We start from the raw sequence: 60,948 nt of genomic DNA, 5'->3' as shown, positions 1-60,948 counted from the left end.
ATAGGGGGCGGTTCAAACCATCACCAATTAAAAGGAACTCTCTGCTGAGTTCAATGATACCTTACACAAGACTCTACCTTAGATGGGTCAGCATGTATGGAAGGGGCGTGAGCTTGAACATAGGGGGCGGGCCAAACAATTACCAATGAAGAAGGAAGTCTCTACTGAGTTCAACGATACCTCACACAAGACTCCGTCATACGGTTCATCAGCTGTGAAAGGGGCGTGGCTAAAGCATAGGGGCGGGCCAAACCATCACCAATGAATAAGAAAGTCTCTTCTGAGTTCGAAAAGTTTTTCTTTTAATAACTTTTCATCGTTAAGGTGTTGGGATGGTACAGACCAAGTTTGAAGTCCATCGGATGAAATCTCTAGGAGGAGTTCGTTAAAGTTATAGAACCTCGACTTTTAGGCCTACTTCCTGTTGCCACTAGGGGGCGCTATGACTTTAAGTAAATATCGGCCTTTATTTGTCCTCAGGGTTGGACTCTTATCAATCCTGAAAAGTTTCGAGGTAATCGGACAATGTACACTCGAGAGTTACACCCACTTCCTGTTTCGGCGCGGCAAACGCAAAATGGCGCGCCCGCCCACTGCCCGCGCACTATGACGAAAAGTTTTTCTTTTAACAACTTTTCATCTTTAACATCTTAAGATGGTACAGACCAAGTTTGAAGTTGATCGGATCAAATCTCTAGGAGGAGTTTGTTAAAGTACGACGTGGAAATGGACAAAATCGCACTAATTTCGAACTTTCAATTCAAAATGGCGGACTTCCTGTTTGGTTTAGGGTATGGCTCTAATGACGTTTTTTGTACATCTTGACATGTTACATACAGTGCCTTGCGAAAATATTCGGCCCCCTTGAACTTTTTGACCTTTTGCCACATTTCAGGCCTCAAACATAAAGATATAAAACTGTAATTTTTTGTGAAGAATCAACAACAAGTGGGACCCAATTATGAAGTGGAACGAAATTCATTGGCTATTTCAAACTTTTTAACAAATAAAAACTGAAAAAGTGGGCGTGCAAAATTATTCAGCCCCTTTACTTTCAGTGCAGCAAACTCTCCAGAAGTTCAGTGAGGATCTCTGAATGATCCAATGTTGACCTAAATGACTAATGATGATAAATAGAATCCAGCTGTGTGTAATCAAGTCTCCGTATAAATGCACCTGCTCTGTGATAGTCTCAGAGGTCCGTGTAAAGCAGAGAGCATCATGAAGAACAAGGAACACACCAGGCAGGTCCGAGATACTGTTGTGGAGAGTTTAAAGCCGGATTTGGATACAAAAAGATTTCCCAAGCTTTAAACATCCCAAGGAGCATTGTGCAAGCGATAATATTGAAATGGAAGGAGTATCAGACCACTACAAATCTACGAAGACCCGGCCGTCCCTCTAAACTTTCAGCTCATACAATGAGAAGACTGATCAGAGAGGCAGCCAAGAGGCCCATGATCACTCTGGATGAACTGCAGAGATCTACAGCTGAGGTGTGAGACTCTGTCCATAGGACAACAATCAGTCGTATACTGCACAAATCTGGCCTTTATGGAAGAGTGGCAAGAAGAAAGCCATTTCTTAAAGATATCCATAAAAAGTGTCGTTTAAAGTTTGCCAAAAGCCACCTGGGAGACACACCAAACATGTGGAAGAAGGTGCTGTGGTCAGATGAAACCAAAATCGAACTTTTTGGCAACAATGCAAAACGTTATGTGCAGCGTAAAAGCAACACAGCTCATCACCCTGAACACACCATCCCCACTGTCAAACATGGTGGTGGCAGCATCATGGTTTTTACCTGCTTTTCTTCAGCAGGGACAGGGAAGATGGTTAAAATTGATGGGAAAGATGGATGGAGCCAAATACAGGACCATTCTGGAAGAAAACCTGATGGAGTCTGCAAAAGACCTGAGACTGGGACCGAGGATTTGTCTTCCAACAAGACAATGATCCAAAACATAAAGCAAAATCTACAATGGAATGGTTCACAAATAAACATATCCAGGTGTTAGAATGGCCAAGTCAAAGTCCAGACCTGAATCCAATCGAGAATCTGTGGAAAGAACTGAAAACTGCTGTTCACAAACGCTCTCCATCCAACCTCACTGAGCTCGAGCTGTTTTGCAAGGAAGAATGGGCAAAAATGTCAGTCTCCGATGTGCAAAACTGATAGAGATATACACCAAGCGACTTACAGCTGTAATCGCAGCAAAAGGTGGCGCTACAAAGTATTAACTTAAGGGGGCTGAATAATTTTGCAGCCCAATATTTCCAGTTTTTTATTTGTTTAAAAGGTTTGAAATATCCAATAAATTTCGTTCCACTTCATGATTGTGTCCCACTTGTTGTTGATTCTTCACAAAAATTACAGTTTTATATCTTTATGTTTGAGGCCTGAAATGTGGCAAAAGGTCGAAACGTTCAAAGGGGCGAATACTTTCGCAAGGCACTGTATGTGTACCAAGTTTCGTGAGTCTACATTAAACGCTGCAGGGGCTCAATTTTCTTAACTTTCAAGGGGGGCTAGCGAGCCATTTTTGTGCGCCTATTCCGAAACCCTTAAAATACGTAACTTTTCACCAGACTTGATGCGACCGCCAAATTTGGTGAGTTTTTGAATATAAGGCCCTCAAAAAGCCAATTCATTTGACGGGAAAAGAATAGAAAGAAAGAATAATAATTCCTTCAGTTTCAATAGGGCCGCCCCGCTGTCGGCGCCGGGCCCTAAATATCCTTGTCTCATTCATATAGCCCCCAGTTGTGCTGGACACTGCTCTCTGGGCACCGGGTCATCTGGCTCCATCAGTACATTTAGGGCACCCAGTTTTCCCTGCGATGTTGTGCAGAACCCCACAGGCTAAAACAATGTTGCAGACTTTTTCTGCCATGTATAGTAGGGTCCCCCCATGTGATACAGGACAGAGCCATCTGCCCTTAATCAATCCGATGGAGTGCTCCACCGTGGCACATGCACGCATTAGTGCACTGGTTGTACTGGCACATAGAGGTCTTCTAAAAGAGCCAGATCTGCCATTGCTGAGAAGATATCAACTGATGACTTCTCCTTCTCCTGTTAAACTGATTATATGCTGCAGTCCACACTGACTCGAAAACTTGTGCATACAAGTTCAGCCCAGACAAGAGATTTTATCGCAGCCTACACTCATGTTCAAATTTTTAAATGCAGAGCTTTACGTAGGAATCTGTTTTAGGTCATACGGAAGTTTCATAAATGAGGGCCTGTGGGTTTCCTGTCTCTGTGGGCCTTGCAGCACAGTAGTACAGAGCAGAGTCTGTCACTGCAGCAGAGGAGATCTGAAAATCCATTTTGGTTTTATCCTCACTCACTGAAACAGATAGTCCAGAGTTTGTTTCATTTTGCATTCCAGCGTGAAAGATGAGGAACTCTCATGGTTTTCCTGGATATTGTCGATACCAGACAAATTGATTATCAAATTTAGCTTGTTTGGAGTATCTGTAGGACAGAGTAAAAAAGCTGCCTTCTAAACTGTGTTATTTTATATATATATATATATATATATATATATCATGTAGTAAAAGACTCATTAAACAATTCACATTCAGATGATATTGGAATAAAACGTTTTCATGCTGCATAAACTAACATACCTGTTAGAATGGAAAGAAACAGCAGAGAAAACACAATGCAACAGTGACAGCATGTTGAATAAAGGTAATGTTGATGGTTTGTGTATCGATCTCTGTTGAATATAGAAGTTCCTCTCTCTTCTATAGCTCAGTAACAGCTCAGCTCCTCCCTGAGTCTCTCCGTCTCATCGTGGCTCTGTATTTTCACTTCTCTCTGTTACACTTCTAAGGTAAAGTGATTCTAGACTACATGATGAAAAATATGTAGTTTAACAGTGTGTGTCTCCCTCTAGTGGACGTTTTGGAGTATTGGGTTGTCTTTGCTCCAAAGATTTTTGTACAGAGATTTGGTGTTTCCTGTCACTGTGGGCCTCAGAGCACAGTAGTACACAGCAGAGTCAGACAGCTGAAGCTTCTGGATCTTCAGAGGAACTGATGTCTTGTTGATTGTAGCATAAAATCTGTCTTTCTGGAAATCTGGAGCATTATCTTTTGAGTTTGAGTAATGCTTCACCATGTACTTTGGGAAATCATTTTCTTCTTGTTTTTAGCAGAATAAAGTAGGATATGTGTCACTGGTCTCGTATGTTCAGTCAAGAGTAACTGTCTCTCCTTCAGTAGTAATGACATCTCCTGCTGGCTGGGTCACACTGTCTTCTCCTTTACACTCTGGTGAAGATGAGAACATGCAGAAGAATAGATGAAACAATAAAGTTGATTGGTTAAAGGAGAAAAATCAGTAGTTTAAATAGTTACCTAGCCAGAGAGTCAGAATCAGGATGTTAGTCAGCCAGTGTTTCATGTCTGCAGTGAGAGGGGAGAGAAGAGGAAGAGCATTGATACTCTGATGGATCTGGGCCTTCACATCATTGGTCCTTCCTCTTTATCTTCTGTTAAAGATCTCTCAACAATTTTAAATTGTCTTGAGGTTTAACAGTGTGTGACTCCCCTCTAGTGGACGTTGTGGAGTATTATGTTGTCTTTGCTCCAAAGGTTTTGTACAGAGTTTTGGTGTTTCCTGTCACTGTGGGCCTCAGAGCACAGTAGTACACAGCAGAGTCAGATACTTCAGCAGAGGAGATCTGCAGATCAACTTGATTTCTCTCCTCATTCAGTCTAGCAGTCAGTCGAGGGTGAGGAGGTTTTGCTTCCACTACTGAAGGAGATGTTGTATCAGTGATCAGGAGAAGGAACTGAGGAGCTGATCCAGGATCCTGTCGATACCACTGGAGATTTTGAGCTTTAACTGAATAGGTACAGGACAGAGTAACATTAGGGCCCTCTGATGAAAACACTTCAGCACTGCTGGCAGTAATATCATCTTCCATCGTGTTACCTAGTGAGGAAAACAACATGTTAGATTTACACTTCTGTTCCAAAGTCACAGATCCAACATTTCAAAAACATCACTCTTACAATTTTTAAGTACAGCAAATTATGCTGTTAACGATTTATTATTCAGTTATTAGTGATAAAGTGATGACATCAGGTGTATTTTTGAAATGTTTAAATTTGAACTCCATCTAAAGTCTGAACTGGATCTGTAAAACTTTGAAAATGTCTTTGTATTTCAGGATTCATAATCAAAACATACATACCTATGAGAGTGAAGCAGAACAGAATTACAGTGAGTTTTTCCATGTCTGCAGAGGTGAAATGCTGTTTTTGAATGTTCAGGATGAATAAGTTTTGTGAGTTGTTTGGTCTGATGTTCACAGCTGGAATAATACAGTTCTCTGTGATGAAGCCACCTCTGCAGTCAGTAGGAGGAGAATCAACTGTGTTTCATGAGTAAAAAGAATCCAGACTGGCTCATAAAATAAACTGAAGTTTAACAGTGTGTGACTCCCTCTGGTGGATGTTGTGGAGTATTGTGTTGTCTTTGCTCCAAAGGTTTTTGTACAGAGTTTTGGTGTTTCCTGTCACTGTGAGCTGCAGAGCACAGTAGTACACAGCAGAGTCAGACAGCTGAAGCTTCTGGATCTTCAGAGGAACTGATGTCTTGTTGATTGTAGCATCAAATCTGTCTTTCTGGAACTCTGGAGCATTATCTTTTGAGTTTGAGTAATGCTTCACCATGTACTTTGGGAAATCATTTTCTTCTTGTTTTTAGCAGAATAAAGTAGGATATGTGTCACTGGTCTCGTATGTTCAGTCAAGAGTAACTGTCTCTCTTTCAGTAGTAATGACATCTCCTGTTGACTGGATCACTCTTTCTTCTCCTTTACACTCTGGGGAAGAAGAGAACATGCAGAGGAAGAGATGAATTAATGAATATGACTGATTAAAGTTGAACAATCAATAGTTTAAAGGATTACCTAGCCAGAGAGTCAGAATCAGGATGTTTTTCAGCCAGTGTTTCATGTCTGCAGTGAGAGGGGAGGAGAGAGAGGAAGAGAATTGATACTCTGATGGATCTGGGCCTTCACATCATTGGTCATTCCTCTTTATCATCTGTTGAGGACAGAGGTGGGACCAAGTCACTGTTTTGCAAGTCACAAGTGTCAAGTCTTTGCACTGAAGTCCCAAGTCAAGACAAGGATGTGCCGAGTGAAGTCCTAAGTCAAGTTCCAATTCCTTAACTTTGTGTTTTGAGTCCTAAACAAATCATGAAGCAATCTTCACCAAATGTAGACAACAGAGTTATAATGAATTACATTTATCCAAATCATGAATGCCTTTTCAAACATGTATTCATTTTTTATACCAGGTTTTTATCAAGTGCTACTGAACTTATTAACTATGACTCTGCACTCTCATACTTTCATAATGTTTTATGCCGAAATGAAATAAAAAGATAAATGTAAAAGAAGAACAAAAACAATGATATTGTGGCAGTCACAAATAGGTCCTAGAGTTCTAGGGTTACTGCCATATTTTCCGGACTATAAGTCACTCTTTTTTTCATAGTTTGGCTGGTCCTGCAACTTATAGTCAGGTGACTTATATATCAAAATGTATATAATTTAACATATTTTTAAATGTTAATTCATGCTGACTGATGTGAACCGAAGAGTAAACATTACCGTCTACAGCCGCAAGAGGGCGCTCTAGGTTTTTGACAACTATATGCTGCTCCCGAAGCGACACCGAGGATGAAGAATTCAATGGATTCATGTGAAATGAGATCGGGAGCTCGGTGAACTTGCTTCCCGGTAACTTGCTTGTTGGACTTGCTGGCTTGTTATGTTAATTTAGCCTATTCAGTCTCCCAGGTATGTTCTTTATGCTATTGTGTAGCTGAATAACTGTCAATGTCATACGTTAACATACCGGACACCTATTCAGTTGTTGTTCTGTGTGCTAGTGTGTAGTTGAATAACTTGCCTTTCCAGATTAAATGTGTGTTCTTGGTCTTGGATTTTGTGAAAAAAAATGTCTAAATGAATGCGATTTATAGTCCAGTGCAACTTATCTTTTTTTCCTCTTCATGGTGCATTTTTTGACTGATGTGACTTATACTCCAGAGTGACTTATAGTCAGGAAAATATGGCAGTAAAGTTAGTCACTTACTTTATGGATCGATAATCTGTAAATGCATGTGTGAAAGAGAAAATAAATGTTTGAATAAACATACCTTTATCTCAGATTCAAAACACACCAACTGGATCACATAGAGTCGGAAATCTTTTTCTTTTTTTAAATGAAGGGAGTAACTTTACGATACGTTTGCTGCTATAACGTCAGCAGATTGCAGCACGTAGCCATTTCATTTATAAGTCGATTGGTCATCTCATTTTGGGTGAACATCAACTCATGAATTATGGAGGTAACCCACAGAGCCCCCAACAATAGACGTTAATGGCCAACGTAGCACCTCTGTTAATGAAATGATTCAGCCTCGACTTACTGTTCTTCGTGCCGCTTCAACTATTAAATGAAGTTTGTATCCATTTGTAATTTTTGACCCGCATGTTTTGCATATTGCAATCCATTATTTTTTGGCCACCACATAGTCTTTATATGTAAACAGAAATATCATAATTTCCAACTGCCACTCAGCCACATAACTTCACTTCTTCATGATTCTCTGTGATCTGTCAGGTTGGGATATGGTGGATCTGGGCAATGATGCATTCATGAAGTATCGCCTTGCTGGGAATTAATATCATTAGTTGATTCAAGAAATAAACGGAAATGAGTTTATTTGTCAAACTAAAATTATATATTTTTTTCCTCTTTCAGTTTGGGAAAAGGTATCAAGTCTTTAAAGTCAAAAGGCTCAAGTCCAAGTGAAGTCATGAGTCATTGGTGTTGAACTCCAAGTGGAGTTGCAAGTCTTTTCTTCTCGAGTATATGTCTAAAGTTATCAAATTTTTGACTCAATTCTGCACCTCTGGTTAAGGGACAGTAAACATTTACATCACATTTAGCATATTTAAATTCTTGTCATGAGTCTCAAAGATTGTATTGGAGAAGACAACAGGATGCTGTTAAGTAACACTTACCAACAATTAAAAATACAAACTGTAGAGAAAAATAACATTCTTGTCAAGTTCTTCTGTCTAAACAAGAGTTAAGATTCACAACAACAATGAACTGGACTACATCTTTTTCATGAAGTTGTAAGCAGGAATAATCAGTGTAAACAATGAAATATTGGGGACAAGATGGCGCAAGTGGATATGACATGTACATTTGGTGTGGGAGATCCGGGTTTGATTCCCACTGTGCTACATCAACCAATGTGTCCCTGAGCAAGACACTTAACCCCTAGTAGCTCCAGAAGCGGCGGCACCCTGACATATAAAGCAATTGTAAGTCGCTTTGGATAAAAGTGTCAGCTAAATTACATGTAATCTAATTGCATTTTTTCAGAGATTTATGTTCTCAGTGTCCACTTGATGGCACTGTTGTTCAATAAAAGGAGGAGCTGAAGTGTGTATATGTTCAGTGAGGAGCTGTCAGGTTTTGTACAGAGACTGTGGGTTTGCTGTCACTGTGGGCCTCACAGCACAGTAGTACACAGCAGAGTCTGTCACTGCAGCAGAGGAGATCTGAAGAACCATATAGGTTTTATCCTCACTCACTGAAACAGACAGTCCAGACTTTGTTTCATCTTGTGTTACAGAATGAAAGATGAGAAAATCTGGTGGTTTTCCTGGATATTGTCGATACCAGAAGAAGTAATCAGTATATTCAGCTTGTTTGGAGAATCTGTAGGACAGAGTAACAGAGCTGCCTTCTAAACTGTTCTTTCTGTCTCGACTGGAGTGAGTTCATCACAGCTGATACCTAAAGGAAGATATAACTGTTATTTCATGTAGAAACAGAGTCAATTAAGGATTCACATTCAGATGTTATTGGAAAAGTTTTCATGCTGCATAATCTAACCTACCTGTGAGGATGGAGAGAAGCATCAGATAAAACACACAATGCTGCAGTGACAGCATGTTGAATAAAGGTAATGTTGATGGTTTGTGTATTGATCTCTGTTGAATATAGAATTTCCTCTCTCTTCTATAGTTCAGTAACAGCTCAGCTCCTCCCTGAGTCTCTCTGTAAAGTGATTCTACATCATGAAAAATTGTTGAAGTTTAACAGTGTGTGACTCCCTCTGGTGGATGTTGTGGTGTATTGTGTTGTGCTTTGCTCCAAAGATTTTTGTACAGAGTTTTGGTGTTTCCTGTCACTGTGGGCCTCACAGCACAGTAGTACACAGCAGAGTCAGACAGCTGAAGCTTCTGGATCTTCAGTGGAAAGGACTTATCCTTGATTGTTGCATCAACTCTCTCTTGCGCTTTAGAATTATCAGTTTTTACGCACGTTGCGCAGCATCTTTGGGTAATCATTTTCTTCTTGTTTGTACCAGAACAATTTGGGAAATGTGTCACTGGTCTCAAATGTACAGTCAAGAGTAACTGTCTCTCCTTCAGTAGTAATGACATCTCCTGATGGCTGGATCACTCTGTCTTCTCCTTTACACTCTGGGGAAGAAGAGAACATGCAGAGGAGGAGATGAATCAATAAATATGATTGATTAAAGGAGAACAATCAGTATGATTAAATAGTTACCTAGCCAGAGAGTCAGAATCAGGATGTTTGTCAGCCAGTGTTTCATGTCAGCAGTGAGAAGGGAGGAGAGAGAGAAAGAAGAGCATTGATACTCTGATGGATCTGGGCCTTCACATCATTGGTCTTCCTCTTTATCTTCTGTTGAGGATATCTCAACAATTTGTCATCGTTCTTGAGGTTTAACAGTGTGTGATTCCCTCTAGTGGATGTTGTGGAGTATTGTATTTGTTGTCTTTGCTCCAAAGGTTTTTGTACAGAGTTTTGGTGTTTCCTGTCACTGTGGGCTGCAGAGCACAGTAGTACACAGCAGAGTCAGTTACTTCAGCAGAGGAGATCTGCAGATCAATTTCATTTCTCTCATCATTCAGTTTAGCTTTCAGTCGAGGTTGAGGGGTTTTGCATCCTTTACTGAAGGTGGTTTTTGTATCAGTGATCAGGAGAAGGAACTTAGTAGCTGATCCAGGATCCTGTCGATACCACTGGAGATTATCAGCTTTAACTGAATAGGTACAGGACAGAGTAACACTACGGCCCTCTGATGAAAACATTTCAGCACTGCTGGCAGTAATATCATCTTCCATCGTGTTACCTAGTGAGGAAAACAACATGTTATCTAACATCTAACAGATCTACCATTTGAAAAACATCACACTTATTAGTGATAAAGTGATGACATCTAGATTTGTATTTTGGAATGTGTAACTTTGAATTCCATCTAAAATCTGAAGTGGATCTGTAAAACTTTGAAAATGTCTTTGTATTTCAGGATGTATAATCATAAACATACGTACCTATGAGAGTGAAGCAGAAGAGAATTACAGTGAGTGTTTCCATGTCTGCAGAGGTGAAATGCTGTTTTTGAAGGTTCAGGATGAAGAAGTTTTGTGAGTTGTTTGGTCTGATGTTCACAGCTGGAATCAAACAGTTCTCTGTGATGAAGCCACCTCTGCAGTCAGTAGGAGGAGACTCAGATGTTGAATTAGTTTCATTTATTCAAGTCTTCATCACAACTGTGTTTCATTAGTGAAAATAATCCAGACTGTCTCATGAAATACACTGAAGTTTAACAGTGTATGACTCCCTCTGGTGGATGTTGTGGAGTATTGTGTTGTCTTTGCTCCAGAGGTTTTGTACAGAGTTTTGGTGTTTCCTGTCACTGTGGGCCTCAGAGCACAGTAGTACACAGCAGAGTTAGAAAGTTTAGCTGAGGAGATCTGCAGATGAATTTTGGTTTTATTCTCAGTCGCTGAAACAAACAGTCCAGATTTTGTTGCATTTTGCGGATCCAAAGTGAAAGATGATGAACTCTGGTGGTTTTCCTGGATATTGTCTATACCAGAAGAAATAATCACTACTAGTTGCTTGTTTGGAGTATTTGTAGGACAGAGCAACAGAGCTGTATCTAAACTGTTCACGTCTTTCTCTACTGGAGTGAGTTCTTCACAGCTGATACCTGAAGGAAGAGATAACTCTGTTATTTCATTGTAAAACACATAATGAATGATTCACATTCAGATGATATTGGGATTAAACTTGTGCATAAACTTGTTCAAGCTGCATAATCTAACATACCTGTTAGAATGGAGAGAAACAGCAGAAAAAATACATAATGCTGCAGGGACAGCATGTTGAATAAAGGTAATGTTGATGGTTTGTGTATTGATCTCTGTTGAATATAGAAGTTCCTCTCTCTTCTATAGTTCAGTAACAGCTTAGCTCCTCCCTGAGTCTCTCAGTCTCATTGTAGCTCTGTATTTTCACTTCTCCTAGTTACACTTCTATGGTAAAGTGATTCTAGACTACATCATCAAAAATATTGAAGTTTAACAGTGTGTGTGTCCCTCTGGTGGATGTTGTGGAGTATTGTGTTGTCTTTGCTCCAAAGGTTTTGTACAGAGTTTGGGTGTTTCCTGTCACTGTGGGCCTCACAGCACAGTAGTACACAGCAGAGTCAGACAATTCAGCAGAGGAGATATTCATATGGATTATTTTGTCCTCCACTTCAATTATCAGTCCAGGGATTGGACTTTTCATTGTTGTTCCTGTTCCTAAATGAGAGATGATGAACTCTGGGGGTTTTCTTGGATATTGTCGATACCAGTAAAACTCATCACTACCAGTTGCTTGTTTGGAGTATCTGTAGGACAGAGTAACAGAGCTGCCTTCTAAACTGTTCTCTTCTTTCTCGACTGGAGTGAGTTCTTCACAGCTGACACCTAAAGGAAGAGATAACTATTATTTCATGTTGTAAAAGACTCAATAAATGAGTCACATTCAGATGTTACTGGAAACTTTTTCATGCTGCATAGTCTAACTTACCTGTTAGAATGGAAAGAAACATCAGAGAAAACACACAATGCTGCAGTGACAGCATGTTGTATAAAGGTAATGTTGATGGTTTGTGTAATGAACTCTCTTGAATATAGAAGTTCCTCTCTCTTCCATAGTTCACTAACAGCTCAGCTCCTCCCTGAATGTCTCTGTCTCCTCATAGCTCTGTATTTTCGCTTCTCACAGTTCCACTTTTTAAGATGTGATTCTAGACTAAATCATGAAAATTATTTAAGTTTAACAGTGTGTGACTCCCTCTGGTGGACAGTGTGGCTGCGCTAGGTGCAAGATAGGGCCCTCAGGTGGTGGATTAAAAGGAGGAACCTGATCACAGTGCTTAGATAACCTTAATCGTTTTTCTGGCTAAGATTAAGACAGTTTACACGGTAACATCAGATACATATACTTTACAGTGTTACTCCTCTTAGCTAGCTGTTGAGCTTACCTTGATTTATGTAGCTAAGCTAACTTTGTTAGCAGTATCTGCGCAGGGGCCTGTTGCACAAAAAGTAGAATGAAGAAATCCAGGATAACTGAAAAGCGCAGCTTGACTTAGTGTGATCCGTCACGTGCGCTTAATCGGTTGCACGTTTTCCCGAGCCAGGATGAGAAGGTGAAGCTATGTCAAGCCAGGTGTAGATAGCTGGGATAAGTGCACCGATAACGGCTTTCTTAAATAGTCCATGGTATCGATCACAGATTTACTGATGCAGAAATGGAGAAGGCATGGCGGCATCTGTTTCACCCGCTGAGCACCAGCTAATGGAAAGTTATGTGTTTTTATGTGCTAAATGTGCTGGTTTTACTGTAAAGTGTCTTTGAGTAGCCTGTAAAGCACTATATAAATAAAATGTATTATTATTTACTATGCCTCAAAAGTGAGCAGAGGGGTATGAAGAGGATTAAGTAAGTAAGTCAGTTTCTATTTATTTGTTGTCATAGTGTCTTGTGTTTGAACCATCATACAGTTGGTTTGTCATTGATGTGGATTTGCTGCTCATGTGAATCCTCCCACAGTGTTACATTAGCAGCTGTAACCACAGGGACTCTGATAAAACTGGAATAATCTGAATCCATCTGATATGAAGCTGTGGTTTGAATACCACTTCCCTCCTCTTTGAAGAGTAGTCAGATATCTGTGTTCAGGTTTTTGTACAGCCTCTTCTACACTTTGTATCACTGTGTTTCTAGAGCACAGTAGTAGAGACCTGTGTCTGCAAGGGTTAGTCTCTTTATGGTCAGTTCAGTTGAGTTCACTGATGTTATGGATTCATATCTTTGCTTATCTGGGATATGTTCAACACTACTAGCTTCTTTTGCTCCTTTCCAAAGTATGAACTGAGGTGCCTGAAGGTCTGAATGATGTTTGTACCAGTAAAGTAAGACATTGTTGTCATTAGTCTCATATTCACATCTTTGTGTGACAGATTCTCCTTCTCTTTTACTGACTTCATCTTCTACAGGAAAGATTTTGTCTCCAGTCATTATTCCTGAAAAAAGTAGAGAAAAAATGAAGTCATTAGACTAAAAGCTCACTCCTAAAGGAAGAGAAAACTCTGTTATTTCATGTTGTTAAAGACTTAATACATGATTAACATTCCGACGTTATTGGAATAAAACTGTTTCATGCTGTATAATCTAACATACCTGTTAGAATGGAAAGAAACATAAGAGAAAAACAATGCTGCAGTGACAGCATGTTGAATAAAGGTAATGTTGATGGTTTGTGTATTGATCTCTGTTGAATATAGAAGTTCCTCTCTCTTCTATAGTTCAGTAACAGCTCAGCTCCACCCTGAGACTCTCCATCTCCTCGTAGATCTGTATTTTCACTTTTCAGTTACTCTTCTAAGGTAAAGTGATTCTAGACTAAATCATGAAAAATATTGGAGTTTAACAGTGTGTGACTCCATCTGGTGGACATTGCGGCTGCACTGGGTGTAAAATAGGGTCCTCAGTTGGTCGATTAGAAGGAGGAACCTGATCACAGTGACAGGGCTCATTCACAGCCCTGGGTCATACCCTCTACTGATAACTTTACACCTAACACATTTTGTGCTTTTCTCCTTTCCTAGTGTGACTTCTCTTGCACATTGTCATCATTAAAAGTTTCAGCTGACATGGTTCCTGTTTTACAGCTGATGCGTATTAACTTTGTTCTCAAACGTATAAAAGGTGGTAACTGTTGTGAACCCGCTACGTCCCCTTGAATATTTCTCAACAAAAACATTGAAAGTCAACTGAGAAGTAATATTTCAACCATTGACTGTAAAATTAATGGACAGAGCATCCGGTTCGGTGAAGTGATGCAAATCGGAAGTGACTTAAGGCTCTGACACACCAACCCGACGGCCGGCCGTCGGCAGAAAAGGATGTCGGACTGATAAAGTCGGCTCCCTGAGGTCAAAAAGTGCCTAGGAACACACTGAAGCAATGCCGACCACAGCGTACGTTCTGCGTATTGGCGAACACGTAACACATCTCCATAACAGCAGGTGATGCTAAGCTGTATTGTCGCACAAAAAGAAAACCAGAAATGACAACAACGCGTCACGTGGGTCTGGCTTCTCCTGAATTTCGAAGCCGATTATAATGGCGGCTCATTTGGAATACGATCGGCGTATTTTACGAAAATAGTTCACCGAAATGTTTTTGTACAAAAACATTTTAAGCGAGAAATAGGCCATACATTTGCTGAATCTGTTTGTTTTTAATGGGCAAAAGGTCAATTTGAAAGATTTTCGTCTGATTTTGAGAGGAGCTCATCACACTCATCCCGCTGTTCGTCTCGGTTAGCACTCCACCAATCAGATTGGTCATTATGTCCAACTGCCCACTGGCCGATTCAACAAGTCAAATTGGCCCAAATTAAAGCCGACGGCTCCCTCCGACTGACAACGTCATGGAACACACATAACAGACTCGGAGTCACTGGCCTCGCCAGACTGTCCGATGGCCGATAATCGGGTTGGTGTGTCAGGGCCTTAACAGAGATTTTAGCCATCACTCCTCCGTGACCAGCCATAATCTGGGATCATTTTCTAGTTAAGTACCCTATGTAGTTATCATTATGGATTTCCAGTTATTTTGGGAGACTATTCACACTGATACAAGTAAATAAGAACATCATTAATTTAGTAAGAAAGTAATAATATCAAACAATGATAGGCTTATTGTGTATAAATATATTTGTTTCTCTTCATTTGAAAGTCTGGCCCCAGAGTGTCTGGCTGGAAACATTCTGGCCCTTGGAAAAATGTAATTGATGACCACTGCCTTATCCCATGAAATACAATTAGCCCCAAATCCCACCTTTCTAAAACATGGAATGTTAAAGTCCCATTCCACCCAATCAAACAGCTTCTCTGCATCTAGGGACAACAGTTCAGGCGTGTCAGTCTAAGACTTGTAATTTATGTCAAAAGTGCCAACGACGAGTGTGGAGAAGGAATGTCTATCTTCCATGAATCCAGTTTTGATCGGCTAACACAAGGAGAAAGAGGGCCTTCTCAAGGCGCGGCTATAACATTTTGCGACGAATTTTAATTTTAAACTGTGGCGAAAAACTGAAATACTAAATATTACACATAATACATGTAAACCAAAATAATTTCTATTAGAGTACAAGAAATTAAGAACATAAAAATAAAATCTATTACAGTGAAGTATAAACATCTCTTACTGTAGAGTATAAGAAATAGCCACTATTGCTACTCAGTATCTTCTGTGTTGACGATGGGGCCACATGGCCTAACCCTGCACACTGATTGCTAATTGAAGATTTGTGTGAAGGAGTGTCAAACAGGTGCTTCAGTCATTTCCTACTGATGAAGATAGTTTCTAATAGTTAGGAACAGATGGTTTCTGTTTGGTTACCATAGCTAATCAAGAAAAACTATAAATTCAAATATGGTGGAGTTGTTGGGGAAGCTTGTGTTTTCATGAAATTCTTAAGTTTTGAAAAACACAAGGTGAATTTTTCTTTGGTTTTGATGTCTGAAAATAATAACTACCACTGTTTTAAGAGTTGTATTTGTGTTTCAGTGACGTATTTGGGATGCAGAACATGTTGAACAATGGAAAGAGCTCATTGTGGCCTAATGGCCCACAGGGTATGAAGAGGATTTAGTAGGTAAGTCAGTTTCCATTTATTTGTTGTCATGGTGTCTTGGGTTTGAACCATCATACAGTTGGTTTGTCAATGATGCGGATTGCTGCTCATGTGAATCCTCCCACAGTGTTACATTAGCAGCTGTAACCACGGGGACTCTGATAAAACTGGCATAATCAGAATCCATCTGATATGAAGCTGTGGTTTGAATATCACTTCCCTCCTCTTTGAAGAGTAGTCAGATATCTGTGTTCAGGTTTTTGTACAGCCTCTTCTACACTTTGTATCACTGTGTTTCTAGAGCACAGTAGTAGAGACCCTGTGTCTGCCAGGGTTAGTGTCTTTATGGTCAGTTCAGTTGATTTCACTGTTGTTTGAGATTCATGTCGCCATCTGGGATAAATTCACTCTTAAAATCTCTTGCTCCTTTCCAGAGTATAAACTGAGGTGCGTGAATATCTGAATGATGTCTGTACCAGTGAAGGTAGATATTGTTGTCATTAGTCTCATAGTCACATCTGAGGGTAACAGATTCCCCTTCCGCTTTTACTAACTTTATCTGCTACAGGAGAGATTTTGTCTCCAGCTAATACTCCTGGAAAAAAGAGAGAAAATTAAGTCATTAGACTAACATTGTTCATGATGCTGAGAGGAGAAGACAGTGGGAAATGTCAACTGCACAATGGCACTCTGGTCAGAAACAGATCAACTCTTAGTTTTGAACTACAGTTTATCTTCATCTTTAGAAAATAATAAAAACATGTTGTTATTTATATCTTACCAATAAAAAGAGCAGCAATAATAATCCATAGCCGATGTTAAACATTCAGTCTGAGAATTGTTCTCTTCACAGCAGCACTTATTATTGACTGAATGGTTGAACACAGTGCAGAAGTAGTCCACCGCCTACTTGATAATGTCGCCCCTCTAGTGGATTTAAAATGTTGATTACAGCAGGTTGGAAAAATAAAGGCTTCCAGCAGCTTGTCAGTGTGTCAGCTTGTGTTTTTGTACAGAGACTGTGGGTTTGCTGTCACTGTGGGCCTCACAGCACAGTAGTACAGAGCAGAGTCTGTCACTGCAGCAGAGGAGATCTGAAGAACCATTTTGGTTTTATCCTCACTTACGAAACAGACAGTCCAGAGGTTGTATTTTGCATTATTTCTCCTGATTCCAGATGAGAGATGAGGAACTCTGGTGGCTTTCCCGAATATTGTCGATACCAGAAGAAATAATCAGCAGAACCTTTGGAGTATCTACAGGACAGAGTAACAGAGCTGCCTTCTAAACTGTTCTCTTCTTTCTGGACTGGAGTGAGTTCTTCACAGCTGACACCTAAAGGAAGAGATAACTCTGTTATTTCTTGTTGTACAATGCTCAAATGATTCACATGCAGATGTTATTGAAATATAAATTTGTCATGCTGCATAATCTAACTTACCTGTTAGAATGGAGAGAAACAGCAGATAAAACACACAATGCTGCAGTGACAGCATGTTGAATAAAGGTAATGTTGATGGTTTGTGTATTGATCTCTGTTGCATATAGAAGTTCCTCTCTCTTCTATAGTTCAGTAACAGCGCAGCTCCTCCCTGAGTCTCTCCATCTCCCTCGTAGCTCTGGATTTCTCTTTTCTCTGCTAAACATCTAAGGTAGACCTGTTAGAGTTGTGATTCACTCGGATCTTTAACCCGAGTCTTTAAATTGACTCACCGAATCACGAGTCTCTAGCATCATTAACCCGGTTCAGTTGAGTCCTACTACAATTCAATCTAACATGATAACAGCAGCACACACAAACCTCTTGCAACATTAGCTTCTACTATTCCTAGCCATCTTAGCTGCAAAAGCTTTATAACTTACAATTTCGTAGTTAACAGCAACTCCACAAGTCAACTCAAGCGCCTGAGTGAGCAGAGAGACAGTCCCGACCGCAGACTCAGAGCCGGAAGCTCGCAGACCGTGGGATTCACTCGAGAACTCACGAGCCCTCGATGACTCGTGAGTAGTTGGTGATTCATGAGTTGTTGGTGATTCATGAGTTGTTGATGACTCGTGAGTTCTCGCGGGAGTCAGTAAATCCCGCGAATCAACTGAATCAGCCGGCTACGTTGTCATGAGTGGATCTGATTCAGATGAGCGAGCAGCGAGCGAGTGCAGCTTCTCCTCGAGCTCAGGGTAATGCAAATCAACAACAAAAGTCATTCTTTCACTTCTTAAATAACATACAATGTTCTGCACGTAGCCTAGCTAGGCCTACTGTAGGTTTGGTGTATAAATGTAGTATGCTAAATGCAATTAGGTTGAGCAGACAGTCCGAAACATTACAAGCTCGACTCAGCTCGGCTCGCAGACAACTCATGAGTTGTCGACAACTCACGAGCCCTCGATGACTCATCTCGGCTCGCAGACAACTCATGAGTTGTCGACAACCCATTCTTTCACTTCTGAAATAACATACAATGTTCTGCACGTAGCCTAGCTAGGCCTACTGTAGGTTTGGTTTATAAATGTAGTAGATTAAAATTCAATTAGGCGAGCAGACAGTCCGAAACATTATAAGCTCCCTCGCGCCGACAACTCATGTTTTTTTTTTTTACTTCACAAAACTTTATTATTCAAATACAGATGCACATACACATTTAAAACATTAAATGCATACAGTGCATACATGCAAAAGGGGCGTAGGAATTTACATTGTAAATCATTGTAAATGTTCAGAGTCCAGATGGCTTTCTTATTTGTCATTCCTATTAAAGTTAAAAAATATAATTCCATGTCATTTTTAAATGAATATTCGGTTTTCTTTCAGACCATTTATATTTATGGACATTTTTTCAAATAAAATTAAAAGATTCTAAATGAAAACATGACATTTTATCCAAATCAAAAGCTCGCCTTTGGATGTAGCATACAATACTGACTCAAGTGATTCAAGTGACTCCGCACAACCCGGATCAGTTTAGTGAGTGACTCAGAATAACCTGAATCCTAAAAGGAATCGAGTTTGCCAGGCCTAATCTAAGGTAAAGTGTTTCTAGACTAGATGATGAAAAAGATTGAAGTTTAACAGTGTGTAACTCCCTCTGGTGGACGTTGTGGAGTATTGTGTTATCTTTGTTCTAAAGGTTTTGTGTACAGAGACTGTGGGTTTCCTGTCACTGTGGGCCTCACAGCACAGTAGTACACAGCAGAGTCAGACACTGCAGCAGAGGAGATCTGGAGAATCATTTTGGTTTTATCCTCACTCACTGAAACAGACAGTCCAGTTTGTTTTATTTTCCGTTCCAAAGTGAATGATAATGAACTCTGGTGGTTTTCCTGGATATTGTCGATACCAGAAGAAATAATCATTGTTATCAGCTTGTTTGGAGTATCTGTAGGACAGAGTAACAGAGCTGCTTTCTAAACTGTTCTTTTCTCTTCAGCTGGAGTGAGTTCTTTCACAGCTGACTCCTAAAAGGAAGAGATAACTCTGTTATTTCATGTTGTAAGTGTTAAAGGAGACTAAATACATTATTCACATTCAAATGTTATTAGAATAAAACTTTTCATGATGCATAATATAACATACCTGTTAGAATGTAAAGAAAGATCAGAGAAAACACACAATGCTGCAGTGACAGTATGTTGAATAAAGGTAATGTTGATAGTTTGTGTATTGATCTCTGTTGAATATAGACGTTCCTCTCTCTTCTATAGTTCAGTAACAGCTCAGTTCCTCCCCTGAGTCTCTCTGTCTCCTCGTAGCTCTGTATTTTCACTTCTCTCAGTTACACTACTAAGGTAAAGGGATTCTAGACTACATCATATTGAAGTTTGGGGGCCTGTTGGGGGTTTAAAATATTGTAAGATTATCCTTGTTTGGTTTGTACCCAACGTTTCTGTACAGAGTTTTGGGGTTTCCTGTCACTGTGGGCCTCAGAGCACAGTAGTACACAGCAGAGTCAGACAGCTGAAGCTTCTGGATCTTCAGAGGAACTGACTTACCTTTGATTGTAGCATCAATTCTCTCTTGCTCTTTAGAATTATCAGTTTTTACAGAGAAACGTTGCAACATCATCTTTGGGTAATCATTTTCTTCTTGTTTGTACCAAAACAAAGTGGGACTTGGATCAGTTGTCTCAAATGTACAGCCAAGAGTAACTGTCTCTCCTTCAGTAGTAATGAAATCTTCTGTTGACTGGGTCACACTGTCTTCTCCTTTACACTCTGGGGAAGAAGAGAGAACATGCAGATGAAGAGATTAATTAAAAAATATGATTGATTAAAGGAGAACAATCAGTAGTTTAAATAGTTACCTAGCCAGAGAGTCAGAATCAGGATGTTAGTCAGCCGTTTCATGTCTGCAGTGAGAGGGGGGAGAGAGAGGAAGAGTATTGATACTCTGATGGATCTGGGCCTTCACATCATTGGTCCTTTCTCGTTGTCATCTGTTGAGGAACTCTTAACAATTTGTGATTGTCCTGAAGTTTAACAGTGTGTGACTCCCCTCTAGTGTATGTTGGTGAGTATTGTGTTGTCTTTGCTCCAAAGGTTTTTGTACAGAGTTTTGGTGTTTCCTGTCACTGTGGGCTTCACAGCACAGTAGTACACAGCAGAGTCAGAAACCTTAGCTGAGGAGATCTGCAGATCTATTTTGGTTTTATCGTCACTGCGCACTCACTGAGCGACAGTCCAGAGTTTGCAGCATTTTGTGTTCCCACAAGAAAGATGAGAAACTCTGGTGGTTTTCCTGGATATTGTCGATACCAGTAGAAATAATCAGTACCAGGCGCTTTGTTTGGAGTATCTGTAGGACAGAGTAACAGAGCTGCCTTTTAAACTGTTCTTTCTGTCTCTACTGGAGTGAGTTCTTCACAGCTGATACCTAGAGGAAGAGATAACTGTTATTTCATGAAAAAATGATTCACATTCAGATACTCAGAAACTTGTTCATGCTGTATAATCTAACATACCTGTTAGAATGGAGAGAATCATCAGAGAAAACACACAATGCTGCACTGACAGCATGTTGAATAAAGGTAATGTTGATGGTTTGTGTATTGATCTCTGAATATAGAAGTTCCTCTCTCTTCTATAGTTCAGTAACAGCTCAGTTCCTCCCTGAGTCTCCGTAAAGTGATTCTAGACTACATGATGAAAAATATCAAAGTTTATCAGTGTGTGACTCCCTCTGGTGGATGTTGTGGAGTATTGTGTTTAGATTAGATTTAGCTTTCTTGTCATTGTGCAGAGTACAAGGAAAAGACAACGAAATCCAGTTTGCGTCTAACCAGAAGTGCAAAAAGCAGAAAAGTGCAATGTGATATACAAAGTATAGACAACTGTCGCACAGACAGGACAAGAAATATATTGCAGTGTTTAAAGAGCAGAATAAATATGGCTATGTAATATGAACAGTGTATGTACACATATGTGCAATGTAGTAGCAGTGACACTATAACAGTAATATGAATAATATAGCTATATGCAATGTATGAGCAGAATATATAATAAGAAAAACAGAATAAATATGGATATTCTGAATGCACCATATAGACAGATATGTACAGTATGTACAGCTATGTGCAGTGTGGTAACATTATAGGAGTAGTAAGAATAAGTATATATGTGCAGGATGAATAGTATGAAGAGCAGTAGAATATGGCTATGTATAGATGTAATTACAGTATGTACATTTGTAAATAAATAAATAGAACAGTATGGGTGGGGTAGGTAGTGCAAATTGTCCGGGGGTGCTTAGTAGGTTCAATTGTCACCGGGATAACCCGCAGTGTGTACTTGACTCCTCTGGTGGATGTTGTGGACTATTGTGTTGTCTTTGCCGCAAAGTTTTTGTACAGAGTTTTGGTGTTTCCTGTCACTGTGGGCCTCAGAGCACAGTAGTACACAGCAGAGTCAGACAGCTGAAGCTTCTGGATCTTCAGAGGAACTGATCTTAACTTGGAATTGTGTAGATGAAAAAATCTCCTTGAACTCGCTCTGGTGTGTTCCCTTCATCCCCTTGAATGCGATCAGAATGAATTTGGGGCTGTTGTTTCCATCCTTCCTGTACCAGAAGAGATAATCATTAGTTGTACTGCTGTCATATTGACAGCCAAGTGTTACTGCCTCTCCTTCAGTAGCAGTCACATCTCCTTCTGGTTGCAGCACGTTGTCTTTTTGTGCTCCGCATTCTGTAAAACAGCAACAAACAGAATCAGTGTGCTGTTAAAGAATCATATCAATGTTGGATTGATATCAAAGAAACAGAGTTGTGTTCATACCAAGGCTCATAGCAGCCAGCAACACTGAGATGAACAGAGGCTTCATATCTGCAGTGTGGAGTAACTCTGAGCTACAGCAAGGATAAAGAAGGCTGTGATCTCTCTGTTTAGTCTTCATCAACACTAAGGTGGTGGATTAGAAGGAAGAACCTGATCACAGCCCTGGGTTATTCCCCCTACTGGCAACTTTACAACTAACACATGTTGTGCCTCTCTCCTTTTCTTACTTTGCAATTCCTTAAAGGGGTGATAGAATGATTATATAGGGTATTTCACACTGTTCCTTATGGTCTCCTAAGGGGGTATGTAACATTAGTTGGGCTGTAAATGGCCCGGTTGATATTTTATTGGCCCTTATGCATCCCTGTGTTTTGGCCCCATTTGTAACAAGAGCTTTTCTTCCAAATATGGTATGGTCATGAATATTTAGATGAGCTGCGCGCTGCTTGGTTGAGCCTTAGCCCCGCATTACCAACACATAGAGACGCCGCTGATTGGTTGAGCGACTTCGCCATACACACGCATTAGAGGTCGTTTGCTGATTGGTTGAGCGGAATCCCCAATACACAGACATTAGAAACGTGACAGAATCTAATATTCCAGACACTGCAATGTTTCCTTACCAAATTCAACTTCTGAGACTTTTTTTGCGCAGAAATCAACTATATAAAGCTCAAATATGGGCCATTTTACGAAAATGGATGGTTAATTGCAAATTTGGTAAAAGTGTGTCGGAGTTCAGCTGCCTGTGTTGCTGCCTCACGCCTGGCCCGCCTTCCTCCACAGACCCGGCTTGCTGTGAGCGCATTGAGCTCCGAACGCTGCTGCAGCCCACAGCACCTCATACCCGGCAAAGTCACCGTTTGGGCTGGTGGATCTACAGAACGCCGCTGCCCTGACATAGCTCCAGGGCCTGCATCTCCTCTCTTCCTGCTAGCTAAATGGCCCGTGTGTGAGAGCGCGGTCAGCGAGCTTGTTACACCAGCAATTTCTTACCAAATGTTACACACATGTCACGCCACTTAGCTATACAACATATAACTATATGTTTTATAAAGCTGCGACTGTCCCTGCAATCCTATGTGTACAGATTGCGGCTAGTTAGCTTCATTTTTGGTCGTAATTTGAGTATATTTACAGTTTGAATTTCGTCACGCCACTTATACAACATCTAACTAAATGTTTTATAAAGCTAACAACGGTGTCCGATTTCAAGTTAATGAATATTTGTGAATTCCAGAGGAATTCTAAGAGGAGGCTAGCTAGCTCTCATTGAGAGAGCTCCATCCAGCCGCAGGCCCTATCAATGAGACTCATGGACAAGCGGCTTTATTTTCCCAATGGTTTGTTTAAATAACTCAACACATTATAATTACACACATTATAAGATTAACTAGAATCTGTGTTAAGAGAATGCTGGCGTAACAGCTCGCTGACCGGTCACGTCTCACATACACCGGGCTTATTTAGCTAGCTAGCAGGAAGAGGGGAGTTGCAGGCCCTGAGCTCTGTCAGAGCAGCGGCGTGCGGTAGTAGTCCACCAGCCCAAACGGTGACTTTGCGCGGGTATGAGGTGCTGTGGGCTGCAGCAGACGTGCCGAGCTCAATCGGGCTCACGGCAAGCCGGGGTCTGTGGAGGAAGGCAGGCCGGCGCGAGGCAGCAACACAGGCAGCACCAGCTCTTGAAGTCCGCACACAGTCGGACAAAATTTGCAATTAGACATCAATTTTCGTAAAACGGCCCATATTTGACCTCTAAGTAGTTGATTTTCGTATAAAAAATTCTCAGAAGTGAATTTAATGGTAAAATAGCATATGAACAATGTATACATTTTCTGAGATCTGCGACGACCTAGATTCAGAAGACTAACTGATCTCAGGTCAGTTGTGAGCCTATGTAAATGTTGGGGTGTGACCGTTCTCTTAATACACCCACCTGGCTGTGACAAAAAGTTTCGGTTTTGGGAGGTTGACGTCAACTTCCAGCTTTGTTGGGATTCGCCCATTTTCAGCGGCAGTTTCAAAATATGAAATTTTCATAGTAAAGGGGTGTCAATGGGATTTTGAGCTTATATGTATGTCCTATTTACCCACTGAACTGTCGTTATTCAACTATGACAGGGTAAAATCGGTTTTGCATTCTATCACCCCTTTAACTTTGTGTTTCGAGAGGCGTCCTCTAGCTCACCCAGTAAGAGCGTTCACCCCCACCCCTTTCATGTCTATCCATTCTCACTTGAAATAAAGGGGAAAAGCCCCCAAAAAATAATCTTAAAAAAAAGGTTGTGTTTCGAGGCCTAAACTAGTAGTAAATTAGAATAAATAATTAACTCTGACTCTGCACTCTAATGCTTTTATAATGTTTTATGTCTAAATGACATAAAAAGATAAATGTAAAAGAAGAACAAAAACAATGATATTGTGTCAGTCTGTCACAAATAGGTCCTAGAGTTCTAGGGTTAGTAGTAAAGTTAGTCACTTACTTTATGGATCAATAATCTGTAAATGCATGTGTGAAAGAGAAAATAAATGTTTGAATAAACATACCTTTATCTCAGGTTCAAAACACACCAACTGAATCACATAGAGTCAGAAATCTTTTTCTTTTTTTAAATGAAGGGAGTAACTTTACGTTGCCCAGCGGTTTTGCTGCTATAATGTCAGCAGATTGCAGCACGTAGCCATTTACTTTATAAGTCAATTGGTCATCTCATTTTAGGTGAACATCAACTTATGAATTAAGGAGGGAACCCAAGGAAGCCACAACAATAGACGTTAATGGCCATCATAGCACCTCTGTTAATGAAATGATTGAGCCATGACGTACTTTGTGACGCTACTATTAAATGAAGTTTGAAGCTATTGCATATCCATTTTTAATGTTTGACCAGCATGTTTTTCATATTGCAATCCATTTTTTGTTGGCCACCACATAGTTTTTATATGTAAACAGAATTATCTTCATTTCCAACTGCCACTCAGTCACATAACTTCACTTCTTCATGCTTCTCTGTGGTCTGTCAGGTTGGGATATAGTGGATCTGGGTAATGATGCATTCATGAAATATCTTTAAAGTCAAAAGGCTCAAGTCCAAGTGAAGTCATGAGTCATTGGTGTTGAAGTCCAAGTGGAGTTGCAAGTCTTTTCTTCTCGAGTAGTGTCTAAAGTCATTACATTTGTGACTGAAGTCTGCACCTCTGGTTAAAGGACTCTAAACATTTACATCAACATTTAGCATATTTAAATGATTGTCATGAGTCTCAAAGATTGTATTGGAGAAGACAACAGGAATTCTGTTAAGTAACACTTATCGACAATGAAAAATAAAAACTGTAGAGAAAAATAACTTTCTTGTGAAGTTCTTCTGTCTAAACAACAGTTAAGATTCACAACAACAATGAACTGGATTACATCTTTTTCATGAAGTTGTAAGCACAAATAATCAGTGTAAACAATGAATTATGGCAATTATGGCAATTATTCAGTGATTTATGTTCTCAGTGTCCACTTGATTGCACTATTGTTAAATAAAAGGAGGAGCTGAAGTGTGTATGTGTTCAGTGAGGAGCTGTCAGGTTTTTGTACAGAGACTGTGGGTTTGCTGTCACTGTGGGCTTCACAGCACAGTAGTACAGAGCAGAGTCTGACACTGCAGCAGAGGAGAGCCGAAGAACCATTTTGGTTTTATCCTCACTTACAGAAACAGACAGTCCAGACTTTGTTTCATCTTGCGTTACAGAGTGAAAGATGAGAAAATCTGGTGGTTTTCCTGGATAATGTCGATACCAGAAGAAATAATCATCATATTTAGCTTGTTTGGAGTATCTGTAGGACAGAGTAACAGAGCTGCCTTCTAAACTTTTCTTTTCTGTCTCAACTGGAGTGAGTTCATCACAGCTGACACCTAAAGGCAGAGATAATTCTGTTATTACATGTAAAAACAGACTCAATTAATGATTCACATTCAGATGTTATTGGAATAAAACTTTTTCAAGCTGCATAATCTAACCTACCTGTGAGGATGGAGAGAAGCATCAGATAAAACACACAATGCTGCAGTGACAGCATGTTGAATAAAGGTAATGTTGATGGTTTGTGTATTGATCTCTGTTGAATATAGAATTTCCTCTCTCTTCTATAGTTCAGTAACAGCTCAGCTCCTCCCTGACTCTCTCCATAAAGTGATTCTGCATCATGAAAATTTTTGAAGTTTAACAGTGTGTGACTCCCTCTGGTGGATGTTGTGGAGTATTGTGTTGTCTTTGCTCCTAAGATTTTTGTACAGAGTTTTGGTGTTTCCTGTCAATGTGGGCCTCACAGCACAGTAGTACACAGCAGAGTCAGACAGCTGAAGCTTCTGGATCTTCAGAGGAACTGACTTTTCCTTGATTGTAGCATCAAATCTGTCTCGCTCTTTAGAATCATCAGTTTTTACACGTCGCAGCAGCATCTTTGGGTAATCATTTTCTTCTTGTTTGTACCAGAATAAATAGGGATATGTGTCACTGGTCTCAAATGTACAGCCAATAGTAACTGTCTCTCCTTCAGTAGTAATGACATCTCTTGTTGGCTGGATCACTCTGTCTTCTCCTTTACACTCTGGGGAAGAAGAGAACATGCAGATGAAGAGATGCATTAATAAATATGATTGATTAAAGGAGAACAATCAGTAGTTTAAATAGTTACCTAGCCAGAGAGTCAGAATCAGGATGTTAGTCAGCCAGTGTTTCATGTCTGCAGTGAGAGGGGAGGAGAGAGAGGAAGAGTATTGATACTCTGATGGATCTGGGCCTTCACATCATTGGTCCTTCCTCTTCATCATCTGTTGCAACCCGTTCTCATTCCGAACTCGTAAAATAAGTACGTTTGGTCAGTGTCCTTCAGCGTGTGATGCGACGAAAAAGGCACCCTTCGGCGTATTTGTGTAACGTACTGGGGAGAGCCGCAGTTGGATGGGATTTAGCGAGTGGTATGTAATGGGAAATTACTGCGTAAGGACGGTGGTTGGGGTGGTGGATGGGTAAAACATCGGACTCTCACTCAGGAGACTCTGGTTCGCGCCCCGCGTGTGGCGTTTTGTTTCCCCGTCTCCGGCGTGTGTTTCCCGGCTTTTGAGGCGTCCTTTCCCCGTTGTTTTTGTCCTAAACCCAACCTCCGCGATTCCGTCATTGTCGCGCTTCACCCCGGGTGTGTTTCCCGGCTTTTGAGGCGTCCTTTCCCCACCCGTCAAAAGGGACGAAAAAGGGACGGCAATAGTGACGACCAAGCACGTTTACATGAGACGCTAAAGGAGACTTTTAACGTCAAATAAGAACGAGAAAGGCTCCTGACCGAACGTCCTTATTTTACGAGTTGGGTGTGAGAATGTGTTGTCTGTTGAGGAACTCTCAACAATTTGTCATTGTCTTGAGGTTTAACAGTGTGTGACTCCCTCTGGTGGATGTTGTGGAGTATTGTCTTGTCTTTGCTCCAAAGGATTTTGTACAGAGTTTTGGTGTTTCCTGTCACTGTGGGCCTCAGAGCACAGTAGTACACAGCAGAGTCAGACAGCTGAAGCTTCTGGATCTTCAGAGGAACTGATCTTAAGCTGGAATTGTGTGTAGATGAAAATCTCTCCTTGAACTCGTCCTGGTGTGTTCCCTTCATCCCCTTGAAAGCGGCTCAGAATGAATTTGGGGCGGTTGTTTCCATCCTTCCTGTACGAGAAGAGATAATTATTAGTTGAACTGCTGTTATATTGACAGCCAAGTGTTACTGCCTGTCCTTCAGTAGCAGTCACATCTCCTTCTGGTTGCACGCACGTTTCTTTTGTGCTCTGCATTCTGTAAAACAGCAACAAACAGAATCAGTGTGCTGTTAAAGAATCATATCAATGTTGGATTGATATCAAAGAAACAGAGTTGTGTTCATACCAAGGCTCATAGCAGCCAGCAACACTGAGATGAACAGAGGCTTCATATCTGCAGTGTGGAGTAACTCTGAGCTACAGCAAGTATAAAGAAGGCTGTGATCTCTCTGTTTAGTCTTCATCAACACTAAGGTGGTGGATTAGAAGGAGGAACCTGATCACAGTGACAGGGCTCATTCACAGCCCTGGGTTATTCCCCCTACTGACAACTTTTAACCTAACACATGTTGTGCCTCTCTCCTTTCCTAGTGTAACATTTCTTGTATGAAGTGATCTTTGTCGTTTTAAGCTGACATGGTTCCGGTTTTACAGCTGGTGCAGATTCACTTTGTTCTCGAATGTATAAAAGGTGGTAACTGGAGTGAACCTGTACATGCCTTTTAGGGCATTTTCACACCTACCTCATTAGGTCCGGACTTTCAGACTTTTCAGTTTGGTCCGCACCAAAATTGCAGGTGAGAAATTGTTTCGTACAACGGTCCGGATCAAAAGACCAAATTTTGGTCCAATGAAAAGAGGTGGTCTCGGTCCGGACCATACTGAACCATGGCCCGGTCCGTTTATAGTGTGAAAGCATTTTTTGGATGGTTCAGACTTCCAGACCAAATACAAGAAGCTCTGGCAGGCTCTCCTCGACCGGGGGGAGCTCCGTTAGGGAATAGCTCAGTGCCTAGTGTGTACATGAGAGAGTGAGTGACGGTGAAAGCCCTCAGAGCAGACAACTGTCTGCTTTCAGAGCAGAGATACATCGGCAGTTTACTTGTTAAGTGGTAGTAAATGTACAGTGTAGGATTCTGTTTGTCTATGAATTAATGCTCCAGATAGAAAGTTCCCGTCTCTTGCTTCTCAACATCACAACAAAAAAAAAGGCGCGGTAGTAGGAGAGAGCAGCAGTCAGTAGGGGAGAGTAGCAGTCAGTAGGAGAGAGCAGCAGTCAGTAGGGGAGAGCAGCAGTCAGTAGGAGAGAGTAGCAGTCAGTAGGAGAGAGCAGCAGTCAGTAGGAGAGAGCAGCAGTCAGTAGGAGAGAGCAGCAGTCAGTAGGAGAGAGCAGCAGTCAGTTGAAAAAACTCCGACACAGAGAGAGGATGTGAGAGGACGGGGAAGCCCCTCTACAAACTAGGGATGCACCGAACCCAGATTTTTGGGGGTTCAGCCGAATACTGAACCCACTACCTAACCGAAGAACTACTACTCCCATCCTCTACTCCCATCTTTTATCTTTTATTTTATTTGTAATATTTTATTTTTAATTTAATACATACTGTATACATATACTTTACTTTTATTGTTTATATTCTATATAGAGAATGTGTGAAGAGCACCAACAACACCAAAACAAATTCCTTGTATGTGTTAAAAACGTACTTGGCAATAAAGCTTTTCTGATTCTGATCCTCTGTCCATTAACACAGTAAACACATTAATGAAGTAAACAATGTCCACAACCTTTAAAATAGTTAAATGTAAAAACTTAATGTTAAATTGACACGCTCTTTTCACATCGTAGGAAAGCACATTGCTATCGCCAGCTTAGTGACAATTTTGTTTGGCAAATTTTCACTAACCAGTGTATGATGGAGGCATGTTGGTGGGGTGGGGGGGGGGTGAAATTAGAAAGCTAGCATTAGCTAACGAGCAGCAGTCGCTCTGCTCCACTTCCACTGTAGTGAGACTCATTTGACAAGGGAACAGCTGACAGCCTGGGAGAGGCACTGTCTGGTAACACAAGTTTTTAACAGTGACTGTCCTTTTTTACCTGAAGTTGCTGCGTTTTGGCTGCTGTCTGTAGATTCCTTCGTGCACATTTCACGCAAATGTCTTAACAGCTGCAATGTTGTGTATTGTTTAGGTCCCTTTCCCCCACGAGACAAATCGGCATTGCAAATTGAACATGTAGCTGGACTTGAATCGCCTTACTGAAAGTACTGACAAACACCACTTTTTCTGCTCACAAGTTCCATATTCACGTTCTCACAGCTTACTGCATTGAATGCTCCACCTAACGCGCCATCATTACATCGACCAGCGTAGTGTGCGAAGTGCAAGCGTAACTCTACAAAAGTATAGAAGTAACAAGAGCTTTCAGTCCAAGATGACGGAGCTGCAGCTCGATCATGGGTGTGTTTGTTTTAATGGAATGTTCTATTGAGTTCTGCCTCTTGTTACTTCTATACTCTTTGACAAGAGCAGAAACTCAACACAACTTTCACCTCTTTTTCTCGAGTTTTGACTCTTGTTAATTCTCTTTGGTAACGTTCATTTCGGTGGAAAACCAATTCTAAAGTTTGACTGTACCCGAACTCCGTCTAAAAGCCCAATGTTCGGCCAAACCTGAACTCTGGGTTGTGATGGCGGCAGGACATAGTTTTAACACATATAGATCTTCATTGCACTTGCACAACTGCAGTGCATAATATTGCTTTCTAGAAAGTCTGAAAGTAAACTAAGACTTAATATTTCAACATGTTACGATTCATACTTTTTTCACAATGTCTCTTGAATGTAAAGTAACAATTTAGTATATTTTGGTCCTCTGGAGCTGTTTGAGGTCAAATTCAAAGATGTTGGAGTTGTTGGGGAAGCTTTTGTTTTCATGAAATTCTTAAGTTAGTCAAATTGTTTGCGGTAAAAATGTGATTCCACTGAGTTCTTCTGATTTCAGAATTGTATTAGTTAATGTTTCAGTGTCTATTTGGGATGCAGATCAACACGTTGAACAATGGAAGGAGCTCATTGTGGCCTAATGGCCCAAATGGTATAAAGAGGATTTAGTAGGTAAGTCCGTATCAATGTATTTGTTGTCATGGTGTCTTGTGATTGAAGCATCATACAGTTGGTTTGTCATTGATGTGGATTTGCTGCTCATGTGGATCCTCCCACAGTGTTACATTAGCAGCTGTAACCACAGGGACTCTGATAAGACTGGAATAATCAGAATCCATCTGATATGAAGCTGTGGTTTGAATACCACTTCCCTCCTCTTTGAAGAGTAGTCAGATATCTGTGTTCAGGTTTTTGTACAGCCTCTTCTACACTTTGTATCACTGTGTTTCTAGAGCACAGTAGTAGAGACCTGTGTCTGCCAGGGTTAGTCTCTTTATGGTCAGTTCAGTTGTTTTCACTGTTGTTTTGGATTCATATCTTGTCTTATCTGGGATATATTCATCTTCAGATAAGTCTCTTTCTCCTTTCCAGAGTATGAACTGAGGTGCCTGAAGATCAGAATGATGTCTGTACCAGTGGAGTGCAATATTGTCGTCATTTGTCTCGTATTCACAGCTGAGTGTGACACGTTCTCCTTCTCTTTCACTGACTTCATCTCCTACAGGAGATATTTGGTTTCCAGCTATTAGTCCTGAAAAAGTAGAGAACATGAAGCCATTAGACTAACATTGTTAATGAGGCGGACAGGAGAAGACAGTGGAAAATGTCAACTGTACATTATTACTCTGGACAGAAACAATTCAACTGTTCAGAGATTTCTGCTCTGAACTGCAGTTTATATAAATCTTTAGAAAATAATAAAACGATGATGTTCCTTGTATCTTACCAAAGAAAAGAGCAGCAAGAATAATCCACAGCCAATGTTCCATCTCTACAACAAGATTTAAATCAACAGGAGAAACTAGCTGATGTTCAACATTCAGTCTGAGAATTGTTCTCTTCACAGCAGCACATATTATTGACTGAATGGTTGAACACAGTGCAGAAGTAGTGCACCTCCTACTTGATAATGTCGCCCTCTAGAGGAAGTACAAAGTTCACTACAACAGTGTAGAAAAAAGTCTTACAGCAGTTTGTCAGTGTGTCAGCTTGTGTTTTTGTACAGAGACTGTGGGTTTGCTGCAGGGCGGATCTACAGGGGGCAGGAAGCAGCTGCCCCCACTGTAGGGCCTTGCCCCCCAGCTGCCCCTTAACTTTGGCATTCAAAAAACTTTGCTTGTAAAAACAAACTGCCACTATGTGCACAGGCTTCTTAAAACATTGAAACAAACAATTAATTTATATTAATTCATAATAAATAATAATTGTAGATGTAATCTTAGCCCCCTGCCCCTCAAATACTTAGCTACGTCCCTGCATCAAACGTGCAGAGCAGCGTTGTGCACATTCAGGCTCGCACACAGCGAAGCTCTGTTGCGTGTGGGGCCTTGCATCCCGGCAAAGACTGGGAGCGACGGAGCTGCCCCCCTCCCCCGAGCCTCTCAAAGTGAAGTCTGTTTCCCAGGTTAAGTTAAAACACGTTTCATCTAAAGTTAAATTTGTAATAATTATAATGTCTGCTAAAGGCGAAGTCAGTATCAACAACAGCCGTCCTGTTAGCCAAAAGTCAAATTGCTCCCGGGTTGTAAGTTTATGATTCTGCTGTTTGATTAGTTTGATTTCAGTAAAGACAAGAAGAGCATAATACAGAATATTACAAACTGGCATGTTTGAATTCATAACGTTTACAGAGGGTCGCCGTTTCGTGGCGTTACGTTACAACACACTACACAGAGCTTGCTGAGACCGATCATTTGTATATGATTAGTTAAGGAGTAGGCTACTATAAAATCCACTTCCTCTCACATATCACGGCAATACGGCTGCACAAATTAAACCAGGCAACATACTTTACTGTCAAACTGGGAAAACAACAAATACAACGGGATTAAGAAGGCTAGTCTAAACATAACTGATGTGTGCATGTAATAAATCTCGTCTGATGTTATGTTTTTTAGGCTACTTATTAGCTACAGGGCCATACAGTGTAATGTAATACAAGAATAACAAGAGCTTTTCACATCTTGACTTTTGCAGGCCAGAGTAGCTGGAGATATTAGCTGAAGCCTAAAAGTGGGGATATTGCCAGCCAAGAAAATCCTGAGTAGTGCACAGGAGGAAGAGGAGGAGGGAAATGAAGAAGGAGAAGACAGTAAACTGGAGAGACCAGGCAGGTCAGAGCAGGAGAAGACCACAGAAGGAGATGCAGAAATGAGTGAAAGAGAAGAGGGAAGGGAAGAATTGACAGTGAGGGATGAAGAGGAGGCTGCAGGTTCAGAGAGAGGGACAGAGGCAGAGAGTGATCAGGAGGAGGCAGATGAAGATGACAGAGAGGAAGAGGAGGCTGCAGTAACCCCTGGACCATATGGTTGGTTTATATTCTCCTTACATATAAATTGCAGTACAGTAACATAACATGTCGTGTGACATGATGTGTTTTCAGTTTTTGGCTATTTCCATTCTGTTGTATATGTTATAGGGTTAGATATGTAAATATTTACATATACAACAACAGTTCACTCTTCTCAAGACACTTTACAGATAGAGTAGGTCTAGACCACACTCTTTAAGTTACAATGACCCAACAATTCTCCCAAGAGCAAGCATTTGGTGCAACAGAAACATCAGACATATCCAGGGTCTTGGTGGTCGCTGGTTACATACAGATGGATACAGATATAGAGAATTATGATTCATAATAATGGTAATTATAGTAACAAAAAGATAATGGAACTATGAATAGAAATAATAGTTGTAGCAGTTTAGGGCGTAGCAGTTTAGGGCATAGCAGGGCGCGTATGGGGCGTTGTAGGGCATATCAGTTTATGTATGAGGGTTTCCATGTACCGTCTTCTCCCTGCCACCCTACCAAGATCTCTTGCTACCCCTTTGCCCCCCATGTAAAATTTCTAGATCCGCCACTGGTTTGCTGTCACTGTGGGCTTCACAGCACGTAGTAGTAGAGAGCAGAGTCTGTCACTACAGCAGAGGAGATCTGCAGAGCCACACGATACTTTTCTCCAGACAGTTTCGTAGAGAACCTTGTGTCCAATGTCAGAGATTCTGCTTTTTTGTAATGTTCATCCCTGAGATGAATATGAAGAACTCTGGAGGTTTTCCTTAATATTGTCGATAACAGAAGAAATAATCATTGGCATAAGCTTGTTTAGAGTATCTGTAGGACAGAGTAACAGAGTTGCCTTCTGAACTGTTCTGTTCTGTCTCAACTGGAGTGAGTTCTTCACAGCTGACACCTAAAGGAAGAGATAACTCTGTTGTTTCAAGTTGCAAAAGACATAATGAATGTCTCACATTCAGATGGTATTGGGATTAAACTTCTGCATAAACTTGTTCATGCTTCATAATCTAACATACCTGTGAGGATGGAGAGAAACATCAGAGAAATCATACAATGCTGCAATGACAGCATGTTGAATAAAGGTAATGTTGATGGTTTGTGTATTGATCTCTGTTGAATATAGAAGTTCGTCTCTCTTCTATAGTTCAGTAACAGTTCAGCTCCTCCCTGAGTCTCTCTGTCTCCTCGTAGCTCTGGATTTTCACTTCTCTCAGTGAAACTTCTAGGACAATTACTCTAGACTACATCATATTGAAGTTTAACAGTGTGTGACTCCCTCTGGTGGATGTTGTGGAGTATTGTATTGTCTTTGCTTCAAAGGATTTTGTACAGAGTTTTGGGTTTCCTGTCACTGTGGGCTGCAGAGCACAGTAGTACACAGCAGAGTCAGACAGCTGAAGCTTCTGGATCTTCAGAGGAACTGATGTTAAGCTGGAATTCAGTGTTGCTGAATATTTCTCCCTCAACTGTTTTCCCGGAGCCAAATGTAAAGCGGCTCAGAATGAATTTGGGGCTGTTGTTTCCATCCTGTTTGTACCAGTAGAGATAAGAATTGGTTGCACTGCTGTTATATAGACAGCCAAGTGTTACTGCCTCTCCTTCAGTAGCAGTCACATCTCCTTCTGGTTGCAGCACGTTGTCTTTTTGTGCTCTGCATTCTGTAAAACAGCAACAAACAGAATCAGTGTGCTGTTAAAGAATCATATCAATGTTGGATTGATATCAAAGAAACAGAGTTGTGTTCATACCAAGGCTCATAGCGCCAGCAACACTGAGATGAACAGAGGCTTCATATCTGCAGTGTGGAGTAACTCTGAGCTACAGCAAGTATAAAGAAGGCTGTGATCTCTCTGTTTAGTCTTCATCAACACTAAGGTGGTGGATTAGAAGGAGGAACCTGATCACCGGCCTGGTTTATTCCCCTACTGACTACTTTACACCTAACACATGTTGTGCCTCTCTCCTTTCCTAGTGTAACATTTCTTTTATGAAGTGGTCTTTGTAGTTTTCAGCTGACATGGTTCCTGTTTTACAGCTGGTGCAGATTCACTTTGTTTGGTAATTGGAGTGAAAATGTTCATGTCTTTTAATATTTCTTCTTAGAAAGTTTGAAAGTAAACTGAGACTTAATATTTCAACATGTTATGTTTTATGCTTTTATCAGAATGTCTCATGAATGTAAAGTGACAGTTTAGTATCTTTTGGTCCTCTGCAGACTTTGAAGTCAAATTTAAATATGGTGGAGTTGTTGGGGAAGCTTCTGTTTTCATGAAATTCTTAAGTTAGTAAAATCTTCAGCTGTAAAAATGTGATTCTACTGAGTTCTTCTGTGAATTATGATGTTGTGGAATATAAATAACCAGTGATTTCAGTTTTATTGGTGTTTCAGTCTCTTTTGGGATACATAATAATTAAAGTATGGAGATACAGTATGGCCCCAAAGAGGGGTTGTTTTGGGCGATGTTAAGCAATTTCGAAGATTTCCCATTAACGTTTATGGGAAATTTTAACATTGTGACCCAACCGGATAAAGAGGATTTAGTAGGTAAGTCAGTGCCCATTTATTTGTTGTCATGGTGTCTTGTGTTTGAACCATCACACAGTTGGTTTGTCATTGTTGTGGATTTGCTGCTCATGTGAATCCTCCCACAGTGTTACATTAGCAGCTGTAACCACAGGGACTCTGACAAAACTGGAATAATCAGAATCCATCTGATATGAAGCTGTGGTTTGAATACCACTTCCCTCCTCTTTGAAGAGTAGTCAGATATCTGTGTTCAAGTCTTAGTACAGCCTCTTCTACACTTTGTATCACTGTGTTTCTAGAGCACAGTAGTAGAGACCTGTGAATGCCAGGGTTAGTGTCCTTATGGTCAGTTCAGTTGTTTTCACTGATGTTATGGATTCATACCGCTCATCTGGGATGTATTTGTATAATGCGTAGTCTCTTGCTCCTTTCCAGAGTATAAACTGAGGTGCCTGAAGGTCTGAATGGTGTTTGTACCAGTGAAGGAAGACATTGTTGTCATTAGTCTCATATTCACATCTATGTGTGACAGCTTCTCCTTCTCTTTTACTGACTTCATCTCCTACAGGAGAGATTTTGTCTCCAGCTATTATTCCTGAAAAAGTAGAGAAAATGAAGCCATTAGACTAACATTGGTCATGAGGCTGAGAGGAGAAGACAATAGAAAATGTCAACTGTACATTGTTACTCTGGACAGAAACAGCTCAGTTGTTCAGAGATTTCTGCTCTGAACTGCAGTTTATATAAATCTTTAGAAAATAATAAAACAATGTTGTTCTTTGTATTTTACCAAAGAAAAGAGCAACAAGAATTTTGTTGCATTTTGCATTCCATAGTGAAAGATGATGAACTCTGGTGGTTTTCTTGATATTGTCGATACCAGAAGAATTGATCCCCACCAGTTGCTTGTTTGGAGTATCTGTAGGACAGAGTACGCTTGTAGCATCAAATCTGTCTATGTGGAACTCTGGAGCATTATCTTTTGTGTTTGAGTAACGCTTCAGCATGTACTTTGGGAAATCGTTGACTTCTTGTTTGTACCAGAAAAGGGGGAAATGTGTCACTGGTCTCAAATGTACAATCAAGAGTAACTGTCTCTCCTTCAGTAGTAATGACATCTCTTGTTTGCTGGATCACTCTGTCTTCCCTTTACACTCTGGGGAAGAAGAGAACATGCAGAGGAGGAGATTAATTAATAAATATGTTTGATTAAAGGAGAACAATCAGTAGTTTAAATAGTTACCTAGCCAGAGAGTCAGAATCAGGATGTTAGTCTGCCAGTGTTTCATGTCTGCAGTGAGAGGGGAAGAGAGAGGAAGAGCATTGATACCTGATGGATCCAAGGGGGTGTTTCTCTGACTGTGTGTTTCTCTGACTGTGTGTGTGTGTGTGTCTGTGTGTGTGTGTGTGTGTGTCTGTGTGTGTGTCTGTCTGTGTGTGTGTGTGTGTGTGCTGTGTGTCTGTGTGTGTGTGTGCGTGCTTGTGTGTGTGTGTGTGTGTGTGTGTGTGTCGTCTCTGTGTGTCTGTGTGTGTCTGTCTGTCTGTGTCTGTGTGTCTGTGTGTGTGTCTTTGTGTGTGTGTGCTGTGTGTCTGTGTGTGTGTGTCTGTGTGTCTGTGTGTGTGTGTGTGTGTGTGTGTTTCTGTGTGTCTGTGTGTGTGTGTGTGTGTGTGTGTGTGTGTGTGTGTGTGTGTGTGTTCTCTCTGTATGTGTGTGTGTGTGTGTGTGTGTGTGTGTGTGTGTCTCTGTATGTGTGTGTGTGTGTGTGTCCTCTGTATGTATGTATGTATGTATGTATGTGTGTGTGTGTGTGTTATGTGTGTGTGTGTGTTGTCTGTGTTATGTGTGTGTGTGTGTGTCTCTCTGTATGTGTGTGTGTGTGTATGTGTGATACTGACCACTGACTGTATATATGTATATTGAAGTGATACTGACCACTGACTGTATATATGTATATTGAAGTGATACTGACCACTGACTGTATATATGTATATTGAAGTGATACTGACCACTGACTGTATATATGTATATTGAAGTGATACTGACCACTGACTGTATATATGTATATTGAAGTGATACTGATCACTGACTGTATATATGGATATTGAAGTGATACTGACCACTGACTGTATATATGTATATTGAAGTGATACTGACCACTGACTGTATATATGGATATTGAAGTGATACTGACCACTGACTGTATATATGTATATTGAAGTGATACTGACCACTGACTGTATATATGTATATTGAAGTGATACTGATCACTGACTGTATATATGTATATTGAAGTGATACTGATCACTGACTGTATATATGTATATTGAAGCGATCCTGGCGTTAAAGACCAGCTGATCGCTGCCCGATTCTTTGAAATGAACGGCCGCATTGCATTGGGGGATATCGGCTTTGAATGCGTCCTGCTCGGATCATATCGTAATGTTCTGTATTACAGCATATACTGTAATATTTCACCGGTAATAAGACCGAAATAATATTATTAAAATAAAGAAATGAATACCATGATAACATCTAAATAAATGTTGATAGATGTAGCATTATAGTTTAAAAAGATAAATTAACAAAAAGCAACCCAGCTTCCCTGGCCGAAATAGACCGACATAATAACATTAAAAGAAATACATATAAACCATGATAATATCTCGTGAATAATGTTGATTAAAACAGTGGTTATTGGGCTAAAAATACCAATAATAACTGTCATAGTTTCGGGTTAAGGGGAAGTGGGCGTGTATTTTCTTTGTCCGATATCCGACGGTGAGGGAATAACATGAATGTCTATCTGACGGACCCCCTCATCGAAAAATAACGTCAAGGGTACCCCTATTTCGTTGAAACTTGACACCAGGGTCCTTGACCATGCGACATACATTTGACGAGTAGGGAGTGAGACTGTGTTGTTCTAGACTACATCATAATGAAGTTTATCAGTGTGTGACTCCCTCTGGTGGATGTTGTGGAGTATTGTGTTGTCTTTGCTCCAAAGGTTTTTGTACAGAGTTTTGGTGTTTCCTGTCACTGTGGGCTGCAGAGCACAGTAGTACACAGCAGAGTCAGACACTTTAGGTGAGGGGATGTTCATTTGAATTTGTTTGTCCTCCACTTTAATCTTCAGTCCAGGAATTACATTATTGTTGTTTCCTTCTGCTCCTGATGCAGTGTTTGAGATGATGAACTCTGGTGGTTTTCCTGGATATTGTCGGTACCAGAAGAAATAATCACTAGTTGACAATTCCAAGTATCTGTAGGACAGAGTAACAGAGCTGCCTTCTAAACTGTTCTCTTCTTTCTTTACTGGAGTGGGTTCTTCAAAACTGACACCTAAAGGAAGACATAACTGTTATTTAATGTTGTAAAATACTTAATACATTATTAACATTCAGATGTTATTAGAAAAAACGTTTGTAGGCTTTATAGACTAAGATACCTATTAGTATGAAGAGAAACAGCAGAGGAAACACACAATGCTGCAGTGACAGCATGTTGAATAAAGGTAATGTTGATGGTTTGTGTATTGATCTCTGTTGAATATAGAAGTTCCTCTCTCTTCTATAGTTCAGTAACAGCTCAGCTCCTCCCTGAGTCTCTCCATCTCCTTGTAGCTCTGGATTTTCACTTCTCTCAGTTACACTACTAAGGTAAAGTGATTCTAGACTACATGATGAAAACTATGAAGTTTATCAGTGTGTGACTCCCTCTGGTGGATGTTGTGGATTATTGTGTTGTCTTTGCTCCAAAGGTTATTGTACAGAGTTTTGGTGTTTCCTGTCACTGTGGGCCTCAGAGCACAGTAGTACACAGCAGAGTCAGACAGCTGAAGCTTCTGGATCTTCAGAGGAACTGATCTTAACTTGGAATTGTGTGTAGATGAAAATCTCTCCTTGAACTCATCTGGTGTGTTCCCTTCATCCCCTTGAATGCGCATCAGAATGAATTTGGGGCTGTTGTTTCCATCCTGTTTGTACCAGAAGAGATAATTACTAGTTGTACTGCTGTTATATAGACAGCCAAGTGTTACTGCCAGCAGGGCGGATCTACAGGGGCAAGGGGGCAGCTGCCCCCACTGTAGGGCCTTGCCCCCAGCTGCCCCCTAACTTTGGCATTCAAAAAACTTTGCTTGTAAAAACAAACTGCCACTATGTGCACAGGCTTCTTAAAACATTGAAACAAACAATTAATTTATATTAATTCATAATAAATAATAATTGTAGATGTAATCTTAGCCCCCTGCCCCTCAAATACTTAGCTACGTCCCTGCATCAAACGTGCAGAGCAGCGCTCGCGACATTCTGGCTCGCACACAGCGAGTTCTGCCGGTGTGGGGGCCCTGCATCCCGGCAAAGACTGGAGCGACCGAGCTGCCCCCTCCCCGAAGCCTCTCAAAGTGAAGTCTGTTTCCCAGGTGAAGTTAAAACACGTTTCATCTAAAGTTAAATTTGTAATAATTATAATGTCTGCTAAAGGCGAGTCAGTATCAACAACAGCGTGTCTGTTAGCCAAAAGTCAAATTGCTCCCTCGTTGGTTGTAAGCGCATTCTGCTGTTTGATTAGTCTGATTTCAGTAAAGACAAGAAGAGCATAATACAGAATATTACAAACTGGCATGTTTGAATTCATAACGTTTACAGAGGGTCGCCGTTGCGGTTACGTGCGTAACACACACTACACAGTGCTTGCTGAGACCGATCATTTGTATATGATTAGTTAAGGAGTAGGCTACTATAAAATCCACTTCCTCTCACATATCACGGCAATACGGCTGCACAAATTAAACCAGGCAAAATACTTTACTGTCAAACTGGGAAAACAACAAATACAACGGGATTAAGAAGGCTAGTCTAAACATAACTGATGTGTGCATGTAATAAATCTCGTCTGATGTTATGTTTTTTAGGCTACTTATTAGCTACAGGGCCATACAGTGTAATGTAATACAAGAATAACAAGAGCTTTTCACATCTTGACTTTTGCAGGCCAGAGTAGCTGGAGATATTAGCTGAAGCCTAAAAGTGGGGATATTGCCAGCCAAGAAAATCCTGAGTAGTGCACAGGAGGAAGAGGAGGAGGGAAATGAAGAAGGAGAAGACAGTAAACTGGAGAGACCAGGCAGGTCAGAGCAGGAGAAGACCACAGAAGGAGATGCAGAAATGAGTGAAAGAGAAGAGGGAAAGGAAGAATTGACAGTGAGGGATGAAGAGGAGGCTGCAGGTTCAGAGAGAGGGACAGAGGCAGAGAGTGATCAGGAGGAGGCAGATGAAGATGACAGAGAGGAAGAGGAGGCTGCAGTAACCCCTGGACCATATGGTTGGTTTATATTCTCCTTACATATAAATTGCAGTACAGTAACATAACATGTCGTGACATGATGTGTTTTCAGTTTTTGGCTATTTCCATTCTGTTGTATATGTTATAGGGTTAGATATGTAAATATTTACATATACAACAACAGTTCACTCTTCTCAAGACACTTTACAGATAGAGTAGGTCTAGACCACACTCTTTAAGTTACAATGACCCAACAATTCTCCCAAGAGCAAGCATTTGGTGCAACAGAAACATCAGACATATCCAGGGTCTTGGTGGTCACGGGTTAGATACAGATGGATACAGATATAGAGAATTATGATTCATAATAATGGTAATTATAGTAACAAAAAGATAATGGAACTATGAATAGAAATAATAGTTGTAGCAGTTTAGGGCGTAGCAGTTTAGGGCATAGCAGGGCGCATGGGCGTAGTAGGGCATATCAGTTTATGTATGAGGGTTTCCATGTACCGTCTTCCCCTGCCACCCTACCAAGATCTCTTGCTACCCCTTTGCCCCCCATGTAAAATTTTCTAGATCCGCCACTGGTTACTGCCTCTCCTTCAGTAGCAGTCACATCTCCTTCTTGTTGCAGCACGTTTTTTTTTGTGCTCTGCATTCTGTAAAACAGCAACAAAACAGAATCAGTGTGCGGTTATAAAGAATCATATCAATGTTGGATTGATATCAAAGAAACAGAGTTGTGTTCATACCAAGGCTCATAGCAGCCAGCAACACTGAGATGAACAGAGGCTTCATATCTGCAGTGTGGAGTAACTCGCGCTACAGCAAGTATAAAGAAGGCTGTGATCTCTCGTTTAGTCTTCATCAACACTAAGGTGGTGGATTAGAAGGAGGAACCTGATCACAGCCCTGGGTTATTCCCCTACTGATTACTTTACACCTAACACGGGTTGTGCCTCTCACCTTTTTTTACTTTACAATTGCTTAGCTTTGTGTTTCGAGGGGCAGCCTCTAGATCACCCAGTAAGAGCGTTCGCCCCATGTTGGCTGAGTCCTGCAGTGGCTCGGGTTGAATCTGACCTGTTGCCCTTTGCTGCGTGTCATCCCCCATCTCTCTCCCCTTTCATGTCTATCCACTCTCACTTGAAATAAAGGGGAAAAGCCCCCCAAAAAAATGTGTTTCGAGGCCTAGACTAGTAGTAAATTAGAAGAAATAATTAACTTTGACTCTGCACTCTAATACTTTTATAATTAAAGATAAATGTAAAAGAAGAACAAAAACAGTGATAATGAATGCATAGGCATTGTTTTTCCTGGTTTGGTTGGAACACGCCCCATAATCACAGCCCAACGAAGCGCTTTCAGACTCACATTCTGACTAGAATCTGAGTAGGACCACGTCAGGCTATGTAAATGCATGTGTGAAAGAGAAAATAAATGTTTGAATAAACATACCTTTATCTCAGGTTCAAAACACACCAACTGGATCACATAGAGTCGGAAATCTTTTTCTTTTTTAAATGAAGGGGAGTAACTTTCGCTACGCCCGCGGTTTTGCTGCTATAACGTCAGCAGATTGCAACATGTAGCCCCTTTACTTTATAAGTCGATTGGTCATCTCATTTTGGGTGAACATCAACTTATGAATTATGGAGGGAACCCAAGGGAAGCCACAACAATAGACGTTAATGGCCGACATAGCACCTCTGTTAACGAAATGATTGAGCCATGACGTACTTCGTGACACTACTATTAAATGAAGTTTGAAGTTGTTGCATATCCATTTTGAATGTTTGACTAGCATGTTTTTCATATTGCAATCCATTTTTTGTTGCCCACCACGTTTTTATATGCAAACAGAATTATCTTCATTTCCAACTGGCACTCAGCCACATAACTTCACTTCTTCATGATTCTCTGTGATCTGTCAGGTTGGGATATGGTGGATCTGGGCAATGATGCATTCATGAAGTATCGCATTGCTGGGAATTAATAACGTTACTTGATTCAAGAATAGACGAAAATTAATTTATTTGTCAAACACCTTTTAAAATAATATACTTTTTCCTCTTTCAGTTTGGGGAAAGGTATCAAGTCTTTTAAGTCAAAAGGCTCCAGTCCAAGTGAAGTCATGAGTCATTGGTGTTGAAGTCCAAGTGGAGTTGCAAGTCTTTAATTCTCGGATAGTCTAATGTCATCAAATTTGCTGACTTTGATGTCTGCACCTCTGGTTAAAGGACTGTAAACATTTACATCACATTTAGCATATTTAAATTACTGTCATGAGTCTCAAAGATTGTATTGGAGAAGACAACAGGATGTCTGTTAAGTAACACTTATCGACAATGAAAAATAAAAACTGTAGAGAAAAATAACTTTCTTGTGAAGTTCTTCTGTCTAAACAACAGTTAAGATTCACAACAACAATGACCTGGATTACATCTTTTTCATGAAGTTGTAAGCACGAATAATCAGTGTAAACAATGAATTATGGCAATTATTCAGTGATTTATGTTCTCAGTGTCCATTATTAGTGTCGTATTGATCTCTGATGAATATAGAAGTTCCTCTCTCTTCTATAGTTCAGTAACAGCTCAGCTCCTCCCTGACTCGCTCAATATGTTCTCCTCACCTTAAGGTGATAAGGGTGATAAGATCTCCTCACCTTAGGTGAGGAGATCTGAAGAATAATTTTGGTTTTATCCTCACTTACATGAACAGACAATCCAGATTTTGTTTCATTTTGCGATCCCAAACAAAAGATGAGGAACTCTGGTGGTTTTCCTGGATATTGTCGATACCAGTAGAATCGATCAGCAATAGTTGCTTGTTTGGAGTATCTGTAGGACAGAGTAACAGAGCTGCCTTCTAAACTGTTCTCTTCTTTCTCTACTGGAGTGAGATCATCACAGATGACACCTAAAGTAAAAGATAACTGTTATTTCATGTTGTATGACACTCAATGAATGATTCCAATTTAGATGTTATTTGAATCAAACTTGTTCATGCTGCATAATCTAACATACCTGTGAGGAAGGATAGAAACATCAGAGAAAACACACAATGCTGCAGTGACAGCATGTTGAATAAAGGTAATGTTGATGGTTTGTGTATTGATCTCTGTTGAATATAGAAGTTCCTCTCTCTTCTATAGTTCAGTAGCAGCTCAGCTCCTCCCTGAGTCTCTCTGTAAAGTGATTCTAGACTATATCTTGATTGAAGTTTAACAGTGTGTGACTCCCTCTGGTGGACGTTGTGGAGTATTGTGTTGTCTTTGCTCCAAAGGTTTTTGTACAGAGTTTTGGTGTTTCATTTCACTGTGGGCCTCACAGCACAGTAGTACACAGCAGAGTCAGACAGCTGAAGCTTCTGGATCTTCAGAGGAACTGATCTTAACTTAGAATTGTGTGTAGATGAAAATCTCTCCTTGAACTCATCTGGTGTGTTCCCTTCATCCCCTTGAATGCGCATCAGAATGAATTTGGGGCTGTTGTTTCCATCCTGTTTGTACCAGAAGAGATAATCATTAGTTGTACTGCTGTTATTATATTGACAGCCAAGTGTTACCGACAGCAGGGGCGGATTCACAAGGGGCAAGGGGGCGGCCCCCCACTGTAGGGCTTGCCCCCAGCTGCCCCCTAACTTTGGCATTCAAAAACTTTGCTTGTAAAAACAAATTGCCACTATGTGCACAGGCTTCTTAAAACATTGAAACAAACAATTAATTTATATTAATTCATAATAAATAATAATTGTAGATGTAATCTTAGCCCCTGCCCCCTAAATACTTAGCTACGTCCCTGCATCAAACGTGCAGAGCAGCGTTCGCACATTCTGCGCTCGCACACAGCGAGTCTGCGCGTGTGGGGGCCCTGCATCCCGGCAAAGACTGGAGCGACTGAGCTGCCCCTCCCCGAGCCTCTCAAAGTGAAGTCTGTTTCCCAGGTGAAGTTAAAACACGTTTCATCTAAAGTTAAATTTGTAATAATTATAATGTCTGCTAAAGGAAGTCAGTATCAACAACAGCGCGCGTCTGTTAGCCAAAAGTCAAATTGCTCCCTCGTATGGGTTTCGAGCATTCTGCTGTTTGATTAGTCTGATTTCAGTAAAGACAAGAAGAGCATAATACAGAATATTACAAACTGGCATGTTTGAATTCATAACGTTTACAGAGGGTCGCCGTTTCGGTGGCGTTACGTTACAACACACTACACAGTGCTTGCTGAGACCGATCATTTGTATATGATTAGTTAAGGAGTAGGCTACTATAAAATCCACTTCCTCTCACATATCACGGCAATACGGCTGCACAAATTAAACCAGGCAACATACTTTACTGTCAAACTGGGAGAAACAACAAATACAACGGGATTAAGAAGGCTAGTCTAAACATAACTGATGTGTGCATGTAATAAATCTCGTCTGATGTTATGTTTTTATGCTACTTATTAGCTACAGGGCCCTACAGTGTAATGTAATACAAGAATAACAAGAGCTTTTCACATCTTGACTTTTGGCGGCCAGAGTAGCTGGAGATATTAGCTGAAGCCTAAAAGTGGGGATATTGCCAGCCAAGAAAATCCCTGAGTAGTGCACAGGAGGAAGAGGAGGAGGGAAATGAAGAAGGAGAAGACAGTAAACTGGAGAGACCAGGCAGGTCAGAGCAGGAGAAGACCACAGAAGGAGATGCAGAAATGAGGAAAGAGAAGAGGGAAAGGAAGAATTGACAGTGAGGGATGAAGAGGAGGCTGCAGGTTCAGAGAGAGGGACAGAGGCAGAGAGTGATCAGGAGGAGGCAGATGAAGATGACAGAGAGGAAGAGGAGGCTGCAGTAACCCCTGGACCATATGGTTGGTTTATATTCTCCTTACATATAAATTGCAGTAGAGTAACATAACATGTCCTGTGACATGATGTGTTTTCAGTTTTTGCCTATTTCCATTCTGTTGTATATGTTATAGGGTTAGATATGTAAATATTTACATATACAACAACAGTTCACTCTTCTCAAGACACTTTACAGATAGAGTAGGTCTAGACCACACTCTTGCTTACAATGACCCAACAATTCTCCCAAGAGCAAGCATTTGGTGCAACAGAAACATCAGACATATCCAGGGTCTTGGTGGCGCCGGTTAGATACAGATGGATACAGATATAGAGAATTATGATTCATAATAATGGTAATTATAGTAACAAAAAGATAATGGAACTATGAATAGAAATAATAGTTGTAGCAGTTTAGGGCGTAGTAGTTTAGGGCATAGCAGGGTGGCTATGGGCGAAGTAGGGCATATCAGTTTATGTATGAGGGTTTCCATGTACCGTCTTCCCCTGCCACCCTACCAAGATCTCTTGCCACCCCTTTGCCCCCCATGTAAAATTTTCTAGATCCGCCACTGGTTACTGCCTCTCCTTCAGTAGCAGTCACATCTCCTTCTGGTTGCAGCACGTTGTCTTTTTGTGCTCTGCATTCTGTAAAACGCAACAACACAGAATCAGTGTGCTGTTAAAGAATCATATCAATGTTGGATTGATATCAAAGAAACAGAGTTGTGTTCATACCAAGGCTCATAGCAGCCAGCAACACTGAGATGAACAGAGGCTTCATATCTGCAGTGTGGAGTAACTCTGCGCTACAGCAAGTATAAAGAAGGCTGTGATCTCTCGTTTAGTCTTCATCAACACTAAGTTGGTGGATTAGAAGGAGGAACCTGATCACAGCCCTGGGTTATTCCCCCTACTGATTACTTTACACCTAACACGTGTTGTGCCTCTCACCTTTTCTTACTTTACAATTGCTTAGCTTTGTGTTTCGAGGGGCAGCCTCTAGATCACCCAGTAAGAGTGTTCGCCCCATGTTGGCTGAGTCCTGCAGCGGCTCGGGTTGAATCTGACCTGTTGCCCTTTGCTGCGTGTCATCCCCTCTCTCTCCCCTTTCATGTCTATCCACTCTCACTTGAAATAAAAGGGAAAAGCCCCCCAAAAATGTGTTTCGAGGCCTAGACTAGTAGTAAATTAGAAGAAATAATTAACTTTGACTCTGCACTCTAATACTTCTATAATTAAAGATAAATGTAAAGAAGAAGACAAAACAGTGATAATGAATGCATAGCTATTGTTTTTCCTGGTTTGGTTGGAACACGCCCCATAATCACAGCCCGCGGAGTGGTTTCAAACTCACATTCTGACTAGAATCTGAGTAGGACCACGTCAGGCTATGTAAATGCATGTGTGAAAGAGAAAATAAATGTTTGAATAAACATACCTTTATCTCAGGTTCAAAACACACTAACTGGATCACATAGAGTCGGAAATCTTTTTTTTTTTAAATGAAGGGGAGTAACTTTACGTTACCCCAGCGGTTTTGCTGCTATAACGTCAGCAGATTGCAACATGTAGCCATTTACTTTATAAGTCAATTGGTCATCTCATTTTGGGTGAACATCAACTTATGAATTATGGAGGGAACCCAAGGAAGCCACAACAATAGACATTAATGGCCGACATAGCACCTCTGTTAACGAAATGATTGAGCCATGACGTGCCATTCGACACTACTATTAAATGAAGTTTGAAGTTGTTGCATATCCATTTTGAATGTTTGACTAGCATGTTTTTCATATCACAATCCATTTTTGTTGACCACCACATAGTTTTTTATATGCAAACAGAATTATCTTCATTTCCAACTGGCGCTGAGCCACATAACTTCACTTCTTCATGCTTCTCTGTGATCTGTCAGGTTGGGATATAGTGGATCTGGGCAATGATGTGTTCATGAAGTATCACATTGCTGGGAATTAATAACATTACTTGATTCAAGAATAGACGGAAATTAATTCATTTGTGAACACCTTTTAAAAATAATATACTTTTTCCTCTTTCAGTTTGGGGAAAGGTATCAAGTCTTTAAAGTCAAAAGGCTCCAGTCCAAGTGAAGTCATGAGTCATTGGTGTTGAAGTCCAAGTGGAGTTGCAAGTCTTTTCTTCTCGACTAGAATCTAAAGTCATTAAATTTGTGACTGAAGTCTGCACCTCTGGTTAAAGGACTCTAAATATTTGCATCACATTTAGCATATTTAAATGATTGTCCTGAGTCTCAAAGATTGTATTGAGAAGACAACAGGATGTCTGTTAAGTAACACTTATCAACAATGAAAAATAAAAACTGTAGAGAAAAATAACTTTCTTGTGAAGTTCTTCTGTCTAAACAACAGTTAAGATTCACAACAACAATGACCTGGATAACATCTTTTCATGAAGTTGTAAGCACGAATAATCAGTGTAAACAATGAATTATGGCAATTATTCAGTGATTTCTGTTCTCAGTGTCCATTATTAGTGTCGTATTGATCTCTGATGAATATAGAAGTTCCTCTCTCTTCTATAGTTCAGTAACAGCTCAGCTCCTCCCTGAGTCTCTCCGTCTCCTCGTAGCTCTGGATTTTCACTTCTTTCAATTACTCTTCTAAGGTAAAGTGATTCTAAATTACATCATATTGAAGTTTAACAGTGTGTGACTCCCTCTGCTGGATGTTGTGGAGTATTGTGTTGTCTTTTCCTCCAAAGGTTTTTGTACAGAGTTTTGGTGATTCCTGTCACTGTGGGCCTCAGAGCACAGTAGTAAACAGCAGAGTCAGACACCTTAGCTGAGGAGATCTGCAGATCTATTTTGGTTTTATCGTTACTCACTGAAGCAGACAGTCCCGAGTTTGCAGCATTTTGCGCTCCCACGAGAAAGATGAGAAACTCTGGTGGTTTTCCTGGATATTGTCGATACCAGAAGAAATAATCAGCACCAAGCGCTTGTTTGGAGTATCTGTAGGACAGAGTAACAGGGCTCCCTTCTAAACTCTTCTTTCTGTCTCTACTGGATTGAGTTCTTCACAGCTGATACCTAAAGGAAGAGATAACTCTGTTATTAGACGTAAAAGTCTAAAAAAGATGATTCACATTCAGATGCTCAGAAACCTTTTCATGCTGTATAATCTAAATTACCTGTGAGGATGGACAGAAACAGCAGATAAAAACACAATGCTGCAGTGACAGCATGTTGAATAAAGGTAATGTTGATGGTTTGTGTATTGATCTCTGTTGAATATAGAAGTTCCTCTCTCTTCTATAGTTCAGTAACAGCTCAGCTCCTCCCTGAGTCTCTCCGTAAAGTGATTCTAGACTACATGATGAAAAATATCAAAGTTTATCAGTGTGTGAGTACCTCTGGTGGATGTTGTGGAGTATTGTGTTTTCCTTTGCATCCAAGGTTTTTACGGTGGCCGGGAAGTGCAATGCAACATTACAAAGAATGAAACACTTTTACAAAGCTCGGAGACAAATTTACATTTTGGAAAACAAATTTACATTTTGGAAAACAAATTTACATTTTGGGAAAACAAAATAACATTTTAGAAAACAAATTTACATTTTGGAAAAACAAAATAACATTTTAGAAAACAAATTTACATTTTGGAAAACAAAATAACATTTTCGAAAACAAATTTACGTTTTAGAAAACAAATTTACATTTTGGAAAACAAAATAACATTTTCGAAAACAAATTTACGTTTTAGAAAACAAATTTACATTTTGGAAAACAAAATAACATTTTTGGAAAACAAATGTACATTTTCGAAAACAAATTTACATTTTAGGAAACAAATTAACAAGATGCAAAACACTTTTACCAGTCCCGAAACAAATTTACAAATGACAGATTCTTCACGGAAAGGGAAATGTACCACATACCGGAAGTGATGAGGTGTTGTTGGTGAGCGCAGTCAATTTGTGTTGTTGTGAGTGAGTATACGTGGCGTAATGAAGTTTATGGTGACTTTACGTGTGGTCGGTGTTTGGAGTTTTTATATGACGCGGACCTGACGGAAACATTGGAAAAACAGGGAAGATCGACAGCCGCGGCCGGATCGGAGCTACAGCGGGGGGCAGCTGAGTCCGTCTGCAGCTGCAGGACCTGGAGCTCACTGCCCATTCCTGGGAGCCAAAACCGACACCACGCAGCTGGAGACCCAGGCCGTTGTTGCTGGGCGCTCGGAGGGAAGGGAAGCCGCGGAGAATCAGATCCAGGACTAAACGGAGCGGACTGTCACAGCCTGCTGAAGTTTAAATCACAGGTTTCCTAAAGGGAGTCTGGCGGGACTCGGACTGTGGACTACGAAACACGACAATTATCAAGTAGCGTAAATAAATAAATACATGCAGAAATAAATGAATCATTAGTGGGGGAGTGAGCCTGGACATTTCAGTCTGTTTAAACTTCACTTTGAAGCAGAACCTCTTAGTTCAGAAGGGTGAAGTTTCCGTTTGTACTCATATCTGTGAACTGATTATAATAAATATTCTTTGTATTAACACATTAATTGGTCTCTTTGTCTTTTTGTTTAAAAAAACTAGAACATCGCATGAGATTTTGACGATTTATAGTGATTTTATTTCCGTTAGACCTTTGCCTACATTGACGCTGATGCATTAAGGCGGCCCATAGACAGTATATAAGGCAGTGCCTCCCTGTTCCAAGATGGCGGCTCTATTGACGCATTCGATCCATAACTGCCGTAGTCAAGGCGACATGTATACAAAACCTCATCACTTCCGGTATGTGGTACATTCCCTTTCGTGAAGAATCTGTCATTTGTAAATTTGTTTCGGACTGGTAAAAGTGTTTTGCATCTTGTTAATTTGTTTTCCAAAATGTAAATTTGTTTTCTAAAATGTAAATTTGTTTTCCAAAATGTAAATTTGTTTTCTAAAATGTAAATTTGTTTTCTAAAATGTTATTTTGTTTTCCAAAATGTAAATTTGTTTTCTAAAATGTTATTTTGTTTTCCAAAATGTAAAAGTGTTTCATTCTTTGTAATGTTGCATTGCACTTCCCGCCACCGTAGTTTTTAGATTAGATTAGATTTATTGTCATTGTGCAGAGTACAATTACAAAGACAACGAAATGCAGTTTGCATCTAACCAGAAGTGCAAAAAAGCAGAAAAGTGCCATGTGATATACAAAGTATAGACAACTGGTGCATAGACAGGACAAGAAATATATTGCAGTGTTATAAGAGCAGAATAAATATGGCTATGTAATATGAACAGTGTTTGAACAACATTTACATGTATGTGCAATGTAGTAGCAGTGACACTATAATAGTAGTATGAATAATATAGATATGCAGTGTATTAGCAGAATATATAATAAGAAAAACAGAATAAATATGGATATTCTGAATGCAGAATATAGACAGATATGTACAGTATGTACAGTTATGTGCAGTGTGGTAACATTATAAGAGTAGTAAGAATAAGATATATGTGCAGGATGAATAGTATGAAGAGCAGTAGGATATGGCTATGTATAGATGTAATTACAGTATGTACATTTGTAAATAAATAAATAGAACAGTATGGGTGGGGTAGGGTAGTGCAAATTGTCCGGGTGTGTGTTTAGTAGGTTCAGTTGTCAACGGGATAACCTGCAGTGTGTGACTCCCTCTGGTGGATGTTGTGGAGTATTGTGTTGTCGCTCCAAAGGTTTTTGTACAGAGTTTTGGTGTTTCCTGTCACTGTGGGCTGCAGAGCACAGTAGTACACAGCAAAGTCAGACAAGCGGAAGCTTCTGGATCTTCAGAGGAACTGATCTTAACTTGGAATTTTGTGTAGATGAAAATCTCTCCTTGAACTCGTCTGGTGTGTTCCCTTCATCCCCCTTGAAAGCGGCTCAGAATGAATTTGGGGCTGTTGTTTCCATCCTTCCTGTACCAAAAAGAGATAATTACTAGTTGAACTGCTGTTATATTGACAGCCAAGTGTTACTGCCTCTCCTTCAGTAGCAGCCACATCTCCTTCTGGTTGCAGCACGTTGTCTTTTGTGCTCTGCATTCTGTAAAACACGCACAAACAAAATCAGTGTGCTGTTAAAGAATCATATCAATGTTGGATTGATATCAAAGAAACAGAGTTGTGTTCATACCAAGGCTCATAGCAGCCAGCAACACTGAGATGAACAGAGGCTTCATATCTGCAGTGTGGAGTAACTCTGAGCTACAGCAAGTATAAAGAAGGCTGTGATCTCTCTGTTTAGTCTTCATCAACACTAAGTTGGTGGATTAGAAGGAGGAACCTGATCACAGCCCTGGGTTATTCCCCTACTGACTACTTTACACCTAACACATGTTGTGCCTCTCTCCTTTTCTTACTTTACAATTCCTTAGCTTTGTGTTTCGAGGGCGGCCTCTAGATCACCCAGTAAGAGCCGTTCCCACCCCATGTTGGCTGAGTCCTGCAGCGGCTCGGGTTGAATCTGACCTGTTGCCCTTTGCTGGGGTGGGTCCCCATCTCTCTCCCCCTTTCATGTCTATCCACTCTCACTTGAAATAAAGGGGAAAAGCCCCCAAAAATAATCTTAAAAAAAAGGTTGTGTTTCGGGCCTAAACTAGTAGTAAAGTAGAAGAAATAATTAACTCTGACTCTGCACTCTAATACTTTTATAATGTTTTATGTCTAAATGACATAAAAAGATAAATGTAAAAGAAGAACAAAAACAGTGATATTGCGTTAAGTCTGTCACAAATGGGTCCTAGAGTTCTAGGCATGTTCCGGCTAAACGTTCCCTGGTGCTATTTTGCAGTTTCAGAAAACAATTCCGCCCACAGACCAGGAAAAACCTGGTCTAAAGTCAGTGGTGCTAGTCTAAAGTCAGTGGCGTTATTCAGATGCTATTTTAGGGCGCATGCTTGGCCATAATGTAGCTTGTGCACAACACGCATACACTTTGCTTCTCTACTTTATCTACACGGACGAGCAGTTCCCATTTTTGCAAACCATACATAATTACAAAGAAAAATATTACTGAAAATGCATTTCAGGTGTTTGGATAGATCAGGAGGCATTTTACAGTACAGTCCTCAAAAAGTTCCAGCATTCTTTGTGGCTTGTTGTGTTTTACACATTTCCATGAATCATTGATGTGTTGATGACATAAATGAGGAAATATTAGAGGACTTAAGGAGACGTGATGTTGAACTACGGTGGATTGGACACCCGGAACAATCTGGTTCGGGAGTGGCAATGCGCACGCGCTCCTGGTGGAGTGGGTGGACAGAGATGGAGTGGGGGAGGAGGGAAGGGGCACAACAGGAGCAGGTGGTGCGTTTGGAGGCCCACGCTCCACGGCTGTAGCAATCCTCTCCAGACTTGAGGAGATGCGCCCGAGAGACCGCAGCAACATCGCCACCCGGTCAAGACGGGCATTTATTACTTTGCCGGCATCCCGGACAGCTCCCGCTGGCGTGCGCAGGCAAATCCGCCGCATAATAGCAATCCGCCATGAAACAAGCGTACCTGCTCTTAAAGGGAATGTGAGATGATGCTCTGATTGTTTTTTGCACGTTACGCCCAAACCACACCTAGCTACTTCAGACCAACCCATTTTAGATTTGCGTCATTTATCCCACCGGTATAATAGCAACAGCCCAAGATCTGCCCACAAAGCTACTTGTGTTTCACATTATATATTTGCGTTTCAGATCGTTTAAATAGGGCCCTTTGGTGTTTCCTGTCACTGTGGGCTGCAGAGCACAATAGTACACAGCAGAGTCTGACACCTTAGCTGAGATGAACTCCAGTTTAACATGGTTCTTTAACTTGTCAATGTGAGCTGAGAAATCAGAAGCAGTTGGATAAATTGGTCCTTCCTCTGTGATGTAGAGCAGGAACTCTGGTCTGGATCTCTGGTATTGTCGGTACCATTGGATATTGTTGATATTACCCCTCATATGTACAGGTCAGGTTGATGTTTCTGTCCTCTGCAACATGTTCTTCAGTACTTTCTGGCTTTATGCCGTTCATGGAACCCAGGGCTGCAAACTGAGTATTATTCCGTCAGTTATCATTAACTTACACACTAAACCTCTAGTTGTGAAATATTTGGCTAATACAGCAGGTTATATGAGACGTTGATCTCTGTTCTAACACTGTAACCTGTAAAAACAGGTAAAGCAACATGTCTTTGGAGTTATTAAAGCCAAACAGACAGCAGATGAGCAATGTTCTTCCACTGCAGTAGAATAAAAACTAAACAGCCTCTCTGATGTGCAGCCCTTCTTCTCAACATCAAGCTGATTGTGCTTTTAGTTCCTCAAACATTACTGCTCTGGAGACAGAAATAATCTCATTGGTTGAGTGAAATGCCAGTGGGGGGCCAGAGAATGACCTTTTACTGAAAGTTAAAAAGGTGAAACAGCAGTGAAGAAGAAGACCTTTGGTGGATGTTTCTGATGTTGGTTGAGTTGTTGTGTGATTGTCTTAAAGTTTAACAGTGTGTGACTCCCTCTGGTGGACGTTGTGGAGTATTGTGATGTCTTTGTTCCAAAGGTTATTGTACAGAGTTTTGGTGTTTCCTGTCACTGTGGGCTGCAGAGCACAGTAGTACACGCAGTCAGACACCTTAGCTGAGGGGATGTTCATTTGAATTTGTTGTCCTCCACTTTAATCGTTGATCCAGGGATTACATTATTTTTGTTTCCTTCTTGTCCTGAAGCAGAGTGGGAGATGATGAACTCTGGTGGTTTTCCTGGATATTGTCGGTACCAGAAGAAATAATTACTAGTTGACAATTCCAAGTATCTGTAGGACAGAGTAACAGAGCTGCCTTCTAAACTGTTCTCTTCTTTCTCTACTGGATTGAGTTCTTCACAGGTGACACCTAAAGGAAGACATAACTGTTATTTCATGTTGTAAATGACTTAATACAAGATTAACATTCAGATGTTATTAGAAAAAAACGTTTGTAGGCTTTATAGTCTAACATACCTGTTAGAATGAAGAGAAACAGCAGAGGAAACACACACTGCTGCAGTGACATCATGTTGAATAAAGGTAATGTTGATAGTTTGTGTATTGATCTCTGTTGAATATAGAAGTTCCTCTCTCTTCTATAGTTCAGTAACAGCTCAGCTCCTCCCTGAGTCTCTCTGTCTCCTCGTAGCTCTGGATTTTCACTTCTCTCAGTTACACTACTAAGGTAAAGTGATTCTAGACTACATGATGAAAACTATGAAGTTTATCAGTGTGTGACTCCCTCTGCTGGATGTTGTGGAGTGATGTGTTGTCTTTTCTCCAAAGGTTTTTGTACAGAGTTTTGGTGATTCCTGTCACTGTGGGCCTCAGAGCACAGTAGTAAACAACAGAGTCAGACACCTTAGCTGAGGAGATCTGCAGATCTATTTTGGTTTTATCGTTACTCACTGAAGCAGACAGTCCCGAGTTTGCAGCATTTTGCGTTCCCACGACGAAAGATGAGAAACTCTGGTGGTTTTCCCTGGATATTGTCGATACCAGAAGAAATAATCAGCACCAAGCTTGTTTGGAGTATCTGTAGGACAGAGTAACAGAGCTGCCTTCTAAACTCTTCTTTTCTGTCTCTACTGGTTTGAGTTCTTCACAGCTGATACCTAAAGGAAGAGATAACTCTGTTATTAGACGTAAAAGTCTAAAAAAGATGATTCACATTCAGATGCTCAGAAACCTTTTCATGCTGCATAATCTAACTTACCTGTTAGAATGGAGAGAAACAGCAGATAAAACACACAATGCTGCAGTGACAGCATGTTGAATAAAGGTAATGTTGATGGTTTGTGTATTGATCTCTGTTGCATATAGAAGTTCCTCTCTCTTCTATAGTTCAGTAACAGCGCAGCTCCTCCCTGAGTCTCTCCGTAAAGCAATTCTAGACTACATGATGAAAAATATCAAAGTTTATCAGTGTGTGACTACCTCTGGTGGATGTTGTGGAGTATTGTGTTTTCCTTGCATCCAAGGTTTTTAGATTAGATTAGATTCAACTTTATTGTCATTGTGCAGAGGACAATTACAAAGATAACGAAATGCAGTTTGCATCTAACCAGAAGTGCAAAAAAGCAGAAAAGTGCCATGTGATATACAAAGTATAGACAACTGGTGCATAGACAGGACAAGAAATATATTGCAATGTTATAAGAGCAGAATAAATATGGCTATGTAATATGAACAGTGTTTGAACAACATTTACGCATTGTGTGCAATGTAGTAGCAGTGACACTATAATAGTAGTATGAATAATATAGCTATATGCAATGTATGAGCAGAATATATAATAAGAAAAACAGAATAAATATGGATATTCTGAATGCACCATATAGACAGATATGTACAGTATGTACAGTTATGTGCAGTTTGGTAACATTATAAGAGTAGTAAGAATAAGTATATGTGCAGGATGAATAGTATGAAGAGCAGTAGAATATGGCTATGTATAGATGTAATTACAGTATGCACATTTGTAAATAAATAAATAGAACAGTATGGGTGGGGTAGGGTAGTGCAAATTGTCCGGGGGGTGTTTAGTAGGTTCAGTTGTCACCGGGATAACCTGCAGTGTGTGACTCCCTCTGGTGGATGTTGTGGAGTATTGTGTTGTCTTTGCTCCAAAGGTTTTTGTACAGAGTTTTGGTGTTTCCTGTCACTGTGGGCTGCAGAGCACAGTAGTACACAGCAGAGTCAGACAGCTGAAGCTTCTGGATCTTCAGAGGAACTGATCTTAACTTGGAATTGTGTGTAGATGAAAATCTCTCCTTGAACTCGTCTGGTGTGTTCCCTTCATCCCCTTGAAAGCGGCTCAGAATGAATTTGGGGCGGTTGTTTCCATCCTTCCTGTACCAGAAGAGATAATCATTAGTTGTACTGCTGTCATATTGACAGCCAAGTGTTACTGCCTCTCCTTCAGTAGCAGTCACATCTCCTTCTGGTTGCAGCACGTTGTCTTTTTGTGCTCTGCATTCTGTAAAACAGCAACAAACAGAATCAGTGTGCTGTTAAAGAATCATATCAATGTTGGATTGATATCAAAGAAACAGAGTTGTGTTCATACCAAGGCTCATAGCAGCCAGCAACACTGAGATGAACAGAGGCTTCATATCTGCAGTGTGGAGTAACTCTGAGCTACAGCAAGTATAAAGAAGGCTGTGATCTCTCTGTTTAGTCTTCATCAACACTAAGTTGGTGGATTAGAAGGAGGAACCTGATCACAGCCCTGGGTTATTCCCCCTACTGACTACTTTACACCTAACACATGTTGTGCCTCTCTCCTTTTCTTACTTTACAATTCCTTAGCTTTGTGTTTCGAGGGGCGGCCTCTAGATCACCCAGTAAGAGCATTCGCCCCATGTTGGCCTAGTCCTGCAGCGGCTCGGGTTGAATCTGACCTGTTGCCCTTTGCTGCGTGTCATCCCCCATTTCTCTCCCCCTTGCATGTCTATCCACTCTCACTTAAAATAAAGGGGAAAAGCCCCAAAAAAATTATCTTAAAAAAAAGGTTGTGTTTCGAGGCCTTATCTAGTAGTAAATTAGAATAAATAATTAACTCTGACTCTGCACTCTAATACTTTTATAATGTTTTATGTCTAAATGACATAAAAAGATGAATGTAAAAGAAGAACAAAAACAATGATATTGTGTCAGTCTGTCACAAATAGGTGCTAGAGTTCTATGGTTAGTAGTAAAGTTAATCACTTTATGGATAAACAATCTGTAAATGCATGTGTGAAAGAGAAAATAAATGTTTGAATAAACATACCTTTATCTCAGGTTCAAAACACACCAACTGGATCACATAGAGTCGGAAATCTTTTTTCTTTTTAAATGAAGGGGAGTAACTTTACGTTACCCAAGCGGTTTTGCTGCTATAACGTCAGCAGATTGCAACACGTAGCCATTTACTTTATAAGTCGATTGGTCATCTCATTTTGGGTGAACATCAACTTATGAATTATGGAGGGAACCCAAGGAAGCCACAACAATAGACATTAATGGCCGACATAGCTCCTCTGTTAATGAAATGATTGAGCCATGACGTGCCATTGGCCGCTACTATTAAATGAAGTTTGAAGTTGTTGCATATCCATTTTGAATATTTGACACGCATGTTTTTCATATCGCAATCCATTTTTTGTTGACCACCACATAGTTTTTATATGTAAACAGAATTATCTTCATTTCCAACTGGCACTCAGTCACATAACTTCACTTCTTCATGCTTCTCTGTGATCTGTCAGGTTGGGATATAGTGGATCTGGGCAATGATGTGTTCATGAAGTATCGCATTGCTGGGAATTAATAACATTACTTGATTCAAGAATAGACGGAAATTAAATCATTTGTCGAACACCTTTTAAAATAATATACTTTTTCCTCTTTCAGTTTGGGTAAAGGTATCAAGTCTTTAAAGTCAAAAGGCTCAAGTCCAAGTGAAGTCATGAGTCATTGGTGTTGAAGTCCAAGTGGAATGCAAGTCTTTTCTTCTCGAGTAGTGTCTAAAGTCATTAAATTTGTGACTGAAGTCTGCACCTCTGGTTAAAGGACTCTAAATATTTGCATCACATTTAGCATATTTAAATTACTGTCATGAGTCTCAAAGATTGTATTGGAGAAGACAACAGGATGTCTGTTAAGTAACACTTATCGACAATGAAAAATAAAAACTGTAGAGAAAAATAACTTTCTTGTGAAGTTCTTCTGTCTAAACAACAGTTAAGATTCACAACAACAATGACCTGGATAACATCTTTTTCATGAAGTTGTAAGCAGGAATAATCAGTGTAAACAATGAATTATGGCAATTATTCAGTGATTTCTGTTCTAAGTGTCCATTATTAGTGTCGTATTGAACTCTGTTGAATATAGAAGTTCCTCTCTCTTCTATAGTTCAGTAACAGCTCAGCTCCTCCCTGAGTCTCTCCGTCTCCTCGTAGCTCTGGATTTTCACTTCTTTCAATTACTCTTCTAAGGTAAAGTGATTCTAAATTACATCATATTGAAGTTTAACAGTGTGTGACTCCCTCTGGTGGATGTTGTGGAGTATTGTGTTGTCTTTGCTCCAAAGGTTTTTGTACAGAGTTTTGGTGTTTCCTGTCACTGTGGGCTGCAGAGCACAGTAGTACACAGCAGAGTCAGACACTGCAGCAGAGGAGCTTTGCAGGTCTATTTTGGTTTTATCGTCACTCACACTTACTGAAGCAGACAGTCCAGAGTTTGCAGCATTTTGCGTTCCCACAAGAAAGATGAGAAACTCCGGTGGTTTTCCTGGATATTGTCGATACCAGTAGAAATAATCAGCACCAAGCGCTTGTTTGGAGTATCTGTAGGACAGAGTAACAGAGCTGCCTTCTAAACTGTTCTTTTCTGTCTCTACTGGAGTGAGTTCTTCACAGCTGATACCTAAAGGAAGAGATAACTCTGTTATTAGATGTAAAGGTCTAAAAAGATGATTCACATTCAGATGCTCAGAAACCTTTTCATGCTGTATAATCTAAATTACCTGTGAGGATGGACAGAAACAGCAGATAAAAAACACAATGCAACAATGACAGCATGTTAAATGAAGGTAATGTTGATGGTTTGTGTATTGATCTCTGTTGAATATAGAAGTTCCTCTCTCTTCTTATAGTTCAGTAACAGCTCGCACCTCCTCGAGTCTCTCTGTAAAGTGATTCTAGACTACATGATGAAAAATATCAAAGTTTATCAGTTTGTGAGTACCTCTGGTGGATGTTGTGGAGTATTGTGTTTTCCTTGCATCCAAGGTTTTTAGATTAGATTAGATTTATTGTCATTGTGCAGAGTACAAGAACAAAGACAACGAAATCCAGTTTGCGTCCAACCAGAAGTGCAAAAAAGCAGAAAAGTGCAATGTGATATATAAAGTATAGACAACTGGTGAATAGACAGGACAAGAAATATATTGCAGTGTTATAAGAGCAGAATAAATATGGCTATGTAATATGAACAGTGTATGAACAACATTTACACGTATGTACAATGTAGTAGCAGTGACACTATAATAGTAGTATGAATAATATAGCTATATGCAATGTATGAGCAGAATATATAATAAGACAAACAGAATAAATATGGATATTCTGAATGAACCATATAGACAGATATGTACAGTATGTACAGTTATGTGCAGTTTGGTAACATTATAAGAGTAGTAAGAATAAGTATAAGTGCAGGATGAATAGTATGAAGAGCAGTAGAATATGGCTATGTATAGATGTAATTACAGTATGCACATTTGTAAATAAATAAATAGAACAGTATGGGTGGGGTACATTGTCATATATATTAATGGACCAACAGACCCCGTGTCTCTGGACGGAGACCAGTGAAGGATATCAGAAGCACTTTTCCGGTGATCTCTTCCTTTCGTGCGCAGCCTCTAACTGACAGAGACAACGTAAATGTGACGTGAGCAACCTGTCTGAAAGTGTGAAGTCTTCTGGTAGCTGTGCCGAGAGAAATCTCAATCATTCCCAATCTTACAGAGACGGAGGGCGTAAGTATATGTAAGGAGATAACATAGGCACAGGCTAATTACTGATCACTAACATGCTAGTTAACATTAGTCATTAAACCTAAACAGATAATGGAAGTCCAAACTGCCTGAGAGCTTCTCCTGTACTATACGGTAATTCCTCTACTGTGTGACAGTAAGTCTACGTGGTTATGACCCAAAGGTTAGCCTATTGTTATAAAAGCGTCTGCTACGGAGCCATAACGTGAGGTACAAGGTAATGGAGCCTTTTATACATTGTCATGTTTCTTTAGAACTAAACAACGGACAAATAGAGTCTTTAAACGCTTCAGATGTAAAGTTATTCGCAGTCAAGTGACGTAAAAAAAACAATGGCGGTCAGTGGAATGCTAACAAGAG

At 40.3% G+C, this 60,948-nt stretch overlaps 1 protein-coding gene and 2 gene segments (V, D, J or C); all 3 read right to left on the bottom strand.

The window, feature by feature from the left end:
• Positions 1 to 9,920: 9,920 nt before the first annotated feature.
• LOC120568494 lies at positions 9,921 to 17,465 on the bottom strand (the record flags this gene model as incomplete). Its single annotated transcript, XM_039816053.1, has 4 exons — positions 9,921 to 10,219; positions 10,422 to 10,596; positions 16,705 to 16,717; positions 17,200 to 17,465. Coding segments are annotated over 4 exons (753 nt in total), but the record flags the coding sequence as incomplete, so codon positions are not given.
• Positions 17,466 to 19,183: 1,718 nt separating this feature from the next.
• On the bottom strand, positions 19,184 to 26,439 carry LOC120568493. The segment is given in 3 exon segments: positions 19,184 to 19,291; positions 26,041 to 26,246; positions 26,356 to 26,439. Coding segments are annotated over 3 exon segments (369 nt in total).
• Positions 26,440 to 56,713: 30,274 nt separating this feature from the next.
• Positions 56,714 to 57,242, bottom strand: LOC120567874 (the record flags this gene model as incomplete). The annotated part of the segment is given in 2 exon segments: positions 56,714 to 57,018; positions 57,109 to 57,242. Coding segments are annotated over 2 exon segments (423 nt in total), but the record flags the coding sequence as incomplete, so codon positions are not given.
• Between the last annotated feature and the right edge of the window lie 3,706 nt (positions 57,243 to 60,948).

This window comes from Perca fluviatilis, chromosome 11, assembly GCF_010015445.1.
Source record: "Perca fluviatilis chromosome 11, GENO_Pfluv_1.0, whole genome shotgun sequence".
NCBI classification, from domain to species: domain Eukaryota; kingdom Metazoa; phylum Chordata; class Actinopteri; order Perciformes; family Percidae; genus Perca; species Perca fluviatilis.
This window is presented reverse-complemented; position numbering and strand designations above follow the sequence as displayed.